Here is a 72,089-nt window from a genome sequence, read left to right as displayed (position 1 = left end):
AGACCTTCCAGGGGCTTTTAAGCCTGGGTAAACCGGCAATAACGTAGCCCTTGGTTAGGGGTCCACAATGTAATATCAAATCTCTCATGAGTTCAGCTGACAGAATATGCTGTCTACTTCTAACTACATTGTAGTTTCTTGTCTTCATTTTGTAGTTATAAGAAATTATTACGGAAATAAGAGATGCCAGTGAATGCACTGAGCCATGTCGAAGCAGCTCAGGCTTGTGTCGTTTCAAAGTCCTTGACAGGGAGAACCAAAGATATTCCCTGTAAAACCAGTCATGAGATAAGCACCCTAGAACGTGGGGCAGACGCGTTCTTTGTTCTTTTTCTTAAAAAAGGTTAATACTGCTTTTAATTTGGGGCATGTTTCTGAAAGCAACCGATCTCAACGTCACTTATTTAGCCAGACAGAAGCATTTCAGTAGGAGGCTGTGGCGTGTAAGAGCCAAGGAGTGCGTGACAGGCTGCTCTGGGAAAGATGGGGTCTGATGGTGACTTGCTTAATAAATCGTTCAAGGCACACCTTCACTGAAAGGCCGTACGCTGCTCCCCTCCCAGTTGCTCTTCGCGAACCGTTTTTTTGCTTCAACATGGGTAACTGCCAAAGGGAGGTGTCAGGAAATTCGCTATCTGCGTAGAGCGGCGATCGCGGCAAGAGGGCTGGGTTTAATGGGGAGAGCACAGCTTTACAGGAATCCAGCACGTTTTGTGGGGGTCTCTTGATTTTTGCACGAAGCACGCATCACGCAGCAAAGTTGCTGCCTTAAACAAAAGTGCTTGACTTCTTCCTTAATGAAGGAAGGTGACTCCGGGTCTGGAGCTTCTGCCAATGGAAAGAAGCGTGGTGTCAGTCTTTCAGGTCTAATAATTGCTTCCTGATCGTGCTTGGTAAACTTATGGGAAATTTAGGGACTTAATTCTGTGGGGAATGCTGAACCCCACGTGGTGTGTATGGCTAAACGTGGTAGTTCAAGTGCCTCCTTAGTCTGGACGGTTGTATCAGTCTTGGCTGGCAGCTGCCACAGGCGTTTGGGCACACAGGACTGTATCCTGTTCTGCTGAGGACAGCTCCTCATTCACTGACTGCATCAACTCGTTTTCCTGCATTGATTTGCCTTGGGTTTGCTTTTTTAGGACAGTGAAATGAACTTAATCAGGCATCTATTAATTTTGTTTCTTCTACCTAGTAAGCTGTCAGGTGCGGTTTTAGAGAAATAACGGTGACAAGGCTTTGCTGGTGTGGTAGTGTTTTCCTTATGTGGTGGAGAGAATGCTTAAATTGGTAGGAGAGAGTCACCAAAAACCAGGGCCTGTTGCACGTGTTGCAAATGCTTTTGCAGTTCAGCTTGTCAGGTTGCTGCTCGTAAAAGTACGTTTCAGAATGAGCTATTCAAAAGCCGTGTGGGCACGGTGCTGGGCAGCCTGCTCTAGGTGACCCTGCTTGAGCGGGGGGGTTGGGCCACGTGGGTTCCAGGGACTGGAATCCTCTTTGTTGTGATTCTGTGATTCCGGAACTTGTGCTGAGAGGGGCAAGCAGTGTGGTACGCTGGAAATGCCTTGTTAACTACTGTCTCCCTGTGCTGGAAGGCTGCGTGTGTGTTCAGTATACTGAGACACTTGGCACCTCCATCCATCTGTCCAGGTAGAACAAGCAATGTAAAAAAGAGCGCAATTTCAGAACTGGCTTTAGGAACTTTTGCTCGCTTAGCCACGTTAGGCAGGGACTGCAACTCTTGAATGGAAGTATAGTTTTGTTAGAGAATAACCATAGGAGGTAGCTGGGTAAACTGGCTCTAGTGTCAAATTCCGATCTGTGTTGGTTTTGTTTGTTTTCTCATTTAAAGGGAAATCAAGGCTATGGTCTGCATCAGATACAGGATCTTAGCTGTTGGGGGCTGTTGGGCTAGAGAGCTAAAATTCTTTCTTCTTCTCACCTTCTGCTGTAGATCTGTGCTTCTTGGAGAACTTGTGGAGCATCCGCACAACCTCTGCAAGACAATGTGTAGGGTGCACTTGTGTGAAGTAAGCCTGACTCCAGAATTCTGATACAGACAGTCTCTGTTGTGCTAGTGGCTTTTAAGACTAAAACTTTGGTTTTGGATTAAATGTAGGGGTTTTGCCTAAAACATTTGGGGGAGGTTTTCTGCCTAAGTGGGAAAGAAATGACCCAGTGGTACTCACTAAATCACCATCTAACTCGCTCACAAAATCCTCTTTCTGCAGGAGTAAAATATGGCAAACTTCTGTCAAGCTCAAAACTATTTATGGCTGACATGAGTCTATTTTTGCATTGTTTTCTTTATTTAGAGTGAAGAATGGGAGAGCTAACGGCTCGGGCAACGAGCAGTCTGCTGCAGTTTCCAGAGGTGACTCTTCAGGCACTTGGGGAAGATGGCATACCCCTAGATTCTGTGCTGTGCGGGAAGCTTTCTAGAGGTGAGCATTTTCCCTTAAATTTGGTGGTGGTATAAAGCTGTTACGGCCTGGAGGTTACCTGAAGCATAGGGTCATAGTATCAACTGTGTCAGGTTGGCGCTGTTAAGATGCATCAAGTTTGGAGAGAACAAAAAGGATGTTGTAACGATTGAAAATGCTAATATTAAAACATTAGTATAGTTAAACTTTGAAATTACAACCACGTGCACCGATCCTGTGCTATTAGAATAATTTACTTAAACCTGCTGAGTCAGTGAGCTCTCCTCAATTTCTGCTTAAATACAAGGCAGTTTCCCAAAAAGTAATAGTGTTGGTTTGGGCCGTATTTATTTGCACCAGCTCAAGCTCTATGACCGTCATAACATCACACGCAGAAATAGTTCTCCCACACTGTTACAGCGGCAAAAGCCCCTGCTTTTTCTTTTCTAGTCTGAATAAAAACAGAAGGAAGAGGGCAGCACTGTTAAGCGCTGCAGCTGTATTTCCAAAGTATTTAATAGGATGCAGATGAGTAGGCAGCGAGAGCTGCTGGAAGTGGCTAAGCAGATTAGGTAGGTGACTTTCCAGGTGATCTGAAAGCAGAGCTGGGTGCCGAGCTGGATGTCGAGGCTTCTGTCAAGACCAGGTAGAATCTATCTGCCTAACTGTCAATGCAGTAATGGAGTTAATACTTCGTTCGAGTTTGAAGCAGTTCAGGGGAGCAAATGTCTTAAATTCTTTCTGTGATCGGCACGTGTAAAAGTTTAGATTTACTAACGCAGTGCCCGTTTTAAGACAATCTCTTGCTGAAGTCCAAATCCCTGCCCAAAGTAGGCACGCGTCAAGTGAAATTTATAAACTAAAAATGAATTGGCTTAGATTTGTTATGTTTGAAGTATGCTTCAAGACTTGTATTCCCGTCTGTATGTAGATGATTTCTAGCAAAACCAAGCCGACTATGGTATAAAGACTATAGATCAATATATTGCAATCTTTATCCCAAACGATCAAAATTCTTCAGTGCAGGAATGACAAGTACAAATGCAAAATAAAAAGGTGGTTGATGTTAAGATGTGTTGCTTGAGGATTTCAATGGGTGATTTTAGAGAACTGACCAGAATTAGGGAAGTCGGTCTTCCTCCGTTAGGGCCTTTTATTGAAGGAAAGGGGCAGTGACTGTGACTTTTTTCAGTTGTTTTGAGTCTTGTGTTGGAAAGTTGCTTTAGTCGGCTTTCTTTTCTCTTACAGGGAGAAATGGCCTAGCATGGTTGGCGTGTGGTCCTCAACTGGAGGTGGTGAACTCTGTGACAGGAGAGCGGCGCTCTGCATATCGTTTCAGTGGAGTAAATAAACGGCGTCCCACTGTTCGTGTGGTAAAGGAGTTTTCCTGGCAGAAGAGACCTGGACTACTGGTTGGGTTGGAAGAAGCAGCGGGAAGTGTTCTCTGTCTGTACGACCTTGGAATATCGAGAGTGGTTAAAGCAGTTGTTCTTCCAGGAAGGGTACGTACTTTTTAAGCGGCGAAAGGAAGTTTTATGTTGTTAGGTGCTGCATAATCCTGCTTCAGGAAAAGCTTTGGAGCGCCTCTTTGTAGGAGGTGTTTTGTTCTGTACTGCATTAACGTACTGTCACTTCAGAGAATCCAGTCGAGAGAGCCTTGATGTAAAATCTTGGGCTTAATGGTACCATTATCTTCTGAGTCTACTGAGAGTAAACCAAATTTCCTGCTTTTATTGTAGAGCACATAGTTACCTAATTCTCCGCTTCCACAAAAAGGCATTGCAAAATACCTTTTCCTGGCCAGAGTCAGAAAGGAAAAAACCCCACTCTTTCAAGCGTCCATAGCATGCATTTCCTAAACGGTTAATTTCTGTCAGAAATAATGTCTTTAAAATACCTCAAACTTCCACAGTTGTGCTGTAAATGACTGAGACACATTCCCATGAATCTCAGGCTAGCAAGCAGGTCTGACTTCAGAGCAGAACACATTTTTGTGTTGACCTAAGTAGGAAAAACGAGCCTTGAGTGAGGTATCTGACAGACTGTTGAAAGATTGACTTTCAGTCTGAAGTCCTTGAATCTCTGCTCATTGAATATTGTGTTTGTGTAGATGGGATGCACTGGTGTGATGTTACTCATTTTTTTCTGTCTTCTGTAACCCATAAACTCAAGTGTCGTAATGTCCCCTAGTCTCATTGTCTTAATGTAAACAAGAATCAGCGTCAGTTAATAGAAAACCCAGATTCCCTGTATTTTTCTCACCTTAGAATCTGCCACAAATAAATACTTTTCTGTTACTCAGCTTTCCATAATGTGATTTGGTTTAACTTGCTAGAATACAGCTGGAGGGAGTTTTGTTTGTTTGTAGTGCTACAGCACGATTACTAGCAGTAAGCATTTGTATTGTGGTAATTTCTAAAGATATGAGTTGGGTTGGTGCTCCGCTGTGTTAGTTTGCCTATCATCTTGATAAATCTTAGAGTTTGAGGTGGAAGGACAAGCTGTGTGCTGACATCAGCGTATAATCAGCAAGTAAACTATGTTTGTGAAAAAGGTCATAGCTTTGTTAAGTTTTATTTCTTTGATCTACGTAAGCAGGGAATAGGAAAAGGAAAGGTTAAGAAGGATCACGTCACATACCGAATCTGCGTCTACCAAAGTGATTTGAAATAGAACGTAGTTAGACCTGCCCGTTGTATTGGGGAGTTCTTCTATACCGCAAGACAATGGTTCAGGAGAAAATACGAAGAAGCCTTGGGGGGAAAAGTTGGCTGTTGTGTGATAAAGGTTATGGATTTTGGAATAAAGCCAAAGCTTACCTGAAGTTCTGCTCTTATGCCCTCAACGCTCTTGATGACAAGCATGTTTGGCCTGTTGCTTTCATTTTGCTTCCTATCTTTTTGCTATTAGCTTAGTTAGATCAGCATAGCCAGGCCACAGGTATTGCTAGTCGGACTGTTAACTTCTAAGTTGTGAGTGGGAGTAAGGGTTAGCAAGAACAAGTAGATAAAACTTGCCCTTGGCCACTGTCCCTATGCTTTGAATTTATTCTGTAACTCATACTTCCAAATTATACATTATGTAACATGCGTTTTTAATCTGCCTGAACGTTTCTCTGATTTCCATAATGATTATTTTTAAAACTAAACTGCAGACCTAGTCTTAACATCACGTTCTGCAGTTTTTGTTGTTACTGTTTTAAGGCTTTGATGAGCACCTTAATTTCTGGACTGTTTTCCATGTGGGTATATCTTCAGTGGACAACTAAGTTCTACAGGTTAACCCTAACTTTGAGCAACTCTGGTCCAAGGTGTCAAGCCATTAGTGTATTAATACGGGGTATTTATAGTGACTGTATGACTGCCTTTTAGTGTAAGAGCAGATGTGTAGTCATTCAGAGAGCAAAGAATGAGTTAAAAAACCCAAACTCACAAGCTGAGAAAGAATTTAGGCATAATTTTTTTTTCTTTTTTTTTCCTTTTTTTTTCTTGGTCTCTTCTCCCATGTATCTACAATAGAACGAGAGGAAATGGCCTCAAGTTGCGCCAGGGGAGGTTTAGACTGGATATTAGGAAAAATTTTGTTACTGAGAGAGTGGTCAAACATTGGAAGAGGCTATGCAGGGAGGTGGTGGAGTGACCATCACTGGAGGTGTTCAAAAAACGTGTAGACGTGGCACTTTGGGACATGGTTTAGTGGGCATGGTGGTGTTGGGTTGATGGTTGGACTTGATGATCTCACAGGTCTTTTCCAGCCTTAATGGTTCTGTGATTCTGTGCTCTCTAACTGCCCTCTGGATATACAGGTGAAATGCCGCAGACAACTGAAAGAGTTAATGGAGTATTATTTGAACTGGATTCTAGTAAAAGCAAATCTGAATTTAAAACATTCATTATATTGAATTGGTTTCTAATGGTTGTATGTTTCAGAACTATGGGAGGGTTCAAATTTTGCTGGTTTGTATGAGGCAGAAGGGTAGCATTCAGATTCAGTGAGGTGAGAACAGCGTCCTTTCTTCATTCCCAGAATGAGTTGGCAGTAGTCTGGGAGAATATGAAAAGCCAGTGCATAGCGCAGTGGAAAAATATGCAGTTTCAGGAGCTTCTACGTGGAAAACTGAAGTGTTAAAACCAGGCAACATTTTTGGAAGACCGTATGCAAAAATGGAAGAGATTCCTTTGGGGCCAGTTGTACAATGAAAGAAATCTTAAAAGAAAAAGAAGTTAGAAGGAACACTTGACCTTTGGCTAATTCTGCAGCAAGATATGTACAGTATTTTGAAGATTGGAAATTTCATTAGCTTTCCTATAAATCTGACAGAAACCCAAGTTGTCCAAATTACTGTAGGTACTTCTAAGATTAGAATTCTCGTGACCAAGATGAAAGGTAAATTCTGTGGTAGATTTCCAGGCAGTGTAGTCCCAGCAAGTGCTTGATATGGGAGAGGAGAAAACTTTGGGGCTTAGGGGTTTGGTTATTTTTCCCCACCTCTTGGGGGGTGGAGGGGGGCGGGGGAAATGTATTAAAAAATGGACTGCCTTGTGATGCTCACTACTTTGTTTTACTTTCCTGTCAAACTGTGCTGTTGATGTAAAGGTTCCTGGTTTTGTCGTGCTGCTTTTTGTAAGAAGGCTAAACCATAGCCTCTGTTCTTTTGTTGTATAGCTTTAGTGCCGGAGTCTTTGTGCGCTTGTATCTCTGCTAGAGCAGTCCGTATAGTCCTGGGACGTGTTGCAGGTGCTGAAAGGTCTGTCTTCCCCTTGTAATAAAGCTGCGTGCAGACTGCTCCACATGTTCAAGAGCAGTGTGCGCTTCTTCCTTAGCTGGAGTTAGCTCTTTCTCTAACAAGCTGCTGTTCTTTTTGCCGTTGTTTTAGGCTGGCTTTTAACATTTCTGTTAACATTCCTAAAAGTGCTGGTGTGCATTTACACCTTTTCTTACTTCATCTGGTGGTTATTTTTATTCTAAATGAGGACTCATGTAAATTTTGCTAAGCTACTATCTCCCTTCAACACTTTCCAAAAATGTTTCATTCCCATGGAAAATGGTGTGTCTACCATGCAGCTTGTCCGCTGCCTCATCTGACTTACAGCCATGATCTCTCCGAATACCTGTTTGGCAAAGAAGGCGTAGACTGTATCGCAGTGCTGATGGGCTGTGAGCAGTGGGAGAACTAGGTGTAGCTTTGTCTTTCTAACTTAAGTCCCTTAAATAGGATGAAGTTTCTTGCATATAACTGGCTTTCTGTGTTTAATTCTTAGAGTTAATTATTTCTAAGTAGGGAGTGGCAATTGGTAAGCTGTAATAATAGAATAGACCTTTTCAGCTGAAGTTAATTCAGTTCAATATTAACTTGTCGCTTTCCTGCAGGTAACTGCCATAGAACCCATAACTAATCACGGAGGACCCAGTACGAGCACTCGGCACCTACATCAGAGTCTGCGATGGTTCTTCGGAGTGGCAGCCGTGGCTACAGATGTTGGTCATCTACTTCTGGTTGACCTTTGTTTGGATGATTGTTCTTGCACTCAGAATGAAAGAGAAGCATCGGGTAAGCTTGCCGTTTTTAAGCTTGAATTTAAAAGTCAGAAATCTTGTGTCTTTTAAAGAAACTATATGCATCCCGCTTTGAAGATACTCGTGTGCAGACATTCATGGCTACTGGTTACAGGTGGCAGTTTGACACCGTGTAGTGCTGAAGTGATTAAATATGGGAGTGGCTTAATACGCCTTCTAATGTTATAAATGCCCCCCTCCCACCAAGATCCCCATGTCACTATGATTCTTGCCAGTGAGGTGTAGGAATTTTCCCATCTGAGTCAGTGCAGCTGCCTGATAGGAAGTTGTGTCAGAGGTGCCCTATTTCTTGGGAATGTTCTTCTGCTTCTGTTAATTGACTTGGGGCAAATTTTAGGCTTGTTTTTTAAAATCAACCCGACTTGTCAAAAGTCATGCGTTTGGATGAACGAAATCTCTGATTTGTGTGTTCAGATTGCATAGACTGTTTTGGCTATTACAACAGTGGCTTCAGGAGCTGATGTCACTTCAAATAGCTTCGTCATGAGGCCCAAACTCCTGATTACAGAGTCCAAGAAGAATTTGTCTATGAAGGCTACACTTTTACCTGGTTTTGAACGATGAGTGAGAACAAGTTTCCGATCAGAGAGTTGTTGCGTTCTTTGAAAACGTACAAAATGGAAATAGCAGAACCAGTGTTGCATAAAGGGGTATTTTGCCTGGGACGGTAGAATTAGGTTATACACCTTGTCACGTCAGTGTTTAAAATGCAACCTCAGTGGCATAACGCATTCATTTATTGCGTGGTGTTGGGTGTCTAGGTCTGGAAGCTGTCACTGGAATTCCTGCTGAAGTTGCACAAAGAAGAGAAACTGTGGCCGGAGAAGGGAGACATCTCTGTTTGCAATTACAAAATCCTTCAGGAACAGCAATATCAACCCTGTGCTACATAAGCAGAAGCAATCAGCTCGCTGTGGGTTTTTCAGATGGCTACCTGTCACTATGGAATATGAAAACTTTGCAGAGGGAGTAAGTAGGCCTTTACACTTGGCCGTGCCTGGAGGTGCAGGGCTCTCAATGTTTTGCTTAAGGAAGTATGTTAATTTAAAGAGAACTTTTTCGGGGACTGAAATTCTGAGTATAGTCTTGGAAGGTTTAGAAATCCTCTTCTGAAATAACTGTCAAGTCATACATGGACTAAACGGGACCGCCTTCTCCCCAGTGGACTAGGATTGTTTTCCGTATTGTGCCTGTGGATTGAGGAATTGTGGAAAGCATGCTTCTTTGGGTTATGCCAAGCAGTTAGGATGTGATAGAGCTGGTTTCCATATGACAGTTTGTTCTATCAGTAGTATTCAGTGAAAGCAGGAAATGTGTGTATTTTGACAAAACAGATTTTAAAAATTATTTTTCAGGAGAAGTTCCTGCAATTAGGGCATATGTTGAAAGGCTTAAGTATGTTAATAATGTGATTTAACCTGTAGGCACCACTCTCAGCTTGAAGGAGGAAGGATTCCTGTCTATGCTGTTACTTTTCAAGAGCCTGAGAATGATCCTCGCAATTGTTGCTACTTGTGGGCTGTTCAGTCTACACAAGAAAGGTGAAGAAAAACTTACTATTAGCCACTGAATTAATTGTTATATATATAGATATATTTGTTCACGTACAGTTAATACCTGTATATTTGTTTTGTTTGTTTAGCTGTGCGGGAGATTCTCTCAGGTAGGGAAGCTGTTAAGCTTACAATGCAATTTTGACAGGATTCAACGGACGTGAAGGAGGGACCTAGGAGTTCCTCTCTTCTGAAAGAAGGCAAAGCAACAGTGGCTGTATTTTTGTGCTTGCATTCTTAAGTGATTTCCTTTGTTGCTTGATGACTGCTTCATGCTTTGTCTGATATTCACACCATGGTATTAACACAGTAGTTGAGGCTGCAGACCTAGAACACTAACCGTGCCGACATAACAGCCTGCTGCCCCTAAAGGAGGGAGGTGACAGTACTGCCCATTACCTTGTGCCAACTTTAGCAGTCTCTGGAGCCTTCATGAGCCAGTTCAGCTCACCTGGCAGAGAACGATCACTGTTCAGCAGAAAAGTCAATGGCTTCCTGCTGGGCTAATGGATGAAATCGATATGTGGAAGGGGGCAGCATATGCAAGAGAGGGACTGGAACTCTGGTGGTGAGGGAAGGAGAGAAAGGTATCTCTCTCTCTCAGCATCAGCAAGCTATTTAATCAGCTCAGCTGTTCATAGGGTGGCAATCTTTTTAAGTTTGACTTTAAAGCAGTTTTGATTGAGAACTCTTCCCTGTGAAGAACTATTTCCGACAAGTTTTAGCCCATACAACACAGTAAAGCTTTCAAAGGGTATGGTTAGCATTTGCCCCTGAAGCGGTTAGTGTCAAAATTTCCTCCTTTCTGATTCAGCGGCCAAATGTGACCAATTATCATGTCTTGGGAAGTGCTGTTTGTCTCTTCAGCAAGAGAGCGCTATTAAGAAAACTTCAGTCTAGATCTAATAAAATGATAATGAGGACTATAAAGCAGCTTTGTAATCAAATTTCATAATGTACACCTCTTTCAGTGAAGGTGATGTTGTGAGTTTACGTCTGTTGCAGTTAGCATTTGGTGACCGAAAACGCTTGGCATCAGGACAGGTCATGTATGAGGTAAGACGTGCACGTATGTGAAAGGATGAAAATCGTAGTTTTCTCTAAGCGAGTATCAGTTAAGTTGGCAGGGGTAATATTTACCATCAAAATTCAGAGGTGACTAAAAAACCATAATCTTTGGCTGCGTCTTCTTGGGCATGGCCTTTGTCCATACTTTTTGACAACAACTCACGCCATTTCATACTGCGGCGTCGTGTGTTCCAACTAGATTCATCTGCAGAGAGCCCGCATAAATTCAGTTGCTGAGGAGGAAGCAGCTTTTACAAATAAAATTATTCTTCATTTAAACACCAGATTAACGGCATGTCAGAAGAGAAGATAGGGCTTTGAATAGCTTTGTTTAACCAAACTGCAAGCTTCTGTCTGTCTCCCTTTCTTAAAGTAAGGTCATGCAGCTTTATTCTTTTCTGATCTTTGGGGTTATATATTCTTGTTTCTCTCTTGAGCTCTGTCAGCAGGACTTCAAATGAAACGTGTCTACAGTGTCTCTCTTAAGTGTTGGTCCTGAAATTTAGGAGCTCTAAAGATATCTCCTTCTACTTTTTGGCTGGGTTACCTATGAAATCTACTCTTAAAGCCAGCAAAATACGTCAATACAGGAACCGGTGGTATGATTTGGTCAAAAGAGTAGACGTAAATTGTTAGAACTGGCTCCAATGATGATGTTGTGTTTAAAATAGAGGTGAGGTATCATTATATCTCAGAGATGTAACAGATAGCAGACGCATCTGTATAATGTATAATTCTCTTTGGTAGTATGCTTGAAACTCTTCCAAAATCTTTTTGAGGGGGAAGCGATCTTAATTCCGAGCAATTCTTTCCTCCTCTTTTGATACTTTCTCTTGCATGTTCTCAATAGGTATGCAATGAAATAGGGGTGATTCTTGCATCGTGGTACTCCGTTTCAATAGGGACGGGGCGTTTTGATTTTTTTGAATAAGTTTAAATGTTGACCTTTTTCCTTATATATGGGAAAGCTCCTTCCTCATCTGTAAATGTTGCTGTTGAATAGATGAAGGTTAGGCGTTTGGAAAAGGTGGTGTTTCTTTAAAATGCATTACCTATCCTGGTGACAAGGTATAAATATCTTCAAGTCATTCAGCGTGGTCTAAATATGGATGTCATCTCCTTATCTTTATGTGCATTTTTTTTATGACACAAACGTACGATGCTCTAGAGGAACAGAGCACCCTGATTAGTTTTTTTCCGAATTTTAAATTAAAATTTAATTTGGTGGGGTTTTGTTGTTGTTGTTGTTGGTTTTTTGTTTGGTGGTTTGTTTGGGTTTTTTCTTAATTGTAGAGCGGCTATTTGTCCACAATACACACATTCATGTGTTGCATTGTAGACAGTTTGAAGGAATGCTGTATTTGGAGAGGCAGTATTTCAGTTAATGCTTGCTTAGAAAATGGTGGTATCAGAGGTTCAACACAATCCTGCTGGAGTTTCTGTATATCCCAACGTAGTTTGCTGACTCCGTAGGAATTCGTGATCCTAAACGCATTGCCCATGTGCATCCCACGTGCTCTCTGTTTTCCCCTTTTGCTGTTGGGTGTGCTCGGTGAAGGAACTGAGGGATATTTCACCCATTAGTCTCTGACCAGATTAGAGGAGGAGCTGGTAAGAGCTTACGTGGTTTGAAAGGAGATTGCTAAGCAGTAAGAAGTTCTCATAGCTACTAGAGAGAGAGATGCGTTTTCACTCTAGTGGTGAGCTTATAGAGAACACCTCTCAAAAGAGCTTTAGCTGCTGTAATGCCATGACTCCTCTACCTACCTCAGTTCTGTTCTCAAGACATGGAGCAAAGAGCTTTGCATGCATATGACGTGTTGCATTATTTCGGATATCTCTTTGTAGATATATATTTAGGTTTGTAAAGAAACCTTGATGTTGCAAGGCATTCTGCAGAACATGTTTAGAAATGAATAATGTTAGGGAAATGCTAACTTTTGAAAGCGTGCAAAGCCTTTGCAGCCAAGCTTACCTGTTACGATTTGGCATTTAATTCTCTTGCATGTCAGCTGTAGTTTCTATTTGCCATCAGAAATAAGCGCGTGGGAAACATACACTAGAATATGCATATTATATTAGAGATATACGTTCTTTCGTATTTAGGTATAATGTATGTTTTCATCTCCAAATGACCTTTTCTCTCTCCTTTCATTTTTTCCCCAGGGTTTGGAATACTGTGACGAAAAGTGCAGTTTAGATCTCACGAATGGAGCCATTCCCCTGAGAGGGGAGGCCAGCAATACCAAATTACTCAGCTGTCAGACTGTAGAAAAATTTCCCAACCATGCTGACGGAGAGGATAGCATTAACAAAGGTTTGTTCTGATGTCCGCGTTTGGCTATTCTAAAATAAATGGGTTCGGAATCTAAGCGATGAATGCTGCTCTGTACCCACAGTCTGCAAGTCTTAAATATCTGTATAGACTAGCTTGTTGGGCTTATTTAAAAAGAAAAATTGGGTGCTTAAGTTATGTGGGACTCCTTTAAAGGAAAAAATAGCCTTTATTTTATGCTTGCTGACATGCCATAGCGATGTATGGTGGGGTCATGTCAGTGTTCTATTCCTCCAGCTGTTGTCTTGGAACAGTAAGATCATTCTCTCCCTTGCTTAGGAATGTTACCTTTCTGTCTCCTTTTTATGAAGTTTGAGGCATGGAGAAATACCTGTAATTTTTCTGATGGTTTCTAATGAGCTTTTTTTCAGAATCTGTCCAAGTTAAGTTCTAGGCACACATGAGCTTCTGCTGGATGTGGGTTGAGGCTAGCAATGAAGCTGTCTTCTGAATGATGAAAATAATTGCTATCTTCAAAGGCAGTTTCAGGGGCTAACAAAACTGAAACGGCACAGAAGTTCACAATGCAACATAGTAAAGTGTGTGAGGATCCCTAAACGGTCATGATGAATTCAAGAGAGAATCATTTTGCCAAACAAAGTGTCGTCTTGTTCCTTGCCCCATTAGGGTGAACGATATACCACATACTTTGCTTCTTACATCTGGAGAATGCGTTCTCCCCAGAGAAGAAAGACCATTCCACTTACTGAGAGAACTGGAGTGCAGCATTGTGAATGTTTTATGTTACAGTCTTTATTCCGCTTTCCTGTTTGTTGGGTTTGGGTTCTTTTTGTATTTATTTTTGTGTGCTAGTTGTGTTCTTTCATTCTGAATATGCTGGGGAGGAGCTATTCTTAAAATTTGTAATTGACTCAAATCTGGAAATTAATAATGCCAGCTGAGCAATACAAGTGTATACAATAAGTATTTGTCTGCTTTCTGAAAGTAGCAATGTATGTGTTGCTAGCACATCTTTTTTTGCTAAACTGTTCATCTAGCTAAATGTCTTGGTCAACTCTTCATGTATGGAAAACCGAATTAGCTAGTAAGCGTGTATTTGATTTGGCTTAGAACTGATACAGTTTGAATGAGAAAAAGGGGCAGTATGACTGAAACCTACCACAGGGACGTTTGCTACTCCGTACATCATTTTTTTATTATTCTTAGCAAGTGGTGTGTTTCAGGAGTGATAGAACAGGATTAAGCCAAAGCAGAAAGTGGTGTTTTAAAAATAGCAGCTGTATCATATTTTCTACAAATAAGAAACAATGTCTTGTCTTTTCCAGTAATATCCCCTGACACCAGCGTATCAATCTTCAGTTGGCAAGTGACTACATGTAGTCAGAGAAAACCATCTACTTATTTGGGTGTATTTGACATTAATCGCTGGTATCATGCTCAAATGCCAGATTCGCTAAGGTAGATTTTCATTAAGTTGTTCTCAACATCCCTGCAAATAATTCATTTGAAAGTCAGCGTTCAGCTTATGCACTTGTTTTCTTTAAGGCCAGAAGAGTTCCTTCATGATTGCCCCTATTTTGCACTGTGGTCACTGGATACTGTAATAAGTATGACTTCGCCAAACCTCATTTTGGATATTCTGGTCCGTGAGCGGAGTCTAAGTCGGGGACTTCCTCCTTCTTATCCACCACCGGAGCAGTTTTTTCATCCAAGCACCTATAATTTTGGTAGGTATTTCACCGCTTTTAACAGCGAGAAGCGTAAATTGAGGTCCAACGCCATTTACTGGTTCTCTTGTTCGTTGTTTTTCACTCAACAACCAAACCAAACCAAAAAACCCCAACCCCCCACAAACCCAGCTCTGATTACATTGTACCAGCAAGGTATGTAATGTTGTGAAATGCATCTGACATTCTGCTGAGTTTTGGGGTTTGGTGCTTTTGTCACGTAGCCGGTGAAGTGGTGATGGTTACAAAATGAAATGACTTTGAACTGAAGCTCAAAGCACAGCACCTCGATAGCACTAGAGATGAAATTTCTACACGCAGTAATAATTTTTTAAAAAAGGTTTGCCTGCGATCTGACGAAGAAAATGGGTACTCAGTTATAGCTTTCCAGATATTGCTGTTTAAAAAAAGTAAAGTGGTCCTAACATAACTGTGAGAGCATGGAATGTTGTCAAACGTTCCTTGTTTCTGCAGATGGTTCGTGCTTGCTGAACTCCGGAGTCGTTCATATGACTTGCACCGGCTTGCAGAAGGAGGTGATCTTTTACTGTATCTTTATTGAGACTGTCAAGAGATGTAGCTTTTCTAAGTTTTCTGTTGCACTGCTTTCAGTGTCAGAGACCATTCTATGCTCATCCTGCCCATCCACACGCAGAATCGCAATTGTACCCTGCCAGTTTTATGCCAATGGCAACGTTTTCGGTCCACTCTTGGGACTTTAGAACTACCATTGTCTATTGTTGAAGCACGATCAGGGATTGAGTGTCTAGAACGGAATACAACGTTGCTGTAGGAGCAAGAACAAAAATGTCGTGGAAGGCGGCGAAAGCTGTTACTTCTATATTACCCATCAGTCCAACTGCCTGCTTAGGCTTGAGTTAGGGTTTGGATCCCTGATTAACCTGAAAAAGGAGGACAGAATGGAGAAAATGAAAAATTATTTGACTGTTTAAGAAGCAATGAATTCTTTGTTCTCCCAGACTTGGCCAAATCATAACTTCTGAGCCACTGCACAGATTGTAACAAATAATTTTGAATTAAGTTTGAGCTCACTAAACATTTCCAACGTCAACCAGCTTCTGCACAAACAAGCATAGAAAGGGTCTTCCACAGTGTGATTTGAAGTTGTGCTGTTGCTGGTTCAGCTATTGAAAGTATGTAAGATTCTCATTTTACTTTGTCTGTTATGTTTAGAAGGAGCAGTTAGAAGCGGTATTGTCAGCTGCTGTCCGGACAGGTTCTTTAGAACTTCTGACTGGGTGCATTAAACAGTGGGCATCTGAAGGTAATACTTCTTTACATTGTTTTTATGTTATATATTGGTTAGTTTGAAGTTGTTGATTTGTTTCTTTTTTGTTGTCTCTTTTTAAAGAGCAGCCAAGTTCTGCTGCTAATTTACGGCTTGTTCTTGAGTGGACATGGAACAAAGTGATCTCTACAAAAGAAGAATTGGACCAAATATGTGAGTACTAGTGTAGTCATTCCACAAACATAAAATCATTCCTTCTAATTGAGCTTATCCAGTAATCTGCTGGTATATGGCATTGCACGCGGTTCTTTAAGTGTGCTTTGAAACTCTGAAATTGCTCTGTAGGCTAATGCTTTAATGTTTGTTCTTGAAAAGGTGTTCCGCTCTTTGATGGCTCTTGCAACTTCGTTGACCCACAGACGTTACAGTCTCTTCAGCACTGCCAGTTGCTTTTGAGCAACCTTAGGACAATCTTAAACTGTTCTCTAACAGAAGCACAAGAGCTGACTGAAAAAGGTTTGTCATAGTATTATTAAATCTTTGCTATGCTTTCTTAAGGTTTGGAATTATGCTTGGGTTGTAATTGTGGGAACGTGAGCTTTTGTTGGGTTTGGTGATTGGAAGACGGTTAAATTTAGCTGGGCGAAGGGGCTTAAATCTGAGAAGCTGGGACGACCACTCAATATGCGTTGAGTTCAGGGAAGCAGTTTCTTGTGGAGTTCACGCAAGCGGCTAGGGGAGACTACACTCAGCAAGAAGCTATGTAAGCAACTGGGTTGAAATTGCAGCACCTGAGTGTGGTAATGCTCAACATGTTTCTTTTTAATTCTTAGCCAGCAATTTATAATTGCATGCAAATATTGAATTGCAAATTACTAAAAAAGATAAAGGAAGCGCAAATGAGTGACTTGTAAAGTAAGTTAATTGAGTTTCTATAGCTTTTTAGATCATAAGTTGTTCTTGGCATATTGAGAAAAAGAAAGACTGTCCCTTTGCTCTAGTAAAAATCTCTGCTACTTGAAAACCAGGTGTCGTCTTCCTGCGTGTATTTAATAGTTCAGGCTTAATTTTGTTTTATGTTAACCTTTAGTGAATCTGGTTCTTTGGAGGGGTTGCTTTCTCTTTTGGTGGTGATTGTGGGTTTTTTCTTCAAATAAGAAAGCGATACAGAGTAGAAAATGCAAAGACGAGAGATTTCTACCGTGTCATTTTTGTATTTTCTATGTAGTATGATGAAGGGAGTTTTGTAAAAAGGAAAGGAATTGCATAACAAAAATCATCCTATGCCTTTTTTCAGGTTTTGCAGACTTGACAAACAAGAAGGTGGTAGCTAGCCTCATTTCTTTGTACGAACGAGTGGTCATCTGGTTCTGTCGAGCCAGTCTCCTTCCAGAGGGTTTAGGTAAGCATAAACCGTAAGACATTTGTACCAAGGACACTGTCCAGTAAGTGATTCCTAGGAACACGTGCTTAGCCACGCTTTTGTAAATGTTTTGTCAGCAGCAAGTCCTGTTGGTTCAGTGACAACGTATGCCGAGAAGCTCTGGTGGTGAAATTGAGATTCTACAGGTTTTTCAAATACATAGCATAGAATAATGCAAGCAGTTTCTTTCCTGGATGTTTTTTAGAAATAGCAATAAGGCTCTGATTCAAGGAGCTGCTTGTGTCCACAGCTTGAAATACTTGGGATTTTAGACAAATTACTATTAGGCAACAAACGCCTGTTGGAATGCTTGTTTGTACAGTAAAAGCACTACCTGCATGTTTTGAACTTTTTATGTCTTGCTTGAGGAAATAATACGCCTTGGAAATGCTTCTTTATTTGGATAGATTATAAGCCCTAATTGTCTTTACAAATGCTCACATGACATGTTTAAAAAGCCATTCCCTTTGAGAACTGGTGTTTTTTATAGTGAACTTCAGCTAACGCTACATGTTCTGAATGCTACATCAACTGCAAGCTTGAAATGGCGCTTGAGACAAGAAGGAATTGAGTTTTGTCTCTTACATCTCTTCTGGCAAAGGCAGAAATGGTCTTGGCTTCTTTCAGAGTTGGAGGCTTCTTGATGCTTACCTTGTGTCTGTCTTTTTAGTCAAAAATTTTAGTCGAAAAACGTGCTATTGTTTCTTTAACTTGCTTTTACGTTATTGCCTGTAGATGATGATATGCATTTGTCTCGACCTTTCTACAACTATCCTCTGATTCAGAGCTACTATGCTGGTCAGCGACAGAAACTTGAGCGTTTGTCAAGGTAAGCCTTACTGGAAAACTCTGGAACACTTCCACTGCAAATTTAGAAGTGGAAGGGAACGGCTTTTATCTCAGCCGTTGTATTTGCTGTGCTTAATGCATTTGCCGGCCATACTCGTGACGTCAGTGATGCATGTGTTCTCTTGAGCCCAGGGGTTACTTGCCCATGGTAAAATCCTTATATATCCCTCGGCTTAGTACCACTTGTTGGTATCATCGTTTTTTGTAGGGTACTTAATTCATTGGCTCATCTGTATAATTTGTCACTACTGGAAAAGATCACGTGCCTAGGCTAGGATCAGTCGTGTCTGGTTCAGGAAAGCACAGCGTTCACAGAACAGTTGTTTTGGACACAGAAGAAAGCATGTTTAAAAAGAAAACAAATCATCTCTTTTATGGGCTAGTAATAGATGGTAATAATTGTATTGGCCTAAAGCTCCTACTCGCAAGTACCTTTGTGTAATTTCGTAAGACAGTCAGAGTTACGTGTAGTTGGCACACCTAGCACTCTATTGGCTAGTGCATAGAAGTCCCTTCCTAACGTAAACTCTCTTTCCTGGACTAGCTGACTAGCATATAGGTGATAGGCCTTGGATTAGACGATAATAGATTTTTCTTTGGAAATGGTACTGGAAACTAAGGAAAGACCTAAACAAGCTTAGGCTATGGCACTGTGAAGAAGAGGCTGCAAGATGAGTTAAGGTGGAAGCTGCAGCGTATTAGGTATTGACTGTAAAGTTCATCTTTCTGAGCTTAATTCTCAAGTAACTTGCACACAGGCTCATGTGATCCTTAGAAGCACACAAGCTCTGGTGTGCTTTTGGCGCTTGCTGTCGTCGGGAAATTAAAGGGTAGCGTCGCAGTCAGCAGAAGGCTGTGATGGACTTGTGACGAATGTAATTGTTAAAAGTTCAGCCATCCGTAATTGTAATTCTATTTTGACCTCCGTTAATAACTGAACATGATCTAACGAACATCTTTCACCTGACTCAGAAATTTCTTTCACGTGCATTTCAAGTCCTAATCGTGCCTTTGTATGTCTGTTACTTTCTTTGACTCCTGGGAGCTTTTTTTTTTGCTTTTGACTGGAGGAAATCTGTTACACTGCGAGGCTGGAATTCGTGGTTTACTCTGCCTGAATCCTTGCTACCTTCTGTTCCAGAGGAAAATGGGATTCTGACTGCTTGATGATTGATGGAATGGTTTCCCAGTTAGGAGACCAAGTTGAGAAGTTGTGGCGGAGAGATGAAGGAGGAACTGGGAAATATCCACCTGCTAGTTTACATGTGAGTGTTATGTTCACAGAAAACAAGAATGACAACAGCAACAACAACAAACCCTCACCCCCCCCCAAAAAAAAACCCACCCAAAAGGCAGTGATTTATGAAAGACAGGAGTTTTTAAAAAACTTTCAATTTTTCATTTCAGGCACTGCTGGATCTCTATTTGCTAGAAAGCATTGAAGAAAGCTACAAGCATGCAATTGTATCCTTTCTAGTTATTTTTATTACACCTTCAGTATATGCACGTAGATGTTCTTAAATGCTTGTCACCTACGTGTTTCATAACATTTTTTAATTTATCCTTCAAACACAATGCAAGTGAAAACATTTCGTTTAGAATTAAGTCCTAGACAGAAGCATTGTTTTATTTCTTTGTACTGTGCATTTCTTTTTTTTTTTTTTTTAATGTTTTGTTGCAAAGCTTTTGTTCTGTTAAAAGTGCACGCCCACAGAATAGTAAACAGAGGAAAAAGTCATTGGGCAGAAACTTAATTTCTAAGCTGCGGAAATATCCAGAATTGTTTTTGTTGTTTGTTGCCTAAGCCGAGAGGAGAGCCTAGAGAGCAAGGGGTTTAAAAACTGTTGTACCCCAGAGCTGTCTTATTAGAGTACGTCCCTAAAAATGGATGTCAGAAAGCGAAGATGACACTGCCAGTGAGTGATCCACATACTGGTGTAAATCCCATTTTAATCATTCCGAGCTGAGTTGTGTTGTAAGGACACCATAACTTACATTGGTTCATATACTCTGGAAATGAGGAAAAAAAACAACTGTAGAATTTGTTTGCTTTAATAACTAAGCGTGGGATGTTCAAATGTTTTGAATGTCCAACTGGTAGCTCCACTGACTAAAGAGGGAGCCTGAGTTTCTAACTGAAGTAGTTAAATACCCGAAGTTAACCTTTTTGAATGCCTTACAGAAACCAAAGAGCCTTTCTTTCTGGTTATTTATTCAGAATGCAGTTTTGCGGTTAGGACCCGAGTCTCGTCAGGTTAGAATAGCTTAAAACGGCAAGACTAAGCCATTAGTATTTTCTGCTTCCTACCACTTGCATATCCTTACTTCCTGATGTTTTTCTAAATGTTACGTGATAAATTTTGGTCTTACAAATTTATTAGCCTTAATTAGATACGTGATACCAGACAATTTACTTGCTGCTAGATGTCATGCATTCCTTTCCGAACAAAACAGAAACTTTAATCGACTCCTTCCCAACTGCCTTTGCTGTCCCTTGGGGTCTTGTTAAGCTTGTTCAAGGTTTCTGGCTTCTAGATCACAATGATTATGAAGTAAGTATGTAACAGTTTAGCGAGATATACATTGCAGTACAAAGCGATAATCTAGAAAGCAATTTTAATAAATTGGTGCTTAGCTAGTAACAGGTGATAAAACATCAGAAGCTTTTTTGTAATACTGCCACGACATCTTCAGCAATAAATTATGCTTTGAAATGTTTGTTTCAATGACTTTGACAGGCAGTTGGTGAAAAGGAAGACAAAGTCCACTTTAATAATGCTTGATATTTGACTTTTCAAAGCCATCCGTTTAGGCTGTTTTCAGCAGACCAGTTGAGCACTTTCTCCAAAACAGTGGTTTAGGTACTTTAAATACTAAAGCTAAGATCATAGCAGCCAGAGTTGAGACAGAAGACTGCAAAAGTGACTTTTCAACCTAGCCATGTTCTTTCTGATGCTGAAGGTTGTTCTTTGCCTGTCACAGCGGTTTGTCTGGAAGAACTTATTATTTAGTAGTGTATTTATAAAAAGCCATGTTTGTATACAGAGATATGATGAACCTAGAAAAGTGTGACCTACTCCTTTTAAAACACTCACTTTGTTCTGTATGGCTAACTGAATGCTCTAATGCTTTTTCCTGCAAATACTTGTTATCTACATGTCCCGTATCAGGTATTTCATTGGTTAGTCACCTAAGTTTATTTAACACCCGTTCACCCTTCCTTAAGAAACTTTTGAATATTTTTGTTGCCTGCGTGTATGTATGTATCTTAGTAAACGTGATCTCTGACTTCTACAGAATTCGCTGGCCCTGCTCTTTCATCCAGCTACAATCAAAACTGTGTCATGGCAACATATGAGAATTCTTCAGTCCCTCATGTGCCAAGGAGAGCATAGGCGAGCCCTCAGATACGTACAGATGATGAAGCCCTCAATGTCAAGCAGTAGTGAAGCGCGGCTTTTCCTCACTGTGCTGTTGTCCAATAGGTAAAGAAATATATCCCCCCGTTTTGGCGCTCAAATATTGTGACAGGTGGAGAACAAATAATACAAATCACGACGCCCTAAATTTCCTTTAAACTTTGAATACCACAACTTTGGGGCATCTTTTTGGCTATACTATTAATATTCCTTTACGTCTCACAAAAATTAATTGCAGGTGCATGGTGGAGGCTTGGGGTCTGTTGAAGCAACATACCACTAATTTAAACCTAGAAGAGCTGTTAAAACACATGTTTGAAGTCTGTCGGGAGGTGGGACTAATGGAAGACTTACTGAAGCTACCTTTCACAGGCCCTGAACGAGTAAGTGTGGACAAGAAAATAAAAATCTTAATCGTCTCTTTGAACAGAGAAGAGGCAGATTCATAATCGATTTTTGAAATGTGTTATTTCTCACAGGAGTGTTTGGAGAAGTTTTTACAGACCACTGCTGGTGTTCAGAATCGCGAACTTCTTTTAGTCCAGCATCTGCAGCGTACCAACTATATCCCAGCACTACAGTTGAATCAGACAATGAAGGTTAATCGCATGGTAAGCGTCAAGTGTGCAAGGTTCTCTTAGGTGTTACTAACCGTTTTTGATAGTACTCAACAATGCTTGGGGTTTTATACCGTTCTTTGAAATACTAGGAATAAGCTTCTACACCTTAAGTTACAGCCGAACCTAAAAGTCGAACAAAATATTCCACTACTCCAAAGTGTGTGCTGATGGGTAGCACTTGCTGCTGTTCTGTGCGGTGGATGCATTTTACTGTATCTGCAGAGGACGTTTATTCACTCATTAGAAATAGCACAGGCAGTTCTGTGCAACGAACTTCTTGTAATTCGTCAGCGTTCTGCTTTACGCTTTTCATTCATCAGAATGATCGTGATCCTCGCTTGAGAGAGACAGCGCTTGCCAGAAATTCTGTATTAGACCAATATGGCAAGATCCTTCCTAGAGAAAGGAAGCTGGATGTAGAGAGAGCCAAGACTTACCATTTGCCTTCATCGGTCTTAAGAGAAGGTAATTTTTTTTGGGGGAAATACAATGGACAGCTAACCATCGCTTTGATTACACGAGGCTGAGAGTTTTTCCCTCTCGCTTTACAGTCGTAAGACCAAAGCCATTATCAACAGTAACAAAACAAGCTAATGCAGGAAATGTGCACCCAAGAGCAACTTTCATCAGTAATGTATTGTCCAAAATTGGAGAAGGATGGGGAGCAAACAAGCAGAAAACCAGTTTCTCACAGCATGATAGGTAAGCAGCCTTTTAACAAAGTTTAGTCTTGAGCTACACGTTTGGAGAGAGAGAGAATAATCCATTTGAATTGCGTTAGCGTTTTGGAGGGAAGGTGCGCCTGAATAGAGCTTTGTCTGGCTTTTTTGCGCATACAATATGTAGCATTTAAGAATCAATACATCGTAAGTAATATTCGGAGAGTGAGTTTTTCTGCTATGATAATAGAGCGGAAAAGAGGCTAGTAGTTGTCAGATGATTTTCCTGCAGGTGGTATGGTCAAATAAACTTGGATTCTGGTATGTTTGGACTTCAGGGGAATGAAAGTCATTTACATTTTCCTTTTAATTCTAGTCCTGGAGTGACAGAACCACCAGTCATAACACATCCTCTCCCTGATGCAGAGTCACGCAATGCATCTGTTGGGGCACCAGTTAGAAAATTTTCAGGAAAATGTTCCAGGTATAGTAGATCTACAGAATGAATATTTCAAAAAGGTGTTGCTTCTCATATATATATATTTGTGTATGTGTGTGGGTGTGTACACTTCCCGTGCTTGCAAAGCGTTCTGTTTGCATTTAGTTTTGTGTCTGTTAAAGAAAAGGCCAACTTAGGGACACAACTAAATGGAGAATTTGAAGTGGTCCCAGCATTGAAATGTGGATGCATTTTCTTCTGACACGAGAATGACATCACTTGTGCAACTTAACATTGGATTACTCTTGCCTCAGAGGCAGTGATTTAGGAAATTAAGTATGAAATGTAACGAAATAATTGAAAAGAAGAAAATGCCTCTGACTTGTTGGTGGGCCTGAGACATCACCCCAACAGCGAGGGTTCACCTGTATTTCTTGTTCATGGAATGTTTTTGTTACGTACCATCTCAGATTTCTTGAACGCAGCATGATTCTTTCCATTGATTTATTTCTTTTCGTATTTTAAATTGTGTACCTTAACAGATTACTGGATTCGGTGGCTCGTCCTGTTCCTCCACGCTCTGCAGCACGGGGTGGTAGCTCACATTCGCCATGCAGAGCTTCTACTTCATTCATGCCATCCAGCCCACTGAAACCAAATACGCATGGTTCCGTCTCACAAAAGAAGTTTTCAGGAGCATCAGAGCTGAATTTGCTAGAAACTCCTCTTGTGGTTAAGGTTCGTACTGTAAAAAAACGGTAACAACCAACCAATCAAAAAGCCCGTAAACTTTGTTTAAAATGAAACCACCAGAAAAGTCTTTAGAAACAAACACTGATTGGTCTCGAGGAACGGAAAAAGGTTTTCGGTGTCCCAGACTTCAGATGAAGTTAAATAGGCTGTCAGTTAGTTAGCTCGTTTCGGCTTTGGGAACAGAAATCTCAGAAATGGAGCATGTGATTGCGTACACTGAATACTCTGGTCTCTGTCCCTTAACCGCATAAACTTTTCTCTGTAGGAGAGAGTACATTGTATGTTTCTAACTTTACATCCAGTGGTGATGTGAAAGGAAACGCAGTATTTCACTGTCCTCAGTTTTGTCTCCCTCAGTTGGAAGTTAGTCTGTTTGGTAATTAATAATGCATTAACAGACGTTTTTTAACTCTAGGTCATTGAAGATAGTGCGGGTAAGGCACAAACCTCAGAAGCAGCACCTGAAGCATCACCATCTAGTGAACTACATCCGTCAGGCAATCTTCAATACAGCTGTAATACCACAGAGCAACAGTTTCCATGGGATTTGCCTGCTAACCAAGATGGTGAATGTGATGCAGCTGAGGGAGATGGAGAGCAGAGTAATTTTCCTTTAGTCTTGGAAGGAGAAGGTGGTGAAGCAGAGATGGGAGACCCTACACTGTTAGATGCTTCTAAACCGTCTGGCACAACAACAGGGGAAAAACCTGCGAACAGTTTAGGAAATACTGAAAACCAAGAACATGTGACAAATTCAGTGTCCCCTGTAACTAGTGATCAGGAATCTCAAAATATTGCAGAGTCACTCCCATATGTGCCTGAACCCCTTAAGGTAGCTTTTGAGAACTTATTGTATGTAATCAAAAGCACAAGAATTAAAGAATTGACATCTGGAATTGTAGAACAATCTATTCATGAAACCACGGGTAAAAAGGAAACTAGATCCCAGAAGGCAAAAGCTCCCTTACCAACTGTGCCAGAAGAAGTGGAAGATGAAACCAGCACACGTCAAGTAGAGCATGCCGTCACTCCTAGAAGACGCGCAAGGGGACAACTGACTAGCAGTCAAAGTATTCCATCGGCAGGCCATCAGCATCTACTGAAGACAGCCAAACCCGTTTTGTTGGGACTGTCTCCTAGGAGAAGTACCAGGCAAACAAAAGAAGCATCTGAGACTTCTAGCCTTCAAACAGAAGAAAATGCTCAAGATGATGAGCGCATACCTGTGATTCCTGTTACTCCTAGGAGAGGTAGGATGCCTAAACGGGCCAATTCAGAAAAAGTAGAAAGCAGCCATTCTGATGGGATTCTCCAGATCTGCGTGTTTTGAGTAAGACAGGTCAAAACATTTGCCTGTCCTGTTTTAGACGTCTTGTAGTTGGAGAAGAAATCCAGGGTGCTTTTCCTTAGAAATAATGCTAAGGTCCTAATCATTAAAGAATAACCGTATAAAGAAACTTTGTCGTTGCTGGACTGTGGTACAAAGAGTTCTGTACAATTTCCGTAGTCTGGAAGCATTAGAGGGCAGTCAGTATAGCTCTTGTTTGGCCTGAGCTAGCAAAATTATCCCAGTCCTGCATGCTGTCTGCAAAGATAATTGCTGGATCCGGAGGAAGCAGACAGTAGAAACAAAGAAGAAGAGGAGGATGTTTCTAGAACGGAACCTGTTGAGATAAAAACAGGTTAGCAAGCAGTTGGGTTTCAACACGACCAGTCAATCTCTAGAGAAAAGAACAAGCAAGGACCTTAGCTGCATTCTTGTAGAAGAGGGGAAATGGAGTCAAGAAAGGAAAGGAGCGTTGCTGGAATGAGACGGGTATCCAAAGAGAAATGAGAAAACTTGCTACCGGATTTTAAGAAGGAGGGGTGTTTTCTGAAGTTTTTATGTGTTAGGTCCGTAACATATCAAGTTTAGTTTGTAAACAGAATATCAATGGCCATTTTGTTTTCTTGACTGAAATTACGCATCAGACTTCGTGTTTTACTGGAAAGAAGACTTCAGACCTCCTGTGCATTTGAAGTCTTGGTAGCATTATTTTGTTAGATCGCTATCGTAGGTGAAATGCGTAAAGGCTCACTTTAAAATCATATGATCATTTTAAAAGAAGTGATGTTAAGTGCAACAGGGAAGTCATCCTTCTGTCTGTTTTTGTAGGATTTGTGGAAGAATCAAATGCTGACTGTCTTACCCTTCCTGAGGATGGTAAATTGGTGTTTAAAGCTGCTGAGGCTGCTCCTTTGGGGACTGCACGTGAAGGGTAAGTTTATAAAACAGATACACTGTTGGGTTCACACAACATGTAACTGCTGGCTTTCCTGTGTTTGAAAACTATGATTGCGAGCCGGTATTGCTTCTTTCCTGTGTTCTGATATACAACGGCTTTTCGATTCCTTTCTGGCTGTGAACAGAACTAATTTGGCATGAACAGAAGTCAAATTGACTAGCTGTCCATTTGAACCTTTTTTCTGAAATCATTGCAGACCCCCAAGTACGGTGATAAAGATTTCATTCAACAGGCTATATGAACCTTTGAACGGTTTGAGGGTTACTAAGCAGATACTGTGAACAGAAGCCCTGCTTTTGTCTGAAAATGGTGTAGCTAAAAATTACACCTGCGATTCCTGTCACGTTAGTGAGTTTATCTGGGGGCTTTGGATACTTTCTGGCAGTATTTTAGACACTTAATTTCTATTTTCTGTGTGTGCTCCATTAGCATCTCCTTGCTTATGGAAAGGGAAGCAGTTTTCTCACCAGATACTTTAAAAGCTGCAAGTGCTTAGCGAGAAAGACGGACTGTTAGCAATGAAACAACCCTTGATTTCAAGTGGTAACATGCCCGGGTACAAACTGTTGTTTGGTTTGTTCTAAACCTCCAATAGAGCCGTTGCACTCTTTCTACAGAAGACAAATGGTATCTCGTTCTTTAATATCGCTCTGGTGTTATGTTATTATCTAGTGTTAGATAGCCGGGAAGAATGCTAAGGACTTGATTCATTGCATAAGAACGAGTCACAAATTGAATGCAGATATGTTGCTAAAGGAATTTCTGATTTTTCTTAATTTTTTCTGTTTTGAAACATGAAGATTTTACAGTGAGAAAGCAACTTACAAAACTCTGCAGGGTTTGTTTTGAATCTTACTGACGACTGTCTCTCTCTCTGTTCATGAAGTGAAACACACCACCAGGAGTCCAAAATGTCCTCTGCATCAGAAGAAAAAGCCATACCAGTTGCAACAAACCCACAGCTTTTCTGGATCCCATCACAGGGTGGTATCTCACATTCGCCATGCAGAGCTTCTACTTCATTCATGCCATCCAGCCCACTGAAACCAAATACGCCTGGTTCCGTCTCAGAAAATGAAAAAATTCATGAAACCACAGGTAGAAAGAAAACTAGATCCCAGAAGGCAAAAGCTCCCTTACCAACTGTGCCAGAAGAAGTGGAAGATGAAACCAGCACATGTCAAGTAGAGCATGCCGTCACTCCTAGAAGACGCGCAAGGGGACAACTGACTAGCAGTCAAAGTATTCCATTGGCAGGCCATCAGCAACTACTGAAGACAGCCAAACCTGTTTTGTTAGGGCTGTCTCCTAGGAGAAGTACCAGGCAAACAAAAGAAGCATCTGAGACTTCTAGCCTTCAAACAGAAGAAAATGCTCAAGATGATGAGCGCATACCTGTGATCCCTGTTACTCCTAGGAGAGGTAGGAAGCCTAAACGGGCCAATTCAGAAGAAGTAGAAAGCAGCCATTCTGATGGGCAAACATCGCCCGTCGGTACGCAGTCCATAGCTGTTACTCCAAGAAGTGGATTAAAGAGAGCAAAGGAAGCGGCATCTGAGCTCATGGAAGTGGCTAATGAGGAAACTTCTCTTGCTGGAGGTAGCATTATTGCTTCTGCTGCTTCCAAAATGACTAGAGGAGGAAAACGTTCAGCAGGAGATCAGGGAACTGGCCAGAATGACACTGATCATGAGACAAAAATAGCAGTCAGTCCCAGCAGAAGTGCAAGAAAACGGGAAAACATTCTTTTACAGTTTACTGAAAATATTGTCAAGGATCAAGAGGTGCAGCCTAGTGACCACCTCCTTTTTCCTGTGCCAACTAAGAGAGGCAGAAGAATAAAGAGGAGTTCATTGGAAGCTTCAGGATATTCTGACCTTGATCTGTCTAAACCATCGCTGCCTCAAACAGAATTTCAACTTCCTGTCACTCCTAGAAGAAGTGCTCTGAAGAGGGCACACAATCTCTTGGCAGGCACAGAATCTGTCTCTACTCAGGAAGACATACGTTCAGGAGGGAGAGCGGAAATCTGTGATACTCCTAAGAGAAGAACAATAAGTGTTCCACATGCTAAACCAGAAAAAACAGCTACTCATGAGCAAACACCCGCCCGGACGGCTGGGGAATCAAGCACACCCAGGAGTACAGGAGGGAGAGGGCGGTGCGGCAGGAAGAGACGCTCAGTATTGGAGGAGAGCACAGGGGAGGAGGCCTTCCCCCAAGGACCTGGTGGCAATCCTTTGCTGCCTAAATCCACCAGGATGTGCCGAAATACTTAGAATTTTAGCAGATCGTATGGCAAGAATATGCCCAGTGTGCAAACAAGGCCGCAGATAGCGAAGTAGTTTAATTCCCCCGTCAGAAGTTCCTTTTGTTAGGAATTGTTCCATTGTTAGGCAATGCTTGTAACCTGTTAGCCTAGGCCAAACAGAAAATACTACGAAAAAAATAGAATTTCAATTAATAAGCTAGCATTTGTTTCTTATTTGGTTTGTACTTTTGTCTTCTGTGCAAAACTTCCGGTTTTCCATTCCAGAAATGCTTTTTTCACCAAAGTAGTCGAGGTAATGAGTCTGTTTGATACGCTTGGCGAGAACTGTACCATGGTTCCTTTTGAATTAAAGCTGTTCCTAAAAGAAAACGCATTTTCCAGTGCACTGTGCTATGCGGCTGACCGGTATGTGAGGTAGAGGGAAGAAGGCATGTGATGGTTACTGATGCGTCCCTTCGTTCAGGTCACTTACTCCTTGGCTCTGTTATCACCTGGCATGGTTCAAGAGCAGGCTTATCCCACAGCAGTCATTGGTGTGGTGTGCGTTGCTGCTGAACTTGGTTTAAATCCAGACTAAACCATGAATTATTAGTGAATGACTGATCGCTTGTCTTGCGATACTACAATTGTAATTTTAACACACAGAGAGAGAAGAATGCAGGGAGTAGGTGCGTGATTTCTAGGAACACCACCAGCACAAGCATATGTGACCCTAGGAATCGAGGGCCCAGGAAAACCTTTACTTTTGATCTAGCCTATTGGTCTCATAGCGGCTTCCTAAAGGGCGAGAATGGTATGCTCATCTCAGCAGGACCCAACAGTTTACGCCGGCCAGGTAAGATTTTATTCCAAGAACCAACTAAAAGCAGTTGTAGCTAACACACACTTGCAGACTGGTCGGTTCGTTTATCTCCCATTACTAACACGCATGTAAGCGTAATGCAAACGACTGGCACTTGTCAGTTTACTGGTTTGCAGCATTATGTAGGTTTTGTCTACATTTCTGTCATCCTGGAACTCAGTACCACTTTCAAGTGTGTTTGCAAATCCTGATTCCTGATTTAAACTATTAGTGGGAGCACCCGTAGCGGACAGCAGTGCTCGTGTATGCATTTGCTCGCTCATCTATGAAGAGGATGCACTTGATCGTTTTTTAGAGAGAGGTCTTTTGCGATCTTGGTCAAGGAGTGCTGGGGAAAGCCTGGCGGGGTTATAACGCTACTCTGCTGGCATATGGTCAGACCGGCTCAGGGAAGAGCTATTCGATGCTCAGATACGGTGCAAACAGAGGCCTGGTGCCCGTTGTGTGCAAAGAACTCTCCAAAGCCACCCGGAGTCGGGAAAAGAACAAGCAGTACCAGGTGGGATTAGCACAAAGTGTCATTTATTTCCAAGATCTTTCCAGGTTGCACTTTAAAAGACTCGGGTCATTTCAAATGAGCAAAAATAGAAACTGTGACCGTATGGAGCAACTTACAGTACAAGCCATAGTGGAGCCTATGAAATAGTGTTGACTAAAAAGTTGATGTAGTACAGGTAGATTTCCAGATAAAACCTAAAACGATGATTTGTCACCGGTGCAATTAACTGATCCCTAATGTGAGAACCAAAAATGTTAGTTTCTAGTAAATCTTCCTTTTTTTTAACAACTGTTCAAACAGTGATCTTCCTTTACCTGCCATAAAGTGAGCTGAACTTTAATCTCCGTTATGCTTCCTAACTTCACCCTTGCACAGGGTATTCATGAGAAAGTCCTTCCAGCACCTCGGTAAAGAAAAGTAATGCTTTCTTCTGTTCGCCTTTATAGGGTACAGAAGCTTTATAGTGCCATACCTCTCCTATACAGTAGGAGCGACCTTTTTAGCCTTGCAGGACAGCTGTTGGAGCTGCTGGATGCTCCCACTCCATCAGCACCCTTCTGCGCTTGTAGTCGGGTGGATTCTAGCACTGCTGTAAGCAGAAATCTTCACTCCCCCCGTGCACTAGTGCCTTCTGTCTACAAAAACACCACCCTGATTACTGAAGGCTGCTTGTGACTTACTCCTGTGGTACTGTCGCAAATGAGTGGTTTAGGCCGCTTAAAGAATCACCGTCAAGGGTATTGGCAAAAGCGATTTTACCAGAAGTTTATAGAATGCGACTTAACAGAACTCGATGGCAAGGTCCACTCTGCTACTTACTAAAACATACAAAGGAAAACCAAATAAAAATTGAATCGGAACGATTTAGGCAGAGAGACTGGAGAAACAAAAGGGTAAAGAGGACTCTGCCATTGAGTCACGAGGTCCAGAATGGACCCCTCTCGCTTTCTAAACTCCTTCTCAGGGAAGAGTCTAGGTGCGGCTGAATCCAGACTTCCTCTCAGACGTGGTCAACGGTCCATGTCTAAAGGAAAGGGTGTAAGGAATAAAGAAATCCTCCTGTTGAGTCACGAGGTTCAGGGAAGACCGGCTAGGTCCACTCCTAGTCCCAGACTTGGTCAACGCTTTATATCTAAAGGATTATAGGTATTTAGCAGCAATCTAAGGCTCCTTCACAATTTAAGGTGGATCACAAGATTTTAGCAGCACTTAACCATTGATTAATTTAACATTTGCAGAGTGCGTTAATAGAATTTACTGCAATCACAACAGAGACTTCATTACAGATTCAAAATGGTAATATTTACACTATACTTGTGATCGGGGACTCAAATGGATTCACGCACGCACGCACACAGGCACAAAGACATATGCGCATCTCTGTATATATACACACACAAATATATATATGTATGTAGAAAGGTATACCTGTTAAAAATTCCCCTCGAGTTCCGTGGAAGTACTCAGTTCAAATGCCTCCGCATTTCTCAAAGGGCCAGGGTTGAGCCTCGAGGAGGAGAGGGTTTTAGCCCAGGTCTTGCCGCCAGCTCAGCGCGGTCCTCTAAAATTTCACAAACTGGAGAGTTTGTGAAATTCTGAGAGGCGTCCCACTCAGAGGGAGATGCTGGTTGCAGCCCGCTGCGGTCCAGGAGAGCTCAAAGGGTCTCCCTTGGGACCCGCTGTTTATAGGGTTGCAAGACGATTGGCTTTCGTCATTAGTAAAATGATGGCATTTCGGTAACCGTGGTGTCGTTCCACTTGGGTTACGATCCTGATAAGGAGTGCTCCAGGGCTGTCAGGGAATGACGGATCATCCCATTTTTTTGCTCTCATTACCCGCCTCGGTCAGGTAAGAGGAGTGCCTGGAACAGTCAGTGCTGTTCCCTGCCTTAACCATGCAAGAGTTCCTGGCACGGTCCAGGGACGCTTAAGCGCCCAACTCGTTACACAAAGGCCAGGGCCTAGCTGGAATTTCTGAGAGGGCAGAGCGGTGCAGGGGAGAGGGGGAAGGAATGCACCACCACAGTTACTTCCCTTAAGAAAGAGCGCTTTGTTTTCCCCAAGCAGCCTCCCCAGCTCTGTGCCAGCAGAAAAGATGCAGGGATGCCATTTGTGAACATGCTTCTGTTTTCCTTTGACATCACCCACTGTGCGCCCCTGTGATAAACACAACAGTGAAAACTCGTTCCTGCCCATCTCGCTCGCCGTATCAACGTGGAAATGCAAAACCCTATTTGAGGTCAGCTTACTCCTATTATAGACAGTTCTTGTTGCTTGCACAGAGGAAAAAATCATGTCCTGGGTCTTTTTCTTTACTTTTAATTCTTAACCGTAGTCTTACCATGACAGAAGAGGTTTCTTTTGGAAGTTAGTGGATTTATTATTGCGGAGCTTAACGTTTGATGGCAGTGCCTGTCAAGGAGCGAAGGGCTGTGACAAATCTGCTAAGCCAGGGCTTCCTCCTTCCTGGCCGCAGGAGCCCGGCCTGGTGCACCCCAGACCCGGGGTGTCTCTGTCCCAGACCAGCGGACGTGGCTACTGCTTTCCCGTTCGCCAGGCTGAGCCTGCACCACGCCCGTGCGTGACAACACCATGGCTGGCTACGCAGGCTGCCAGAGACGGGGCCGTGCCTTTAACACCCCCATCTAGCACTATGGCAGCTCACCAAAAGCCTCTCTCCCCTGTCCAGCTGAGGAGGGGAGGGATAGAGTGGCTTTGGTGGGCACCTGGTATCTAGCAAGGGTCACCCACCACACCTTGTCATAACCTGACTGGAAATCTATCTTATTCCTTCCAGGTCTATCACACACCTCTAAGCTTCCCTCATTCAATTTGCTCAGCAGTTCAGAGCTCACAGTACACCAAAGCTTCCTCAACAGCAACATGCCCCACTATTTATAGATTGCTGAGCCTCGATGAAATTCCAGAGAGTGTGCAAGTCATCTCAGAACAAATTTCGCAGTCCAACCAGAAGAGGCTGGCTTCCTACCATGTTTTAAGCCATACCATGAACACAGTACTCAGCCTTTGCAATAAAACAAAGCAGTGCCTGTATACCGGAAGCATTTTTAAACTGAAAGAGAGTAGGTTTAGACTGAACACAAAGAAGAAATTTTTTACAACAAAACCAGAACAGGTTGTATCCAAGTTGTATCCAAGTGTCCAGGACACTGGAACAGGTTGTATCCAAGTTGTGTATGCCCCATCCTTGGAAGTGTTCAAGGTCAGGTTGGATGGGGCTTTGAGCAACCTGATCTAGTGCAAGATGTCCCTGGCTATGGCAGGGGGGGTGGACTAGATGATCTTTAAAAGTCCCTTCCAACCCAAACAGTTCTGTGATTCTCTAATTTGCTGTTTAAATCAGAGACTTTCCAAAAGCTTCCTTGAATGCCATTTCCTTACCTGCGTTAAAAGTGCAAAAAGTAGAAATGTGGTATAACATCATGTTTTAGTAAGTGTAGACATCAGCTTGCAGGCACAGCCACAACTTGCCGTTTCATGTGTGATGTGTAGTGCAGTAGGTTAACTTTTCTTTCCTCAGCTTTGCAGTTAGCCATTGTCGTTAAGCTTCTCCAGCTTGAATTCTGAAGCAAGTTTAATTAGACGTAACATGGCTTTGTGTTACTCTGCAAAGGTCTTGATTGAGCTTTCCACTTATTCATGTGAATGAAATAACGGAAAACCCTTAAAATAAATGATGGCTTACAAATCAAAGATGTGAGGGACAGTGCCCTAAAATAATGGACTTGGTACCCATTCTGCTCAAAGCTCTTCTGTGTACAGGCATTAAATAGAGGAGTGCTGGCCTTCCTTAAAAAAAAAAAAAAAAAAAAAAAGGGAGAATGACAGCAGCAGCATATCTTTTTCCTCCATCCTCTCCTCATGCACACATAGGTGGACTTCTGCGTTACAATATACATACCTATCATAACTCCTGGCAAGGTGATAAGAGACACATCTCTGAGGTGGCTGACCATATCCCTATCTCGTCTCCTTTACCGTGCCTCTAGGAAGAACTCTAGCCAGTACCTCGGCAGGTATAAGGGAAAGGACAAAGGGGAAAAAGGGAAGAGGGAAGAGGATGGCTGTTCTCAGCCCTTCTTGTTGAGAGGTCATTGTGCAGCCAAGGAGCGCAGACATCATGGAGTGAGAGGGACAGCAATTATAGGGGATGGAGCTGGGGTTTCAGACCCCGTTCCCTGAGATGTGCATGCATTTGACAGGAGACCATTACTGGGTTAAAAATAAACACAGAAATGAGAACCTTGGGTCACTTTCCTCCCCGGAAAACACCCTAACTGTTAAGCTATATTCAGTTTGCCTCACTTCATCCTCCCCCCATGCCTGCATTTTGCAGTGCTACCCCAGGCACCAGCACAGACCAGAACACTACTGTCTCTGTGTCCGGAGCCTGCATTTGCCTGAGGGACCCGGTGAGGCTCCCTGGCACAGGGCAGGCTTCCAGGCAGGCTTTGGTCTCCCCCTCCTCTCCGATGCAGCGGCACCGGTCCACAGCAGAGGAAACAGGCGGAGGGGCTGGCACTTTCTCTTCCACCTGCTGCTCTTTTGCAGACATCCAGCACACCCAGCAATTGTCTGGTAAGAAACCTGTAAGAAGCACCTTTGGGTTCCTAGTGAACATTTTGTTCCAGTTTTGAGGAAACCAGTGGACATGACCTGACAAATGTCATACAATTTGTAAGTTATGTACACAGTAAAAAGAGAAGCTCTGAAATCTAAGGAGAATGAAGTTCTGTGGAAAAATATCAGAGTAGCCAACAGAGGCAGCGAGATTCCAGGAAAGGCCTTGTGCCATAAGTGTCATTTACTTTACATGTAAAAAAAACCACCCCTATTTTGAGCTGGAAGCACTTACTCCGTCCTACATGTGACAGCCACTGTCATGGCCAGACTCAGGCTTGTGTCAGGCTCCTGGAGAGGGCAAGGAGACAAACCTTTGTGCTCATGAGTGGTCATGAACACATGCTGTCAAGTACAGGGCATGTGCTGGTCCATAAGTTACCTCTCTGCAAAAGGCAGGGAACTGGAGAATGGACCCTGGTTGTATATAAAATTAATGAGAGTCCTGGGAAGAGCAGAATTTTAGTCATTCTGCTGTAAAACCGAAAAGAGCAGGAGAAATACAGCCAAGACACGCTGGGGAAGCCAGTCAGGATTTACTGAGTGTTTTTCCAAGTTAAATAATCTTTTTTAAATTTTAAAAGAGAACACTTGTAAGCTAGTTTGTTTTTCAGAAGTTATTGAAGCTTTAATAAGAGATTGACAACAAAAAAGATGTTTTCTGCTTTTATCTTTGAAAGTCAACAGCTATTAATAAATATACTGTACTGCCCTGATTAGAAAGATTAGAAGAAACAAAGTTTTCAGCTTTCAGTTTATTCTGCAAAAAGGCCCTTGTTGATAGAGCTTTGCTGTGAGCACTGGTGGAAGACAGGAACAAAGTGAGGTTGCCTAAAAATTTGAAAGTATTGCCTGATGATTGATTGATCGTGCTTGATTGATAATATCTCAAGGTGATTCTGCAAGCCAGAAAATCCTGTGCTGGTCCCACACTGACCGATTACTGAGGTGTATGAGGTAGACAAATTGCTTGCCCCTGTTTACAGACTAATAGTAGAAACCCACCCTTCAAATAAAAATGTCAAGGAGTGGAAAAACAAACATATGCCCTTGGTAAAGTATATTGCTAAGGTGTGTATTCCAGCAATTTAAATTTATGGTTTTGTGTAAGACTAAATATTAAATTGAGCACAAAATTTTTAAAATACATTTATAAACTTCAATATGTTTTAGGAAAACGTTATTACCAGTTTATTTTCTGTTGTTATTGGTGGAGGTGGTGTTACTGCTGTTTTGTTTTTACTGTTATTGCTGTACTGGAACTTCTTTCCTCCATGGGTCAAAAGAACTTTATATTTGAGTCATTGGCTCAGTTATTAGATTCTATGAAATTCATTCATTTGCTCAAGTCAAATATGGTATATACTTATTTAATAAAATATAAAGGGATATATTCACTTTTCTGAGGAGACACCTTAGAAAAGGGCTTTTTCTTTCTGGTTATCTTATGGCACAAAGTCTCTAGGAAAACTTTTTTACAAAATACCAGATTTTTGATGAGCTTCGCATTCAAAAGCGATGATATGGATTCTTATGACTCTTCTGAACTGTAACCACTGTTGGGAGTGGCCTTGGACAGACGCTTATTTTGGGTGTATGGGAAGCTCGGGAAAGGATTTAAACGGGTTGAATTCGGCAACTGTGGTAATATATAATAATAACATGACACTGCGACCAACTGAATGGGAAAGAATAGATTCGGTCTGTACCTGGATGTTTGAGAAAGGAAAGGAGGTCCAGATAGGTTGTAGACTCCTTAATGTAAGTAACCCGCCTCCTCTCCAGACCCAAATTACTGCCAAGAACGGTGCTGTCTGGGACTCTGCCAATAGAACAGGCAGCACGATATGTGAAAGCAAGGAGGTTTGTTGGTATCCCTTCAATATAACTCAAACGGTGACCATAGTATGTCTGGGGGCAACTCAAGAGGGGGCCCAAGCTCTAACTTTTAGATTTTGGTTGCAGACACCAGAGGAAACCACCACTCCCCCTGCCTACACCACCCCGACTCAGGCTACTAAATCAAGTCCCACAGAGCCTGAGCAAATGGGACCATAAGTGTATCCAACAGGACCATACGTAATTCACTATGTTGGTCAGCAACAGGTAATGTCTAATCCAATATGGTCTCTTAAACGAGTGGAATTATTAATACAGAACGATATTTCCACCGTTCAGCCAGGTTGTTCGTCATTTATAAGACCCTTACATACGGGGTGGACGTCATGGTTACATAAAAGGACCCTTCCTTCCTGAATGAGGAAAAGGAGACATGCGATTGGTGCAGTAGGAACAGGACTGGGAGTTTTAAATAGTATAGATACTGCGATAATAAGGAACAAACTCGCCACGGTGACCAGTGATCTGAACAAAATACAGAACCCTTTAAGATCTTCCCTCCTAACTTTAGGAACTGGCCAATGGCTTACAGCAAATGTGTTACCACAGTGGGATAAGCTTAATGAAAAGGACAATGACCTAATTATAAATGCATTAGACGTGGCTCAGACTAATGTTTCTACAGCACTTAGTTGTATCCAAGCTCAATTATGGATACAGACAATAGCAGCTGCAATCATTAGGGAAGGTGGAGACGGAATCCTACCAAAAGAAATCCGAAAGGTGATTTGGAATAATGCAACGGAATTAGAAAGGAGATTCCAATCGTGGTGGCATTTGGTTAATTTTACCTTTGACCCTACTAACAACATAGCTAACATAGCTAACATAACAACAGCTTTTGTACGAACAATATATAAAGCTTTAGTACATAACATATACCCGATTGTTGTGCTAGGATTAAATTACCACGGAACTGTACTTTATCCCCCAGAACATAGGGTATGGGTTATGAAAACCAGGAATAAGTGGCAAACTATTGATGTCGAGGCCTGTGTCGTACGAGACCAGCAAGGATTTATTTGTGAAGGAAACACCATTAAAGGGCAAGATACTTGTCTTGACACTGAACAAAATGTTTGTCACTTTGAGGTGCATCCCAACGAGACCCTAAGAACCATCATAATTTACAGGGGTATCGGATGTTTTTGTCTGAGAAGTCAGTGTGATTTTGTACAAGTAGATGATCAAATGGTGGACACGAGCAACCATTCAAATATTTGCATTTGCAACTTTGTTAGTCTTACAGGATGTGATTTTACCTACACGGCTCCTGTTACTACTTATCAATTGCTACAGTTTACTTATACGTTGATTCAGGATATACAGCCCACCCCTATTGGAATGAATCTCACTCTAATAAGAAAACTATTGCATCATGAAAATTTAAAAAGGTTGTTAAAACAAGTTGAAGAAAGTGGAAGAAAGACTTTAATTACTGTCCATCATGATGCAGAGGAAATACACCAAGCAGTGGAACAAGTGAAGTCAGACGGAGAGCACAATTGGTGGGATGTGTTTAGGGGTTATTCCCTGTCAGCTACCAAAATCTTAAACATAATGACCCACCCGATATTGGTGTTACTAATAGCTACGACAACATTAACAATAGTAAATCTTATCCTTTGGTGTAAACTCAAGGAACTTACTGGACAAGCGTGGACACTAAAAATAATGATGAAACATAACAAACCACTTTTAAAAGCCAAAGAATTTGCTTAGGGGACAGAAAAGGGGATAGTGTTACAGGACTTCTTGAAAAATAAGTATTAAAAGCAAGTAAGAAGATTTAGAAGAATGTAAAGAAGATGCTTCGTAACAACTGCGCCTGGCACTTAGACGTATTAGAGATAAAGACTGTCTTCACTGACTCTCTGCTAACTAGCAATAATGATTAGCACAAGGACGTATCTTAGAAAAATAGAATGGACTGCCAAAATAGTGCCCTAGAGTTAACCTGTCTCATTATAATCTCATTCTAATGCTAAGGAACACACCTCCCAGCTAGAAAAGCCCCAACCCAGTTAAGGCCCCTACTCTCTGAGCATATGTGGTGAATTAAAAGAGAACTGTAACTTTAAGATGAAGAAAACTATTAACCAATAGTTAATTAAGGGGTAGCACCAGTAGGCGTAACTAACTTTGTTACCTGTTTTGAATACCTGTCATGATTTTAACCCGGTGTGCAAGTTTTGAGGAGAAATCCCCCATGCACCCGGCGCTTCTTTATTTTTTATTATTTTTCTCCCTTCTGTATTTTGCTCCTTTTTGAAGAAAAAAAGGGTTAAGAAGAAAGTCAGCATTTTTATTTACTTTCTTTCCCCATGCTCCTCTTCTTGTTTGCCTCTTATGTTGGCAGACACAGGACTCATTCCTAACTGAAAATGGGTAATCTGTTTCTCTTAAGCCGGGCGGGGATTTGGGAGATGGTATATGTCTCAGAGGGTTGAACGTTTAGCTTCTCTTCTCAGGTTTATACAATTTGCCACTTGTTTGTGAACTACTTTGCGCTGTACCTTCCTCCTCATTGGTTTTGAGCCATGTGGCCAATTTCAGACCAATTTGATGCAGCGGGCAGCAGAGATCGGAAAAACATGAATGCTCAGGAAAACAAACTTCATTAGTTTTCGCAGCTCATGGAATCAGCTTGTTTAAACTCCTCATCTAATGACGATAGGAGAAGCAGAGGGAAATACCGCCTTTATCCTGAATTTTGCAAGCACCTTAAGTCTGCAGATGTAAGCTTTCAACGTGAGTGGAATTCACCTGGAAAGTGGAACACTCTGGGAATGAGTTTCTAAAAATGGTAAAGCCAGAATAACTACCCTGTGCTCAGCCGTACTCTCTCTTAATTTTTGTTCTATCCTTACAAAGTCTAACAATATTTTTTCTTATTTTAGTGAGAAATTTTGACTATAAATATCTCTCCCCAGGTAATGGACTTGCTGTCTAAAACCAGGAACCTGGTGGGCGCAGGATTAGAGAAGACCAGCAGCAAGGTTGTTATGTGGACAGTTTGAAGGTGGTGCCTTGTCATAATTACGCACAGATCGAGAGGAACAAGGGAGTAAGGTGAGAACAACGGCTACGACTGCCATGAATGCCACCAGCAGTCGGTCTCACGTGGTCGTCACCATGCGATTCAAACAGGTGTAGTGTGCGGGCACTGTTTCCTCTGTTCAGTGTAGCTGTTTAGCACTCTTAATGAATTTAGTCCTGTTAGATGCACCATAAAATGAACTCGTGGAAGTTTATGCAGACACAAAAGCCAGGGTGGCTCTGTTTTACCTAGACCCACCATTGTTTATTGCCACCTCCAGGACAGCGAGCAGATGAGACCATGTTGGGTTTCCTCACCCTGGGCTGCAGGGTCAGCCTCGCCAGCCCACATTTTTGGCGCTCGCACCCTGTCCACCACTGCTGCTCTCGGAGTGAGGATCACCAAAGGCAGAGACATCCTAAACCACTGCCTGTTTGCAGATGGACTCCGTCTTTAAGATCCTCTATGTCCCAAATATGACAAGTGGTCTTGGAAAATATCTCACTGGTGTCCCGAAATAACCTACGGTCACTGTTTATCTGTGGTAGCTGCTGCTTGCCCGTTAGCGAAACGCAGAACTCCTGGCCTCAGTACAACAAGCGGCCCTATAGCGAGCAAGGTCATACAGCGCGGCACAAGTGTGGGGCAGTCTGTGGCACCTCCCCGAGCCCGCCTAAGGGAACGCCGCAGTGGGGCAGCTGCAAAGACATGACCCCAGAGGGTCACAAGGCCCGAATCGTGCTGTCCTCGCTGTGTGTGCCCGGGGCCAGGCGGAGGGCTGCTGGGTGACCGTGGTGCTGCTGCTGACGCATGGCCGAACCATCTCAGAGCAGCCGTGTCGGGGGAGACGACTGCTCGCGGCTCCGCTCCGGAAAAGAGGCCTTGCTCCTGTCATTGCTCCCCCAGTTTTTCCCCTTGGTAGACAGATACCAGAACTACAGGCTTTGTTGAAGTCCCCTGTCGACAGAGGCAGAGAGGTGTCTGCAGGGCAGCTTACAGAGGACAACCCTGGGCTGGGGCCGGCTGAGGAGGAGGGGGGTCCGGCTGGCCCGGACGTGCACGACCCATCTCGGCAGCACGAGCGAGCTCAGCACCCCACGGCTGCTCGCGCAGGCAGCTCCAAAAGCTGCTCAGCCCTGGCAGGCAGGGCCAGTCCTGGGCTCATCTGGAAGGGGAAGAGGAGGGAGAGATCTTCTTTGCAGCCAGGGGAGGTTGGGAGCCAGGGGTGTTTCCATACTCCCTTTCTGCGGGTGCAGGGGATGAGCGGTATTGCCTGTTGCTTAATCCCGAGAGACGGGAGGTCATTTCTTTTCAGGCACACCTTTGCAGTTCTCATATTTAAAGCAATTCTGCACATAGAAGGTGTTCCAATACCGGTAACTATCCCAAGATATTTCCTCTGAGTTTCTGCAGAGTATCGTTTTCTGTATCTTACTTAATAATGTCTGAGCAATTGATTTGGTAATTGTTCCTGCTGTTGATACCATATTTTAACAGATTTTTCTCGACTGAAGCAATCACCAAACGGTCAGTTACAAATCTGGTGGGCTTGGCAGGAAGCAAAAGGCAAAAATCCTCAGGACTGGGAAGAGACAGATTGAAGGCAGGAACACGTGTAAATCTAAGTCTAACCACATTAAGAACTGTCATCAGTTTTTTTGGGGTTTTTTTTTTTAATCCTTTCCTGTGAAGTAAAAAAGAAATTTCTAGATATGAAAAAAATCTTCCTTCCATTCAGGATTCTTTGCTGCATGGTTAATCAATGAATAAAGCCTGAGATGTACATAAGAACAAATATAGTGAAGCATGTACATAAGTGTGAATATACTGAAGTTTCTAATCTGGTAGCTTTCCCCCTCCGTGCCCCCCTCCCACACACCCCCCGCCCCCCAATTTGATTTTGATAGTTACGCTTCTATCGTTCACATCTTTTCACTTTATTTTCCCTTAGTGCTCTGGCCGAGGTTGCTACGGAAAAGAAGGTGCTGCATATCCCATGCAGGGACTCGGTCCTGAGGAAACAGCAGGGCCCATCATGGTAAACTGGTTCTTGAATTTATAACCCAGTTTACCTGTTGAAATAGAATTGCATGGCTCGAACGTTGGTGAAAGTGGGTGTAGCTTCAAACTTAACTGTTTGCTTTCTATGCAACATAAAGGTGAGAACCCTTCTGCTGGTCAAAAGTTTCTTGCCACTATTAAACGCACTACTCAAATGGAGAGCACTTCTGTTTTCAGAGCAGAAATGTGGCTGGCACAAAATCTCTCTCTCTCGCTCGCTCGCTCTCTCCATTAGAGATACAAACCCCATTTCTTCTGAAAGAGTTTTTGGCATATTTGTAAAAATGTACCTAAATGCAGATAAATCTAGCTAGATAACTCATAAGCACGTGTTTTATAGAAAAGCCATGTTCTTTACATAAAACTAGGCAGTCTTGCGAAACAGCTACTTTGTTTCCTGAATGCTGAGATGATTGTTTGTGCTGCGCACCAGATATTGCATTCCTAAATAAGATGCAGCTCCCATAGGTTCTTCTTTGTCTCAGGTGAATTAACTGTATACTCCAGCATCTTTGAAGAGGTATTTTTGTTAAAGAAAGTACTATCAAGTGAAAGATGGAAGGATACAAATAGAAAATGTGCCCATGTGAAAACGTTGCCTGTAAATGCTGGTAGTCCTAAAACAGTTTACTTGAGCTTCTTCAAATGCTAACTCCCGTAATTCACCGAAGATGTTTTGAACAAATTTAAGGACAGATTCTTCAACTGTTACTTGTACAAATACCATCAAAGTGGTTTTGCGAGGTTGGTTTTTTGCGTTGATGCTAGCGTAAGCCAGAGTTAGCAGGATTCAAGTGCCTCCAGTATTAATTTTTGCAAAAGCCACCTGTATCCTCTCATCTTTCTGTCTGTCGGTCTGTCTGTCTGTCTGTCTCATTTCTTGTGAAAGTGTTAAAAAGAGTTAAGTTATAGCCAGATTGCGAAGATGCTAGGGTTCTCCTTTTATGTTTAAGGACCTTAATGGTTGATTTTTCCATGTTAATGCTTATCTGATTTTTGGTAGTGTTGACAGCTCTTTCAAAACGCCTCCTTCAAAATCTAATGTCAGTTCATACTTGTCATATGCTTACAGATTGCGGACGTGAGTCCAGCAGACGTCTGTTACGAAGAAACTCTGTCAACTTTACGATATGCTGAAAGGTACACTTCCATAATTTTTCCCTCTCTGGTCTTGGTGCAAATTGCAGCCAGGTGCTGGGCAAAACGACAAAAGATACCAGTTCAAAGTGATTGACAGCTCAGGATGAAGAAAGAGTGAATCTGTCAGTAAGCAAGGGCAGCATATGAAGAGCTTATTCTGTATTCTTCTTAACGAACGGCATATATTTTCACAACTACGTTGTATGACAGCGGTAACTCTTTTTCCTGAGAATTCTGGGTCTCTCTCACAGGTGTGACTTAATTCAGCGTCTTTCCTTCCCTTTCTCTCCCAGCACCTCTAAAACTAAGCTGTAGTTTGGGGTCCCACAGACCAAACATGGCTGAAACATAGAACATACAGATGATCCCTGCTGCCAGGCATTTGTCGTCTCTGTTTCCCAATCCCAGATCCCAGCGATAGTGCCACGCAGAGCTATTCCTTCCTGCCCAGGAGCCGCTTGCTCCCCGGCCACTTTCCCAGTCCGTCGGCTCCTTCTGGAGGAGAGGGTTCCCTCTCTCCTCCCCTTTGCTCTGCTCCTGCCCTTTCTGGGGCTCAGCACTGAAAACCGCTCTCTTTGCAGTCCTTTCAGTCAGGCTTTCTCTGGGACTCCAGCACTAATTCTTATTCCAGCTCCCATAAAAAGAGGTCAGGCACTTACACGTCTCTTATCCCAAAGCGGATAGATCGTGGCTCTGCAAGCTCGTAGCCGCAGCAGCCTGGCTGTTAGGAGATATCAGGAGCAGAAGATTTAATGTTTCCAGCCCCAGTTCAGTCCTGCAAAGAGCTGAATTGCTTTCACGTGCCGATGAACGCAAACCAACAAACTCCCCACGCCTGAGCCAGCTCCATGCCGGGGCAGGTGGACTTGTCTCTGCAGGGGGATTTGTCTGCCTACCTGGCGTACCCACAGTTACAGTGGATGAGGGCTGGTTTTCAGGTATCCCATCCCACATTGCCCCGCATACTGGAGGCACAGCAGCTATGGCTACGTTGCTGCCGGTTAGGGTTAGCTGGAGAAGAGAAGGTTTTTCCTGGGCTGGCAGGGGCAAAACCAAACCAGGCTGTGATTGCTGGTAACAGTACAGGAGAGGGCATCAGATGCTTCCACCCGAGGAGCAAAGTGGCCGTGAGACCTTTTTGCTTGTGAAGTTCCAGAGCTACATGGGATATTTCTGAACAGGGAAAAGAGCAAAAGAAGGGGGGGGCGTGGGGGAAGACGAGTAATTTTTGACAGGAAATCTTGCTGTTTGCTGGGATTATCTGGGTACCGGCTTCTGTTTTGTCTTTTATGGATTTTCATATTACCACAAAGCAGTGGTAAATGCAAGTCTCGGTGAGAAGCTTATAAGAGACCTGAAGGCTGAAAATAACAAAGTGTTGTACAGTCTGGCTGGGCTCGGGAGCACAGGGCCACCAACAGCTGACAAAACACGTACGTATTTCAGCATAAATAGCAAGTAGATTTTGACTTCCCCAAACGTTATCAGGAGGCATCTTTGGTAATCTGTAAGATCGAGGAAGTGTGGTGGGAATGCAGCTGAGGTAGGTCCACCGGTGGATTTCTTACAAAGTGGGTGGCAGAGAACATTTTGAACAACTGTGAACACGCTGCGTGGCTGCCACGGTGCTGGTCCTCGTCCCTCACGGGGTTTGCTATCTTACACGTAGATACCCTGGTTAAAGCTGTTCAGAAGAGGTGGGGTTTTTGCTGGCTGAGCATGAGCGGCGGATCCGGAGCACACGGGCAACGAGGGAGTCCCGGCTGGAGGAAGCCCGGAAGGAATGGGAGCACCAGTATGCCGCCGTGGCTCAGGCGAGTTTCCCAGTAACAGGCATCGCGGCCAGATACCTTAACCTGTGGTCTGATGTTTTCCCCTTCTTGTCATCTTTCAGATTTGTTACTCACACACCTCTCTGCCAGCAATGCCCCGACAAGACCTTCCAGGGGCTTTTAAGTCTGGGTAAACTGGCAATAACGTAGCCCTTGGTTAGGGGTCCACAATGTAATATCAAATCTCTCATGAGTTCAGCTGACAGAATATGCTGTCTACTTCTAAGTACATTGTAGTTTCTTGTCTTCATTTTGTAGTTATAAGAAATTATTACGGAAATAAGAGATGCCAGTGAATGCACCGAGCCATGTCGAAGCAGCTCAGGCTTGTGTCGTTTCAAAGTCCTTGACAGGGAGAACCAAAGATATTCCCTGTAAAACCAGTCATGAGATAAACACCCTAGAACGTGGGGCAGACACGTTCTTTGTTCTTTTTCTTAAAAAAGGTTAATACTGCTTTTAATTTGGGGCATGTTTCTGAAAGCAGCCGATCTCAACGTGACTTATTTAGCCAGACAGAAGCATTTCAGTAGGAGGCTGTGGCGTGTAAGAGCCAAGGAGTGCGTGACAGGCTGCTCTGGGAAAGACGGGGTCTGATGGTGACTTGCTTAATAAATCGTTCAAGGCACACCTTCACTGAAAGGCCGTACGCTGCTCCCCTCCCAGTTGCTCTTTGCGAAGCGTTTCTTTGCTTCAACATGGGTAACTGCCAAAGGAAGGCGTCAGGAAATTCGCTATCTGCGTAGAGCGGCGATCGCGTCAAGAGGGCTGGGTTTAATGGGGAGAGCACAGCTTTACAGGAATCCAGCGCGTTTTGTGGGGGTCTCTTGATTTTTGCACGAAGCATGCATCACGCAGCAAAGTTGCTGCCTTAAACAAAAGTGCTTGACTTCTTCCTTAATGAAGGAAGGTGACTCCGGGTGTGGAGCTTCTGCCAATGGAAAGAAGCGTGGTGTCAGTCTTTCAGGTCTAATAATTGCTTCCTGATCGTGCTTGGTAAACTTATGGGAAATTTAGGGACTTAATTCTGTGGGGAATGCTGAACCCCACGTGGTGTGTATGGCTAAACATGGTAGTTCAAGTGCCTTCTTAGTCTGGACGGTTGTATCAGTCTTGGCTGGCAGCTGCCACAGGCGTTTGGGCACACAGGACTGTATCCTGTTCTGCTGAGGACAGCTCCTCATTCACTGACTGCATCAACTCGTTTTCCTGCATTGATTTGCCTGGGGTTTGCTTTTTTAGGACAGTGAAATGAACTTCATCAGGCATCTATTAATTTTGTTTCTTCTACCTAGTAAGCTGTCAGGTACGGTTTTAGAGAAATAACGGTGACAAGGCTTTGCTGGTGTGGTAGTGTTTTCCTTATGTGGTGGAGAGAATGCTTAAATTGGTAGGAGAGAGTCACCAAAAACGAGGGCCTGTTGCATGTGTTGCAAATGCTTTTGCAGTTCAGCTTGTCAGGTTACTGCTCGTAAAAGTACGTTTCAGAATGAGCTATTCAAAAGCCGTGTGGGCACGGTGCTGGGCAGCCTGCTCTAGGTGACCCTGCTTGAGCAGGGGGGTTGGGCCACGTGGGTTCCAGGGACTGGAATCCTCTTTGTTGTGATTCTGTGATTCCGGAACTTGTGCTGAGAGGGGCAAGCGGTGTGGTACACTGGAAATGCCTTATTAACTACTGTCTCCCTGTGCTGGAAGGCTGCGTGTGTGGTCTGTACTGAGACACTTGGCACCTCCATCCATCTGTCCAGGTAGAAAAAGCAATGTAAAAAAGAGCGCAATTTCAGAACTGGCTTTAGGAACTTTTGCTAGCTTAGCCACGTTAGGCAGGGACTGCAACTCTTGAATGGAAGTATAGTTTTGTTAGAGAATAACCATATGAGGTAGCTGGGTAAACTGGCTCTAGTGTCAAATTCCGATCTGTGTTGGTTTTGTTTGTTTTCTCATTTAAAGGGAAATCAAGGCTACGGTCTGCATCAGACACAGGATCTTAGCTGTTGGGGGCTGTTGGGCTAGAGAGCTAAAATTCTTTCTTCTTCTCACCTTCTGCTGTAGATCTGTGCTTCTTGGAGAACTTGTGGAGCATCCGCACAACCTCTGCAAGGCAATGTGTAGGGTGCACTTGTGTGAAGTAAGCCTGACTCCAGAATTCTGATACAGACAGTCTCTGTTGTGCTAGTGGCTTTTAAGACTAAAACTTTGGTTTTGGATTAAATGTAGGGGTTTTGCCTAAAACATTTGGGGGAGGTTTTCTGCCTAAGTGGGAAAGAAATGACCCAGTGGTACTCACTAAATCACCAGCTAACTCGCTCACAAAATCCTCTTTCTGCAGGAGTAAAATATGGCAAACTTCTGTCAAGCTCAAAACTATTTATGGCTGACATGAGTCTATTTTTGCATTGTTTTCTTTATTTAGAGTGAAGAATGGGAGAGCTAACGGCTCGGGCAACGAGCAGTCTGCTGCAGTTTCCAGAGGTGACTCTTCAGGCACTTGGGGAAGATGGCATACCCCTAGATTCTGTGCTGTGCGGGAAGCTTTCTAGAGGTGAGCATTTTCCCTTAAATTTGGTGGTGGTATAAAGCTGTTATGGCCTGGAGGTTACCTGAAGCATAGGGTCATAGTATCAACTGTGTCAGGTTGGCGCTGTTAAGATGCATCAAGTTTGGAGAGAACAAAAAGGATGTTGTAACGATTGAAAATGCTAATATTAAAACACTAGTATAGTTAAACTTTGAAATTACAACCACGTGCACTGATCTTGTGCTATTAGAATAATTTACTTAAACCTGCTGAGTCAGTGAGCCCTGCTCAATTTCTGCTTAAATACAAGGCAGTTTTGCAAAAAGTAATAGTGTTGGTTTGGGCCGTATTTATTTGCACCAGCTCAAGCTCTATGACCATCATAACATCACACGCAGAAATAGTTCTCCCACAATGTTACAGCGGCAAAAGCCCCTGCTTTTTCTTTTCTAGTCTGAATAAAAACAGAAGGAAGAGGGCAGCACTGTTAAGCGCTGCAGCCGTATTTCCAAAGTATTTAATAAGATGCAGATGAGTAGGCAGTGAGAGCTGCTGGAAGTGGCTAAGCAGATTAGGTAGTTGACTTTCCAGGTGATCTGAAAGCAGAGCTGGGTGCCGAGCTGGATGTCGAGGCTTCTGTCAAGACCAGGTAGAATCTATCTGCCTAACTGTCAATGCAGTAATGGAGTTAATACTTCCTTCGAGTTTGAAGCAGTTCAGGGGAGCAAATGTCTTAAATTCTTTCTGTGATCGGCACGTGTAAAAGTTTAAATTTACTAATGCAGTGCCCGTTTTAAGACAATCTCTTGCTGAAATCCAAATCCCTGCCCAAAGTAGGCACGCGTCAAGTGAAATTTATAAACTAAAAATGAATTGGCTTAGATTTGTTATGTTTGAAGTATGCTTTAAGACTTGTATTCCCGTCTGTATGTAGATGATTTCTAGCAAAACCAAGCCGACTATGGTATAAAGACTATAGATCAATATATTGTAATCTTTATCCCAAACGATCAAAATTCTTCAGTGCAGGAATGACAAGTACAAATGCAAAATAAAAAGGTGGTTGATGTTAAGATGTGTTGCTTGAGGATTTCTATGGGTGATTTTAGAGAACCGACCAGAATTAGGGAAGTCGGTCTTCCTCCGTTAGGGCCTTTTATTGAAGGAAAGGGGCAGTGACTGTGACTTTTTTCAGTTGTTTTGAGTCTTGTGTTGGAAAGTTGCTTTAGTCGGCTTTCTTTTCTCTTACAGGGAGAAATGGCCTAGCATGGTTGGCGTGTGGTCCTCAGCTGGAGGTGGTGAACTCTGTGACAGGAGAGCGGTGCTCTGCATATCGTTTCAGTGGAGTAAATAAACGGCATCCCACTGTTCGTGTGGTAAAGGAGTTTTCCTGGCAGAAGAGACCTGGACTACTGGTTGGGTTGGAAGAAGCAGCGGGAAGTGTTCTCTGTCTGTACGACCTTGGAATATCGAGAGTGGTTAAAGCAGTTGTTCTTCCAGGAAGGGTACGTACTTTTTAAGTGGCGAAAGGAAGCTTTTATGTTGTTAGGTGCTGCATAATCCTGCTTCAGGAAAAGCTTTGGAGCACCTCTTTGTAGGAGGTGTTTTGTTCTGTACTGCATTAATGTACTGTCACTTCAGAGAATCCAGTCGAGAGAGCCTTGATGTAAAATCTTGGGCTTAATGGTACCATTATCTTCTGAGTCTACTGAGAGTAAACCAAATTTCCTGCTTTTATTGTAGAGCACATAGTTACCTAATTCTCCGCTTCCACAAAAAGGCATTGCAAAATACCTTTTCCTGGCCAGAGTGAGAAAGGAAAAAACCCACTCTTTCAAGCGTCCGTAGCATGCGTTTCCTAAACGGTTAATTTCTGTTAGAAATAATGTCTTTAAAATACCTCAAACTTCCACAGTTGTGCTGTAAATGACTGAGACACATTCCCATGAATCTCAGGCTAGCAAGCAGGTCTGACTTTAGAGCAGAACACATTTTTGTGTTGACCTAAGTAGGAAAAACGAGCCTTGAGTGAGGTATCTGACAGATTGTTGAAAGATTGACTTTCAGTCTGAAGTCCTTGAATCTCTGCTCATTGAATATTGTGTTTGTGTAGATGGGATGCACTGGTGTGATGTTACTCATTTTTTTCTGTCTTCTGTAACCCAAAAACTCAAGTGTCGTAATGTCCCCTAGTCTCATTGTCTTAATGTAAACAAGAATCAGCGTCAGTTAATAGAAAACCCAGATTCCCTGTATTTTTCTCACCTTAGAATCTGCCACAAATAAATACTTTTCTGTTACTCAGCTTTCCATAATGTGATTTGGTTTAACTTGCTAGAATACAGCTGGAGGGAGTTTTGTTTGTTTGTAGTGCTACAGCATGATTACTAGCAGTAAGCATTTGTATTGTGGTAATTTCTGAAGATATGAGTTGGGTTGGTGCTCCACTGTGTTAGCTTGCCTATCATCTTGATAAATTTTAGAGTTTGAGGTGGAAGGACAAGCTGTGTGCTGACATCAGCGTATAATCAGCAAGTAAACTATGTTTGTGAAAAAGGTCATAGCTTTGTTAAGTTTTATTTCTTTGATCTACATAAGCAGGGAATAGGAAAAGGAAAGGTTAAGAAGGATCACGTCACATACCGAATCTGTGTCTAGCAAAGTGATTTGAAATAGAACGTAGTTAGACCTGCCCGTTGTATTGGGGAGTTCTTCTATACCGCAAGACAATGGTTCAGGAGAAAATACGAAGAAGCCTCGGGGGGAAAAGTTGGCTGTTGTGTGACAAAGGTTATGGATTATGGAATAAAGCCAAAGCTTACCTGAAGTTCTGCTCTTATGCCCTCAACACTCTTGATGACAAGCATGTTTGGCCTGTTGCTTTCATTTTGCTTCCTATCTTTTTGCTATTAGCTTAGTTAGATCAGCATAGCCAGGCCACAGGTATTGCTAGTCAGACTGTTAACTTCTAAGTTGTGAGTGGGAGTAAGGGTTAGCAAAAACAAGTAGATAAAACTTGCCCTTGGCCACTGTCCCTATGCTTTGAATTTATTCTGTAACTCATACTTCCAAATTATACATTACGTAACATGCGTTTTTAATCTGCCTGAACATTTCTCTGATTTTCGTAATGATTATTTTTAAAACTAAACTGCAGACCTAGTCTTAACATCACGTTCTGCAGTTTTTGTTGTTACTGTTTTAAGGCTTTGATGAGCACCTTAATTTCTGGACTGTTTTCCGTGTGGGTATATCTCCAGTGGACAACTAAGTTCTACAGGTTAACCCTAACTTTGAGCAGCTCTGGTCCAAGGTGTCAAGCCATTAGTGTATTAAGACAGGGTATTTAGTATTTATAGTGACTGTATGACTGCCTTTTAGTGTAAGAGCAGATGTGTAGTCATTCAGAGAGCAAAGGAATGAGTTAAAAAACCCAAACTCACAAGCTGAGAAAGAATTTAGGCATAATTTTTTTTTTCTTTTTTTTTCCTTTTTTTTTTCCTTGGTCTCTTCTCCCATGTATCTAGCAATAGAACGAGAGGAAACGGCCTCAAGTTGCGCCAGGGGAGGTTTAGACTGGATATTAGGAAAAATTTTGTTACTGAGAGAGTGGTCAAACATTGGAAGAGGCTATGCAGGGAGGTGGTGGAGTGACCATCACTGGAGGTGTTCAAAAAACGTGTAGACGTGGCACTTTGGGACATGGTTTAGTGGGCATGGTGGTGTTGGGCTGATGGTTGGACTTGATGATCTCACAGGTCTTTTCCAGCCTTAATGGTTCTGTGATTCTGTGCTCTCTAACTGCCCTCTGGATATACGGGTGAAATGCCGCAGACAACTGAAAGAGTTAATGGAGTATTATTTGAACTGGATTCTAGTAAAAGCAAATCTGAATTTAAAACATTCATTATATTGAATTGGTTTCTAATGGTTGTATGTTTCAGAACTATGGAAGGGTTCAAATTTTGCTGGTTTGTATGAGGCAGAAGGGTAGCATTCAGATTCAGTGAGGTGAGAAAAGCGTCCTTTCTTCATTCCCAGAAAGAGCTGGCAGTAGTCTGGGAGAATATGAAAAGCCAGTGCATAGCGCAGTGGAAAAATATGCAGTTTCAGGAGCTTCTACGTGGAAAACTGAAGTGTTAAAACCAGGCAACATTTTTGGAAGACCGTATGCAAAAATGGAAGAGATTCCTTTGGGGCCAGTTGTACAAGGAAAGAAATCTTAAAAGAAAAAGAGGTTAGAAGGAACACTTGACCTTTGGCTAATTCTGCAACAAGATATGTACAGTATTTTGAAGATTGGAAATTTCATTAGCTTTCCTATAAATCTGACAGAAACCCAAGTTGTCCAAATTACTGTAGGTACTTCTAAGATTAGAATTCTCGTGACCAAGATGAAAGGTAAATTCTGTGGTAGATTTCCAGGCAGTGTAGTCCCAGCAAGTGCTTGATATGGGAGAGGAGAAAACTTTGGGGCTTAGGGGTTTGGTTATTTTTCCCCACCTCTTGGGGGGTGGAGGGGGGCGGGGGAAATGTATTAAAAAATGGACTGCCTTGTGATGCTCACTACTTTGTTTTACTTTCCTGTCAAACTGTGCTGTTGATGTAAAGGTTCCTGGTTTTGTCGTGCTGCTTTTTGTAAGAAGGCTAAACCATAGCCTCTGTTCTTTTGTTGTATAGCTTTAGTGCCGGAGTCTTTGTGCGCTTGTATCTCTGCTAGAGCAGTCCGTATAGTCCTGGGATATGTTGCAGGTGCTGAAAGGTCTGTCTTCCCCTTGTAATAAAGCTGCGTGCAGACTGCTCCACATGTTCAAGAGCAGCGTGCGCTTCTTCCTTAGCTGGAGTTAGCTCTTTCTCTAACAAGCTGCTGTTCTTTTTGCCGTTGTTTTAGGCTGGCTTTTAACATTTCTGTTAACATTCCTAAAAGTGCCGGTGTGCATTTACACCTTTTCTGACTTTATCTGGTGGTTATTTTTATTCTAAATGAGGACTCGTGTAAATTTTGCTAAGCTACTATCTCCCTTCAACACTTTCCAAAAATGTTTCATTCCCATGGAAAATGGTGTGTCTACCATGCAGCTTGACCGCTGCCTCATCTGACTTACAGCCATGATCTCTCCGAATACCTGTTTGGCAAAGAAGGCGTAGACTGTATCGCAGTGCTGATGGGCTGTGAGCAGTGGGAGAACTAGGTGTAGCTTTGTCTTTCTAACTTAAGTCCCTTAAATAGGATGAAGTTTCTTGCATATAACTGGTTTTCTGTGTTTAATTCTTAGAGTTAATTATGTCTAAGTAGGGAGTGGCAATTGGTAAGCTGTAATAATAGAATGGACCTTTTCAGCTGAAGTTAATTCAGTTCAATATTAACTTGTCGCTTTCCTGCAGGTAACTGCCATAGAACCCGTCATTAATCACGGAGGACCCAGTACGAGCACTCGGCACCTACATCAGAGTCTGCGATGGTTCTTCGGAGTGGCAGCCGTGGCTACAGATGTTGGTCATCTACTTCTGGTTGACCTTTGTTTGGATGATTGTTCTTGCACTCAGAATGAAAGAGAAGCATCGGGTAAGCTTGCCGGTTTTAAGCTTGAATTTAAAAGTCAGAAATCTTGTGTCTTTTAAAGAAACTATATGCATCCCGCTTTGAAGATACTCGTGTGCAGACATTCATGGATACTGGTTACAGGCGGCGGTTTGACATCATGTAGTGCTGAAGTGATTAAAAATGGGAGTGGCTTAATACGCCTTCTAATGTTATAAATGCCCCCCTCCCACCAAGATCCCCATGTCACTATGATTCTTGCCAGTGAGGTGTAGGAATTTTCCCATCTGAGTCAGTGCAGCTGCCTGATAGGACGTTGTGTCAGAGGTGCCCTGTTTCTTGGGAATGTTCTTCTGCTTCTGTTAATTGACTTGGGGCAAATTTTAGGCTTGTTTTTTAAAATCAACCCGACTTATCAAAAGTCATGCGTTTGGATGAACGAAATCTCTGATTTGTGTGTTCAGATTGCATAGACTGTTTTGGCTATTACAACAGTGGCTTCAGGAGCTGATGTCACTTCAAATAGCTTCGTCATGAGGCCCAAACTCCTGATTACAGAGTCCAAGAAGAATTTGTCTATGAAGGCTACACTTTTACCTGGTTTTGAACGACGAGTGAGAGCAAGTTTCCGATCAGAGAGTTGTTGCGTTCTTTGAAAACGTACAAAATGGAAATAGCAAAACCAGTGTTGCATAAAGGGGTATTTTGCCTGGGACGGTAGAATTAGGTTATACACCTTGTCACGTCAGTGTTTAAAATGCAACCTCAGTGGCATAACGCATTCATTTATTGCGTGGTGTTGGGTGTCTAGGTCTGGAAGCTGTCACTGGAATTCCTGCTGAAGTTGCACAAAGAAGAGAAACTGTGGCTGGAGAAGGGAGACATCTCTGTTTGCAATTACAAAATCCTTCAGGAACAGCAATATCAACCCTGTGCTACATAAGCAGAAGCAATCAGCTCGCTGTGGGTTTTTCAGACGGCTACCTGTCACTATGGAATATGAAAACTTTGCAGAGGGAGTAAGTAGGCCTTTACACTTGACCATGCCTGGAGGTGCAGGGCTCTCAATGTTTTGCTTAAGGAAGTATGTTAATTTAAAGAGAACTTTTTCGGGGACTGAAATTCTGAGTATAGTCTTGGAAGGTTTAGAAATCCTCTTCTGAAATAATTGTTAAGTCATACATGGACTAAATGGGACCGCCTTCTCCCCAATGGACTAGGATTGTTTTCCGTATTGTGCCTGTGGATTGAGGAATTGTGGAAAGCATGCTTCTTTGGGTTATGCCAAGCAGTTAGGATGTGATAGAGCTGGTTTCCATATGACGGTTTGTTCTATCAGTAGTATTCAGTGAAAGCAGGAAATGTGTGTATTTTGACAAAACAGATTTTAAAAATTATTTTTCAGGAGAAGTTCCTGAAATTAGGGCATACGTTGAAAGGCTTAAGTATGTTAATAATGTGATTTAACCTGTAGGCACCACTCTCAGCTTGAAGGAGGAAGGATTCCTGTCTATGCTGTTACTTTTCAAGAGCCTGAGAATGATCCTCGCAATTGTTGCTACTTGTGGGCTGTTCAGTCTACACAAGAAAGGTGAAGAAAAACTTACTATTAGCCACTGAATTAATTGTTACATATATAGATATATTTGTTCACTTACAGTTAATACCTGTATATTTGTTTTGTTTGTTTAGCTGTGCGGGAGATTCTCTCAGGTAGGGAAGCTGTTAAGCTTACAATGCAATTTTGACAGGATTCAACGGACGTGAAGGAGGGACCTAGGAGTTCCTCTCTTCTGAAAGAAGACAAAGCAACAGTGGCTGTATTTTTGTGCTTGCATTCTTAAGTGATTTCCTTTGTTGCTTGATGACTGCTTCATGCTTTGTCTGATATTCACACCATGGTATTAACACAGTAGTTGAGGCTGCAGACCTAGAACACTAACCGTGCCGACATAACAGCCTGCTGCCCCTAAAGGAGGGAGGTGACGGTACTGCCCATTACCTTGTGCCAACTTTAGCAGTCTCTGGAGCCTTCATGAGCCAGTTCAGCTCACCTGGCAGAGAACGATCACTGTTCAGCAGAAAAGTCAATGGCTTCCTGCTGGGCTAATGGATGAAATCGGTATGCGGAAGGGTGCAGCATATGCAAGAGAGGGACTGGAACTCTGGTGGTGAGGGAAGGAGAGAAAGGTATCTCTCTCTCTCTCTCTCTCTCTCTCTCTCTCTCTCTCTCAGCATCAGCAAGCTATTTAATCAGCTCAGGTGTTCATAGGGTGGTAATCTTTTTAAGGTTGACTTTAAAGCAGTTTTGATTGAGAACTCTTCCCTGTGAAGAACTATTTACGACAAGTTTTAGCCCATACAACACAGTAAAGCTTTCAAAGGGTATGGTTAGCATTTGCCCCTGAAGCGGTTAGTGTCAAAATTTCCTCCTTTCTGATTCAGCGGCCTAATGTGACCAATTATCATGTCTTGGGAAGTGCTGTTTGTCTCTTCAGCAAGAGAGCGCTACTAAGAAAACTTCAGTCTAGATCTAATAAAATGATAATGAGGACTATAAAGCAGCTTTGTAATCAAATTTCATAATGTACACCTTTTTCAGTGAAGGTGATGTTGTGAGTTTACGTCTGTTGCAGTTAGCATTTGGTGACCGAAAACGCTTGGCATCAGGACAGGTCATGTATGAGGTAAGACGTGCACGTATGTGAAAGGATGAAAATCGTAGTTTTCTCTAAGCGAGGATCAGTTAAGTTGGCAGGGGTAATATTTACCATCCAAATTCAGAGGTGGCTAAAAAACCATAATCTTTGGCTGCGTCTTCTTGGGCATGGCCTTTGTCCATACTTTTTGACAACAACTCACGCCATTTCGTACTGCGGCGTCCTGTGTTCCAACTAGATTCATCTGCAGAGAGCCCGTATAAATTCAGTTGCTGAGGAGGAAGCAGCTTTTACAAATAAAATTATTCTTCATTTAAACACCAGATTAATGGCATGTCAGAAGAGAAGATAGGGCTTTGAATAGCTTTGTTTAACCAAACTGCAAGCTTCTGTCTGTCTCCCTTTCTTAAAGTAAGGTCATGCAGCTTTATTCTTTTCTGATCTTTGGGGTTATATATTCTTGTTTCTCTCTTGAGCTCTGTCAGCAGGACTTCAAATGAAACGTGTCTACAGTGTCTCTCTTAAGTGTTGGTCCTGAAATGTAGGAGCTCTAAAGATATCTCCTTCTACTTTTTGGCTGGGTTACCTATGAAATCTACTCTTAAAGCCAGCAAAATACGTCAATACAGGAACCGGTGGTATGATTTGGTCAAAAGAGTAGACGTAAATTGTTAGAACTGGCTCCAATGATGATGTTGTGTTTAAAATAGAGGTGAGGTATCATTATATCTCAGAGATGTAACAGATAGCAGACGCATCTGTATAATGTATAATTCTCTTTGGTAGTATGCTTGAAACTCTTCCAAAATCTTTTTGAGGGGGAAGCGATCTTAATTCCGAGCAATTCTTTCCTCCTCTTTTGATACTTTCTCTTGCATGTTCTCAATAGGTATGCAATGAAATAGGGGTGATTCTTGCATCGTGGTACTCCGTTTCAATAGGGACGGGGCGTTTTGATTTTTTTGAATAAGTTTAAATGTTGACCTTTTTCCTTATATATGGGAAAGCTCCTTCCTCATCTGTAAATGTTGCTGTTGAATAGATGAAGGTTAGGCGTTTGGAAAAGGTGGTGTTTCTTTAAAATGCATTACCTATCCTGGTGACAAGGTATAAATATCTTCAAGTCATTCAGCGTGGTCTAAATATGGATGTCATCTCCTCATCTTTATGTGCATTTTTTTTATGACACGAACGTACGATGCTCTAGAGGAACAGAGCACCCTGATTGGTTTTTTTCCTAATTTTAAATTAAAATTTAATTTGGTGGGGTTTTGTTGTTGTTGTTGGTTTTTTGTTTGGTGGTTTGTTTGGGTTTTTTCTTAATTGTAGAGCAACTATTTGTCCACAATACACACATTCATGCGTTGCATTGTAGACAGTTTGAAGGAATGCTGTATTTGGAGAGGCAGTATTTCAGTTAATGCTTGCTTAGAAAATGGTGGTATCAGAGGTTCAACACAATCCTGCTGGAGTTTCTGTATATCCCAACGTAGTTTGCTGACTCCGTAGGAATTCATGATCCTAAACGCATTGCCCATGTGCATCCCACGTCCTCTCTGTTTTCCCCTTTTGCTGTTGGGTGTGCTCGGTGAAGGAACTGAGGGATATTTCACCCAGTAGTCTCTGACCAGATTAGAGGAGGAGCTGGTAAGAGCTTACGTGGTTTGAAAGGAGATTGCTAAGCAGTAAGAAGTTCTCATAGCTACTAGAGAGAGAGATGTGTTTTCACTCTAGTGGTGAGCTTATAGAGAACACCTCTCAAAAGAGCTTTAGCTGCTGTAATGCCATGACTTCTCTACCTACCTCAGTTCTGTTCTCAAGACATGGAGCAAAGAGCTTTGCATGCATATGACGTGTTGCATTATTTCGGATGTCTCTTTGTAGATATATATTTAGGTTTGTAAAGAAACCTTGATGTTGCAAGGCATTCTGCAGAACATGTTTAGAAATGAATAATGTTAGGGAAATGCTAACTTTTGAAAGCGTGCAAAGCCTTTGCAGCCAAACTTACCCGTTACGATTTGGCACTTAATTCTCTTGCATGTCAGCTGTAGTTTCTATTTGCCATCAGAAATAAGCGCGTGGGAAACATACACTAGAATATGCATATTATATTAGAGATATACGTTCTTTCGTATTTAGGTATAATGTATGTTTTCATCTCCAAATGACCTTTTCTCTCTCCTTTCATTTTTTCCCCAGGGTTTGGAATACTGTGACGAAAAGTGCAGTTTAGATCTCACAAATGGAGCCATTCCCCTGAGAGGGGAGGCCAGCAATACCAAATTACTCAGCTGTCAGACTGTAGAAAAATTTCCCAACCATGCTGATGGAGAGGATAGCATTAACAAAGGTTTGTTCTGATGTCCGCGTTTGGCTATTCTAAAATAGATGGGTTCAGAATCTAAGCGATGAATGCTGCTCTGTACCCACAGTCTGCAAGGCTTAAATATCTGTATAGACTAGCTTGTTGGGCTTATTTAAAAAGAAAAATTGGGTGCTTAAGTTATGTGGGACTCCTTTAAAGGAAAAAATAGCCTTTATTTTATGCTTGCTGACATGCCATAGCGATGTATGGTGGGGTCATGTCAGTGTTCTATTCCTCCAGCTGTTGTCTTGGAACAGTAAGATCATTCTCTCCCTTGCTTAGGAATGTTACCTTTCTGTCTCCTTTTTATGAACTTTGAGGCATGGAGAAATACCTGTAATTTTTCTGATGGTTTCTAATGAGCTTTTTTTCAGAATCTGTCCAAGTTAAGTTCTAGGCACACATGAGCTTCTGCTGGATGTGGGTTGAGGCTAGCAATGAAGCTGTCTTCTGAATGATGAAAATAATTGTTATCTTCAAAGGCGGTTTCAGGGGCTAACAAAACTGAAACGGCACAGAAGTTCACAATGCAACATAGTAAAGTGTGTGAGGATCCCTAAACGGTCATGATGAATTAAAGAGAGAATCATTTTGCCAAACAAAGTGTCGTCTTGTTCCTTGCCCCATTAGGGTGAACGATAGACCACATACTTTGCTTCTTACATCTGGAGAATGCATTCTCCCCAGAGAAGAAAGACCATTCCACTTACTGAGAGAACTGGAGTGCAGCATTGTGAATGTTTTATGTTACAGTCTTTATTCCGCTTTCCTGTTTGTTGGGTTTGGGTTCTTTTTGTATTTATTTTTGTGTGCTAGTTGTGTTCTTTCATTCTGAATATGCTGGGGAGGAGCTATTCTTAAAATTTGTAATTGACTCAAATCTGGAAATTAATAATGCCAGCTGAGCAATACAAGTGTATACAATAAGTATTTGTCTGCTTTCTAAAAGTAGCAATGTATGTGTTGCTAGCACATCTTTTTTTGCTAAACTGTTCATCTAGCTAAATGTCTTGGTCAACTCTTCATGTATGGAAAACCGAATTAGCTAGTAAGCGTGTATTTGATTTGGCTTAGAACTGATACAGTTTGAATGAGAAAAAGGGGCAGTATGACTGAAACCTACCACAGGGATGTTTGCTACTCCGTACATCATTTTTTTTATTATTCTTAGCAAGTGGTGTGTTTCAGGAGTGATAGAACAGAATTAAGCCAAAGCAGAAAGTGGTGTTTTAAAAATATCAGCTGTATCATATTTTCTACAAATAAGAAACAATGTCTTGTCTTTTCCAGTAATATCCCCTGACACCAGCGTATCAATCTTCAGTTGGCAAGTGACGACATGTAGTCAGAGAAAACCATCTACTTATTTGGGTGTATTTGACATTAATCGCTGGTATCATGCTCAAATGCCAGATTCGCTAAGGTAGATTTTCATTAAGTTGTTCTCAACATCCCTGCAAATAATTCATTTGAAAGTCAGCGTTCAGCTTATGCGCTTGTTTTCTTTAAGGCCAGAAGATTTCCTTCATGGTTGCCCCTATTTTGCACTGTGGTCACTGGATACTGTAATAAGTATGACTTCGCCAAACCTCATTTTGGATATTCTGGTCCGTGAGCGGAGTCTAAGTCGGGGACTTCCTCCTTCTTATCCACCACCGGAGCAGTTTTTTCATCCAAGCACCTATAATTTTGGTAGGTATTTCACCGCTTTTAACAGCGAGAAGCGTAAATTGAGGTCCAACGCCATTTACTGGTTCTCTTGTTTGTTGTTTTTCACTCAACAACCAAACCAAACCAAAAAACCCCAACCCCCCACAAACCCAGCTCTGATTACATTGTACCAGCAAGGTATGTAATGTTGTGAAATGCATCTGACATTCTGCTGAGTTTTGGGGTTTGGTGCTTTTGTCACGTAGCCGGTGAAGTGGTGATGGTTACAAAATGAAATGACTTTGAACTGAAGCTCAAAGCACAGCACCTCGATAGCACTAGAGATGAAATTTCTACACGCAGTAATAATTTTTTAAAAAAGGTTTGCCGGCGATCTGACGAAGAAAATGGGTACTCAGTTATAGCTTTCCAGATATTGCTGTTTAAAAAAAGTAAAGTGGTCCTAATATAACTGTGAGAGCATGGAATGTTGTCAAACGTTCCTTGTTTCTGCAGATGGTTCGTGCTTGCTGAACTCCGGAGTCGTTCATATGACTTGCACCGGCTTGCAGAAGGAGGTGATCTTTTACTGTATCTTTATTGAGACTGTCAAGAGATGTAGCTTTTCTAAGTTTTCTCTTGCACTGCTTTCAGTGTCAGAGACCATTCTATGCTCATCCTGCCCATCCACACGCAGAATCGCAATTGTACCCTGCCACTTTTATGCCAATGGTAACGTTTTCGGTCCACTCTTGGGACTGTAAAACTACCATTGTCTCCTGTTGAAGCACGATCAGGGATTGAGTGTCTAGAACGGAATACAACGTTGCTGTAGGAGCAAGAACAAAAATGTCGTGGAAGGCGGCGAAAGCTGTTACTTCTATATTACCCATCAGTCCAACTGCCTGCTTAGGCTTGAGTTAGGGTTTGGATCCCTGATTAACCTGAAAAAGGAGGACAGAATGGAGAAAATGAAAAATTATTTGACTGTTTAAGAAGCAATGAATTCTTTGTTCTCCCAAACTTGGCCAAATCATAACTTCTGAGCCACTGCACAGATTGTAACAAATAATTTTGAATTAAGTTTGAGCTCACTAAACATTTCCAACGTCAACCAGCTTCTGCACAAACAAGCATAGCAAGGGTCTTCCACAGTGTGATTTGAAGTTGTGTGTCAGTTTTGGCTTCGATAGAATGCATTTTGCGTCAGCGTTCAGGGAAAAAGAAAGGCCTGTGTATTGACAGAGAAGCTAGAAAATACTTAATTAAGCATTGCAAGGGCTGATATTTTGTTTTACAGGACTTTTTTTATAAACTGTAACTGTTAGTTTGGCTGCCGTCTTTAAGACTCTACATAGTAATGCTTACTGAGATGGCTAACCTAAAGGGTATTACTGATGCAAGCTTTCTGACAGTTTCAGTGAACATTTATGTTATTTCTTGTAGTGGTTATCCAGAACCTTAGTGACTGAATAATAATGCTGTCTTAATCTGTAGTTTTTGATTGATGTTTCAGACCTTGAAATTTTTGAAGAAATCTGGTCCTTTGACAAGTGAAGCCATTCACGATAGCTACAATAGGCGTCTTGCAGCTGGCTTGCTGTCTCCAAGACTAGTTCATGTCCAGCCATCCAGTTTGAGTCAGGTGAGCGCATATCAGGGAATCAAGGGGGAAACACACCCATCTTGTCTGACGGGGCTCCAGAGGCTACAAGACACGATAATCTGATTTTCCTATTATTTGCAAGTTGCACTGAAATGCAGGTGGTGACTTTAGTAAGCAGAAGTAATAGCAGTCCTAGATCCAAGCTGCTGAGTTTGACTGGGAACAGCCCTAACAGATCTGTCTTTAGAGACCCATCTATTAATTCTGTGCCACAGCTATGCACAAGGAAGCATCTTTCCCTCAGAACAACCTTTATCCCTGTCAGTTTCTCAAAGCATTAGGTTCAGTGCAGTAGCTGACGATGGGGGTGTCTCGCTAGGATGTGAGCTGTTGCAAATATCAGCTTGCTGCACTATACCCGATCATTTGCTTCCAAGGAAGTGGGCCGTGGTAAACGATTCCTGTTGTCAGCTCTACCTGACAATTTCCTCACCGCTTCCCTTCATTTTCCCATCATCAGTCGGCCTCTTTTCTGCGGCCTCTCAAAGCAGATCTTCACCTCTGTAGCCTTTGCCTTGCGCTCCAGTAGCCCCATTTCCCCCGCTTAGACAGCCCTCTTGTTGCTGCAACACCTTGGCCGCCTTTATCTCATGACGCCCTCTCCCTTCGATCCTCTTTATCCCACCACGGTGACTTCAGCCCCCTCTTTCCCAGGTTTTCCATTTGCAGTGCACCACCCCTGCTCTCTCATCTGAAGAGTTTCATGAGAGATGGAGCCTTTGTGATGAACAGCCCATCCTCAGCCAGGCAGCATCTAAGCGAAATGATCAGCTGGCTAGTCGTCATACAGTGGAGCAATTAGTAGGAAGGGGAGAGCGGTCTTCCCACTGCCCTCATCTTCCTGTCTACCGGATTCTTTGCCAGATTTGTGGAAGTGTCTTAGGGCAAATAACACTTCTGCGCAGTGTGGTAGCTAAAATAAATTTCTTGGCCAGCTGACCTAGCCCAGAGACTGCTTATTTTGCAAGCCTGATGTAGACTCTTACATTCAAATTAGATGTTCTGCTGTCAGCTCCAGTTTGGGAATAACTTGGGAAATCAAGGCATTTTTTAATAACCTTTGCTGCATTGTGACTGTATCGTTCAGAGACTTGTTAGGCATTTGAGCAGGGATTTCTTTTGAATGTTAGTAAGGCAAACTTCAGAATTAGGGTCAGGAAGCCTGGTTTGGAGTTTTGTTTGCCACCCTACGTAGTATTTGGTGTGTTTCCTTGTCTGAAAGCAGCTTTCAGAAACAGAAGGAAGTATCCCATGTGTATTCTAATGTGTAGAAATCGCTTTGAATGCAATGATTTTACCCAGAAGGGAAAGAGACTTTTGAATTACATTTCAAAAAAAGAAACAAACAAAACCCAACCAAACAAAACAGTGAAATTTTATGAAGGATCATTTCAGCTGAAAGAAGTAGCAGAACACCAGCTGAAATAAACTACTCCTTAATATCGCATGCCTGTGCGTACCTGTGCATTATCCTTCTGAAGGATTACCAGCACGTTAGAATACAGTATTTGAACAGCCTAAAATTTAAACCTATTAGAATTTAAATGGTTCACTTCTTTTCTGTCATCTGAGAAAAGTATAACTTCATGTTTTGGGTGTCAGAACTGCTTCATGTCTTCATAGTCTAGAAAGCTGCTTGACCTGAGCTTCACTGTTCCCACGCAGAGAGGGTGTTTGTTCTGTCCCCTTCATGCATTCCTGATGGCGAGCTCATGCGCACAAAATGCGTAATGGGTATTAGCAGAGGATGTTACTGAAAGTAGTTACCTGGAACTCAGGAAATTGAGACTATAATGCAGAGGCATGCAAATAAAGATTAGAATTAGCCTTCGGTAAGTTGAAATGTCAGAGGAAAAGTTTAATGTGTTCCTCAGACCAAGCAGCAGTCCAGCCTGTGGCTAGAATTCAGAAGAAGAATGTGGAATTAGTTGCAGGTGTACTACTTGACTTTGTGCTGTCTGCATGAGTATACCGGTAGAAGCAACCATTTGCTGTTGATGGTTCAGCTATTGAAAGTATGTAAGATTCTCATTTTACTTTGTCTGTTATGTTTAGAAGGAGCAGTTAGAAGCGGTATTGTCAGCTGCTGTCCGGACAGGTTCTTTAGAACTTCTGACTGGGTGCATTAAACAGTGGGCATCTGAAGGTAATACTTCTTTACATTGTTTTTATGTTATATATTGGTTAGTTTGAAGTTGTTGATTTGTTTCTTTTTTGTTGTCTCTTTTTAAAGAGCAGCCAAGTTCTGCTGCTAATTTACGGCTTGTTCTTGAGTGGACATGGAACAAAGTGATCTCTACAAAAGAAGAATTGGACCAAATATGTGAGTACTAGTGTAGTCATTCCACAAACATAAAATCATTCCTTCTAATTGAGCTTATCCAGTAATCTGCTGGTATATGGCATTGCACGCGGTTCTTTAAGTGTGCTTTGAAACTCTGAAATTGCTCTGTAGGCTAATGCTTTAATGTTTGTTCTTGAAAAGGTGTTCCGCTCTTTGATGGCTCTTGCAACTTCATTGACCCACAGACGTTACAGTCTCTCCAGCACTGCCAGTTGCTTTTGAGCAACCTTAGCACAGTCTTAAACTGTTCTCTAACAGAAGCACAAGAGCTGACTGAAAAAGGTTTGTCATAGTATTATTAAATCTTTGCTATGCTTTCTTAAGGTTTGGAATTATGCTTGGGTTGTAATTGTGGGAACGTGAGCTTTTGTTGGGTTTGGTGATTGGAAGACGGTTAAATTTAGCTGGGCAAAGGGGCTTAAATCTGAGAAGCTGGGACGACCACTCAATATGCGTTGAGTTCGGGGAAGCAGTTTCTTGTGGAGTTCATGCAAGCGGCTAGGGGAGACTACGCTCAGCAAGAAGCTATGTAAGCAACTGGGTTGAAATTGCAGCACCTGAATGTGGTAGTGCTCAACATGTTTCTTTTTAATTCTTAGCCAGCAATTTATAATTGCATGCAAATTTTGTACTGCAAATTACTAAAAAAGATAAAGGAAGTGCAAATGAGTGACTTGTAAAGTAAGTTACTTGAGTTTCTATAGCTTTTTAGATCATAAGTTGTTCTTGGCATATTGAGAAAAAGAAAGACTGTCCCTTTGCTCTAGTAAAAATCTCTGCTACTTGAAAACCAGGTGTCGTCTTAATTTTGTTTTATGTTAACCTTTAGTGAATCTGGTTCTTTGGAGGGGTTGCTTTCTCTTTTGGTGGTGATTGTGGGTTTTTTCTTCAAATAAGAAAGCGATACAGAGTAGAAAATGCAAAGACGAGAGATTTCTACCGTGTCATTTTTGTATTTTCTATGTAGTATGATGAAGGGAGTTTTGTAAAAAGGAAAGGAATTGCATAACAAAAATCATCCTATGCCTTTTTTCAGGTTTTGCAGACTTGACAAACAAGAAGGTGGTAGCTAGCCTCATTTCTTTGTACGCACGAGTGGTCATCTGGTTCTGTCGAGCCAGTCTCCTTCCAGAGGGTTTAGGTAAGCATAAACCGTAAGACATTTGTACCAAGGAGACTGTCCAGTAAGTGATTCCTAGGAACACGTGCTTAGCCACGCTTTTGTAAATGTTTCGTCAGCAGCAAGTCGTGTTGGTTCAGTGACAACGTATGCCGAGAAGCTCTGGTGGTGAAATTGAGATTCTACAGGTTTTTCAAATACATAGCGTAGAATAATGCAAGCAGTTTCTTTCCTGGATGTTTTTTAGAATAGCAATAAGGCTCTGATTCAAGGAGCTGCTTGTGTCCACAGCTTGAAATACTTGGGATTTTAGACAAATTACTATTAGGCAACAAACGCCTGTTGGAATGCTTGTTTGTACAGTAAAAGCACTACCTGCATGTTTTGAACTTTTTATGTATTGCTTGAGGAAACAATATGCCTTGGAAATGCTTCTTTATTTGGATGGATTATAAGTTCTATTGTCAGCCCTAATTGTCTTTACAAATGCTCACATGACATGTTTAAAAAGCCATTCCCTTTGAGAACTGGTGTTTTTTATAGTGAACTTCAGCTAGCGCTACATGTTCTGAATGCTACATCAACTGCAAGCTTGAAATGGCGCTTGAGACAAGAAGGAATTGAGTTTTGTCTCTTACATCCCTTCTGGCAAAGGCAGAAATGGTCTTGGCTTCTTTCAGAGTTGGAGGCTTCTTGATGCTTACCTTGTGTCTGTCTTTTTAGTCAAAAATTTTAGTCGAAAAACGTGCTATTTTTTCTTTAACTTGCTTTTACGTTATTGCCTGTAGATGATGATATGCATTTGTCTCGACCTTTCTACAACTATCCTCTGATTCAGAGCTACTATGCTGGTCAGCGACAGAAACTTGAGCGTTTGTCAAGGTAAGCCTTACTGGAAAACTCTGGAACACTTCCACTGCAAATTTAGAAGTGGAAGGGAACGGCTTTTATCTCAGCCGTTGTATTTGCTGTGCTTAATGCATTTGCCGGCCATACTCGTGACGTCAGTGATGCATGTGTTCTCTTGAGCCCAGGGGTTACTTGCCCATGGTAAAATCCTGATATATCCCTCGGCTTAGTACCACTTGTTGGTATCATCGTTTTTTGTAGGGTACTTAATTCATTGGCTCATCTGTATAATTTGTCACTACTGGAAAAGATCACGTGACTAGGCTAGGATCAGTCGTGTCTGGTTCAGGAAAGCACAGCGTTCACAGAACAGTTGTTTTGGACACAGAAGAAAGCATGTTTAAAAAGAAAAAAAATCATCTCTTTTATGGGCTAGTAATAGATGGTAATAATTGTATTGGCCTAAAGCTCCTACTCGCAAGTACCTTTGTGTAATTTCGTAAGACAGTCAGAGTTACGTGTAGTTGGCACACCTAGCACTCTATTGGCTAGTGCATAGAAGTCCCTTCCTAACGTAAACTCTCTTTCCTGGACTAGCTGACTAGCATATAGGTGATAGGCCTTGGATTAGACGATAATAGATTTTTCTTTGGAAATGGTACTGGAAACTAAGGAAAGACCTAAACAAGCTTAGGCTATGGCACTGTGAAGAAGAGGCTGCAAGATGAGTTAAGGTGGAAGCTGCAGCGTATGAGGTATTGACTGTAAAGTTCATCTTTCTGAGCTTAATTCTCAAGTAACTTGCACACAGGCTCATGTGATCCTTAGAAGCACACAAGCTCTGGTGTGCTTTTGGCGCTTGCTGTCGTCGGGAAATTAAAGGGTAGCGTCGCAGTCAGCAGAAGGCTGTGATGGACTTGGGACGAATGTAATTGTTAAAAGTTCAGCCATCCGTAATTGTAATTCTATTTTGACCTCCGTTAATAACTGAACATGATCTAACGAACATCTTTCACCTGACTCAGAAATGTCTTTCACGTGCATTTCAAGTCCTAATCGTGCCTTTGTATGTCTGTTACTTTCTTTGACTCCTGGGAGCTTTTTTGTTTGCTTTTGACTGGAGGAAATCTGTTACACTGCGAGGCTGGAATTCGTGGTTTACTCTGTCTGAATCCTTGCTACCTTCTGTTCCAGAGGAAAATGGGATTCTGACTGCTTGATGATTGATGGAATGGTTTCCCAGTTAGGAGACCAAGTTGAGAAGTTGTGGCGGAGAGATGAAGGAGGAACTGGGAAATATCCACCTGCTAATTTACATGTGAGTGTTATGTTCACAGAAAACAAGAATGACAACAGCAACAACAACAAACCCTCACCCCCTCAAAAAAAAAAACCCCACCCAAAAGGCAGTGATTTATGAAAGACAGGAGTTTTTAAAAAACTTTTAACTTTTCATTTCAGGCACTGCTGGATCTCTATTTGCTAGAAAGCATTGAAGAAAGTTACAAGCATGCAATTGTATCCTTTCTAGTTATTTTTATTACACCTTCAGTATATGCACGTAAATGTTCTTAAATGCTTGTCACCTACGTGTTTCATAACATTTTTTAATTTATCCTTCAAACACAATGCAAGTGAAAACATTTCGTTTAGAATTAAGTCCTAGACAGAAGCATTGTTTTATTTCTTTGTACTGTGCATTTCTTTTTTTTTTTTTTTTTTTAATGTTTTGTTGCAAAGCTTTTGTTCTGTTAAAAGTGCATGCCCACAGAATAGTAAACAGAGGGAAAAATCATTGGGGAGAAACTTAATTTCTAAGCTGCGGAAATATCCAGAATTGTTTTTGTTGTTTGTTGCCTAAGCCGAGAGGAGAGCCTAGAGAGCAAGGGGTTTAAAAACTGTTGTACCCCAGAGCTGTCTTATTAGAGTACGTCCCTAAAAACGGATGTCAGAAAGCGAAGATGACACTGCCAGTGAGTGATCCACATAGTGGTGTAAATCCCATTTTAATCATTCCGAGCTGAGTTGTATTGTAAGGACACCATAACTTACATTGGTTCATATACTCTGGAAATGAGGAAAAAAACCAACTGTAGAATTTGTTTGCTTTAATAACTAAGCGTGGGATGTTCAAATGTTTTGAATGTCCAACTGGTAGCTCCACTGACTAAAGCGGGAGCCTGAGTTTCTAACTGAAGCATTTAAATACCCGAAGTTAACCTTTTTGAATGCCTTACAGAAACCAAAGAGCCTTTCTTTCTGGTTATTTATTCAGAATGCAGTTTTGTGGTTAGGACCCGAGTCTCGTCAGGTTAGAATAGCTTAAAACGGCAAGACTAAGCCATTAGTATTTTCTGCTTCCTACCACTTGCATATCCTTACTTCCTGATGTTTTTCTAAATGTTACGTGATAAATTTTGGTCTTACAAATTTATTAGCCTTAATTAGATACGTGATACCAGACAATTTACTTGCTGCTAGATGTCATGCATTCCTTTCCGAACAAAACAGAAACTTTAATCGACTCCTTCCCAACTGCCTTTGCTGTCCCTTGGGGTCTTGTTAAGCTTGTTCAAGGTTTCTGGCTTCTAGATCACAATGATTATGAAGTAAGTATGTAACAGTTTAGCGAGACATACATTGCAGTACAAAGCGATGATCTAGAAAGCAATTTTAATAAATCGGTGCTTAGCTAGTAACAGGTGATAAAACATCAGAAGCTTTTTTGTAATACTGCCACGACATCTTCAGCAATAAATTATGCTTTGAAATGTTTGTTTCAATGACTTTGACAGGCAGTTGGTGAAAAGGAAGACAAAGTCCACTTTAATAATGCTTGATATTTGACTTTTCAAAGCCATCCATTTAGGCTGTTTTCAGCAGACCAGTTGAGCACTTTCTCCAAAACAGTGGTTTAGGTACTTTAAATATTAAAGCTAAGATCATAGCAGCCGGAGTTGAGACAGAAGACTGCAAAAGTGACTTTTCAACCTAATCCATGTTCTTTCTGATGCTGAAGGTTGTTCTTTGCCTGTCACAGCGTTGATGGAATCGGTTTGTCTGGGAGAAGAACTTATTATTTAGTAGTGTATTTATAAAAAGCCATGTTTGTATACAGAGATATGATGAACCTAGAAAAGTGTGACCTACTCCTTTTAAAACACTCACTTTGTTCTGTATGGCTAACTGAATGCTCTAATGCTTTTTCCTGCAAATACTTGTTATCTACATGTCCCGTATCAGGTATTTCATTGGTTAGTCACCTAAGTTTATTTAACACCCGTTCACCCTTCCTTAAGAAACTTTTGAATATTTTTGTTGCCTGCGTGTGTGTATGTATGTATCTTAGTAAACGTGATCTCTGACTTCTACAGAATTCGCTGGCCCTGCTCTTTCATCCAGCTACAATCAAAACTGTGTCATGGCAACATATGAGAATTCTTCAGTCCCTCATGTGCCAAGGAGAGCACAGGCGAGCCCTCAGATACGTACAGATGATGAAGCCCTCAATGTCAAGCAGTAGTGAAGCGCGGCTTTTCCTCACTGTGCTGTTGTCCAATAGGTAAAGAAATATATCCCCCCGTTTTGGCGCTCAAATATTGTGACAGGTAGAGAACAAACAATACAAATCACGGTGCCCTAAATTTCCTTTAAACTTTGAATACCACAACTTTGGGGCATCTTTTTGGCTATACTATTAATATTCCTTTACGTCTCAAAAAAATTAATTGCAGGTGCATGGTGGAGGCTTGGGGTCTGTTGAAGCAACATAACACTAATTTAAACCTAGAAGAGCTGTTAAAACACATGTTTGAAGTCTGTCAGGAGGTGGGACTAATGGAAGACTTACTGAACCTACCTTTCACAGGCCCTGAACGAGTAAGTGTGGACAAGAAAATAAAAATCTTAATCGTCTCTTTGAACAGAGAAGAGGCAGATTCATAATCGATTTTTGAAATGTGTTATTTCTCACAGGAGTGTTTGGAGAAGTTTTTACAGACCACTGCTGGTGTTCAGAATCGCGAACTTCTTTTAGTCCAGCATCTGCAGCGTACCAACTATATCCCAGCACTACAGTTGAATCAGACAATGAAGGTTAATCGCATGGTAAGCGTCAAGTGTGCAAGGTTCTCTTAGGTGTTACGAACTGTTTTTGATAGTATTCAACAATGCTTGGGGTTTCATATCGTTCTTTGAAATACTAGGAATAAGCTTCTACACCTTAAGTTACAGCCGAACCTAAAAATTGAACAAAATATTCCACTACTCCAAAGCGTGTGCTGATGGGTCGCACTTGCTGCTGTTCTGTGCGGTGGATGCATTTTACTATATCTGCAGAGGACGTTTATTCACTCATTAGAAATAGCACAGGCAGTTTCATGCAACGAACCTCTTGTAATTCGTCAGCGTTCTGCTTTACGCTTTTCATTCATCAGAATGATCGTGATCCTCGCTTGAGAGAGAGAGCGCTTGCCAGAAATTCTGTATTAGACCAATATGGCAAGATCCTTCCTAGAGAAAGGAAGCCGGATGTAGAGAGAGCCAAGACTTACCATTTGCCTTCATCGGTCTTAAGAGAAGGTAATTTTTCGGGGGGGAAATACAATGGACAGCTAACCATCGCTTTGATTACATGAGGCTGAGAGTTTTTCCCTCTCGCTTTACAGTCGTAAGACCAAAGCCATTATCAACAGTAACAAAACAAGCTAATGCAGGAAATGTGCACCCAAGAGCAACTTTCATCAGTAATGTATTGTCCAAAATTGGAGAAGGATGGGGAGCAAACAAGCAGAAAACCAGTTTCTCACAGCATGATAGGTAAGCAGCCTTTTAACAAAGTTTAGTCTTGAGCTACATGTTTGGAGAGAGAGAGAAAAATCCATTTGAATTGCGTTAGCGTTTTGGAGGGAAGGTGCGCCTGAATAGAGCTTTGTCTGGCTTTTTTGCGCATACAATATGTAGCATTTAAGAATCAATACATCGTAAGTAATATTTGGAGAGTGAGTTTTTCTGCTATGATAATAGAGCGGAAAAGAGGCTAGTAGTTGTCAGATGATTTTCCTGCAGGTGGTATGGTCAAATAAACTTGGATTCTGGTATGTTTGGACTTCAGGGGAATGAAAGTCATTTACATTTTCCTTTTAATTCTAGTCCTGGAGTGACAGAACCACCAGTCATAACACATCCTCTCCCTGATGCAGAGTCGCGCAATGCATCTGTTGGGGCACGAGTTAGAAAATTTTTAAGAAAATGTTCCAGGTATAGTAGATCTACAGAATGAATATTTCAAAAAGGTGTTGCTTCTCATATATATATATTTGTGTATGTGTGTGGGTGTGTACACTTCCCGTGCTTGCAAAGCGTTCTGTTTGCATTTAGGTTTGTGTCTCTTAAAGAAAAGGCCAACTTAGGGACACAACTAAATGGAGAATTTGAAGTGGTCCCAGCATTGAAATGTGGATGCATTTTCTTCTGACACGAGAATGACATCACTTGTGCAACTTAACATTGGATTACTCTTGCCTCAGAGGCAGTGATTTAGGAAATTAAGTATGAAATGTAACGGAATAATTGAAAAGAAGAAAATACCTCTGACTTGTTGGTGGGCCTGAGACATCACCCCAACAGCGAGGGTTCACCTGTATTTCTTGTTCATGGAATGTTTTTGAAACGTACCATCTCAGATTTCTTGAACGCAGCATGATTCTTTCCATTGATTTATTTCTTTTTGTATTTTAAATTGTGTACCATAACAGATTGCTGGGTTTGCTGGCTCGTCCTGTTCCTTCACGCTCTGCAGCACGGGGTGGTAGCTCACATTCGCCATGCAGAGCTTCTACTTCATTCATGCCATCCAGCCCACTGAAACCAAATACGCATGGTTCCGTCTCACAAAAGAAGTTTTCAGGAGCATCAGAGCTGAATTTACTAGAGACTCCTCTTGTGGTTAAGGTTCGTACTGTAAAAAAACGGTAACAACCAACCAAACAAAAAGCCTGTAAACTCTGTTTAAAATGAAACCACCAGAAAAGTCTTTAGAAACAAACACTGATTGGTCTCGAGGAATGGAAAAAGGTTTTTGGTGTCCCAGACTTCAGATGAAGTTAAATAGGCTGTCAGTTAGTTAGCTCCTCTCGGCTTTGGGAACAGAAATCTCAGAAATGGAGCATGTGATTGCATACACTGAATACTCTGGTCTCTGTCCCTTAACCGCATAAACTTTCCTCTGTAGGAGAGAGTACATTGTATGTTTCTAACTTTACATTCAGTGGTGATGTGAAAGGAAACGCAGTATTTCACTGTCCTCAGTTTTGTCTCACTCAGTTGGAAGTTAGTCTGTTTGGTAATTAATAATGCATTAACAGACGTTTTTTAACTCTAGGTCATTGAAGATAGTGCGGGTAAGGCACAAACCTCAGAAGCAGCACCTGAAGCATCACCATCTAGTGGACTACATCCGTCAGGCAATCTTCAATACAGCTATAATACCACAGAGCAACAGTTTCCATGGGATTTGCCTGCTAACCAAGATGGTGAACGTGATGCAGCTGAGGGAGATGGAGAGCAGAGTAATTTTCCTTTAGTCTTGGAAGGAGAAGGTGGTGAAGCAGAGATGGGAGACCCTACACTGTTAAATGCTTCTAAACCGTCTGGCACAACAACAGGGGAAAAACCTGTGAACAGTTTAGGAAATACTGAAAACCAAGAACATGTGACAAATTCAGTGTCCCCTGTAACTAGTGATCAGGAATCTCAAAATATTGCAGAGTCACTCCCATATGTGCCTGA

The sequence above is a fragment of the Gavia stellata genome, unplaced genomic scaffold, assembly GCF_030936135.1.
Source record: "Gavia stellata isolate bGavSte3 unplaced genomic scaffold, bGavSte3.hap2 HAP2_SCAFFOLD_56, whole genome shotgun sequence".
NCBI lineage: Eukaryota > Metazoa > Chordata > Aves > Gaviiformes > Gaviidae > Gavia > Gavia stellata.
The sequence above is the reverse complement of the archived record's forward strand: the minus strand, read 5'-3'. Positions refer to the sequence as shown.